At 34.8% G+C, this 69,215-nt stretch overlaps 2 protein-coding genes across 2 annotated transcripts in view; both read left to right on the forward strand.

Annotated features, from left to right (window-relative positions):
• Positions 1–7,161, forward strand: part of LOC113509413 (hydroxylysine kinase) — a 15,393-nt gene extending 8,232 nt beyond the window's left edge. The window contains exons 2-7 of the mRNA XM_052893519.1: positions 1,475–1,795; positions 2,079–2,278; positions 3,818–3,937; positions 4,466–4,581; positions 5,683–5,872; positions 6,082–7,161. Of these exons, the coding sequence (XP_052749479.1) occupies positions 1,504–1,795; positions 2,079–2,278; positions 3,818–3,937; positions 4,466–4,581; positions 5,683–5,872; positions 6,082–6,282 (1,119 nt within the window). The 5' untranslated portion in view covers positions 1,475–1,503 and the 3' untranslated portion in view covers positions 6,283–7,161. The remainder of the gene's footprint in view (positions 1–1,474; positions 1,796–2,078; positions 2,279–3,817; positions 3,938–4,465; positions 4,582–5,682; positions 5,873–6,081) is intronic.
• A 19,337-nt stretch (positions 7,162–26,498) lies between these two features.
• Positions 26,499–38,401, forward strand: LOC113509359 (uncharacterized). The gene is made up of 3 exons (XM_052893517.1): positions 26,499–27,072; positions 36,628–37,206; positions 38,315–38,401. The coding sequence occupies exons 2-3, from the start codon at positions 36,838–36,840 to the stop codon at positions 38,399–38,401; spliced, it is 456 nt and encodes a 151-aa protein (XP_052749477.1). The 5' UTR covers positions 26,499–27,072; positions 36,628–36,837.
• The last annotated feature ends 30,814 nt before the right edge of the window (positions 38,402–69,215 follow it).

Below are 69,215 nucleotides of genomic sequence, written 5' to 3' on the forward strand. Positions count from 1 at the left end.
GGACTTCAGCACGATGATTTCCAGGGGGCACCACGTGGAGGTCAAACGGTTAGAGTATATTGTTAGCAATGGGACTGGCAGTCCACATTACTAACAATTCCTTTCCTCCTGTACATAATTTTAGGTGAAAATAGACACAAAGTATGTACAGTTAGGTCTATATAAATCCATATCGTGTTTGTCAAACATATACTTGACCTGAGAAAGATGAGAAAGGGCACTATTGAAACAGGGTCCGATAAAGATGCCGAGAATGACAAACAATGCGATACCGTGAGCCGGCACCGGCTGGCTGCGGTCGCCTACATTATATCTAGTCTGGTTGTTATGAGCATCTCTGCTAATCTTACTGTTTTCTACATTTTAACCGACTTCAAAAAGTTGTATTTTTATGTTTATTACCTCAGATCTCCGCCATTTATAAACTCATCTGAATTTTTTTACAACATTCCTTCAGATCGGTCCATAGATATTTCAATAAAATCGAATTAGTAATGTGATTTAAAAAAAAAACTAGTTCTGCCATGATAAATGTCGATTTTTTTATACCACTGAGGTGGCAAACAAGCATACGGTCCATCTGATGGTTAGCGGTTAGCGTAGCCTGCAATACTAGGATCAGATGATACCAGATGGTACCAGAGGTATTACGCGCGCGTTCTGGACCCTGAAGAAACCTCTTTGCCCCCCTTTTGAAGAACCCCATGCTGTAGTCTCTTGGGAAAACCTCGGCAGGGAGCTCATTCCGCAACCTGAGTGTTCAAGGGAAAAACATCTCTAAAGCCGCGATGTTTTTATGTACGTTGAACTTATTGTCATAACTTTCATAAATTATCAGAGAGAGACTTTATACACAAAACAAAACTGAGGCAATTTTATCTCACTTGTTTTTACTGCCAAGAAGCTGCACTTGTGTGGCTGTGTTCCTGTTTGAAGGGTAGGATGTGACAGTTACAGCCTAGGGTGTCGAGTCATCACACCTCAGCCCTTAGGACAGATAACGCGCGAGGGATACCATGGGCTTCACATTTTATTCAATGACGTCTATGGGACTTTCCGTGAATAGGCAATCATCATCATGATATCAGCCGTTAACTGTACACTGTTGAACATAGGCCGCCTCCATAAGGGGCAATTTGCCACTAATTGCCACGCTTGGCAGGGACGTTGGAAAGGAATAGTTAACTCTTAGTTTTAATCAGATGAGTTTAAGTTACCAGCCACACCCAAAAACAAAAAAAGATCTGCTGTGAAGATTGATCATAATATATTTTTATGAGAAGGCCCTCGTCTATATCTAATACATCTTGTTGCATGAAACTAGTTACAAAATAGATGAAATAAGAGATTTGTATATAAAAAGACTTTCGGCACCCAGTTCTCTCTGACTATCTTGCAAAGTGCATTTGCAATTGTCACTTAGCAGGTGGAGCGTTAGCATAACTCTTTAATCTAATCTCTCATTCATTTCCAGATCACAGAACTTTACAAACTGAAGCCAATATGACGGACACCATTTCTGCCAGTCTCCAGCCGGGCGCTGATATCCGGCCCATCATCGATCACGAGGGTGTCAAGCTTCTCGCTGAGAGGCTGTACGGCATCTCAGTGCTGGAGTTGGTGGAACTGAACGGCTACGATGACAAGAATTATAAAATCACGGAGGACCCCAACGTTAAGAACCCTTTAATCACCAGCCACAGCCCCCACGGCTACGTGCTGAAGATTATGAACTCAATGGACTCCCAGGACGTCAGTGTCGTAGAAGCGCAGAATGAGATTATGAACTTCCTGAGTGAGTTATTTGTTTTAAGATTTATCATTTCATCTCAAAGATATCATAAAAGGCAACTAGGAACCAACGTATCAACAATACTGGTGCAAAAGTTAATTTTATACCATAAAACCTAACAAACCTAATAAACTAACTGAAGAAACCTCTTTACCCCCTTTTTGAAGATCCCCGTGCTGTAGTCTCTTGGGTGATGACTATTATCATAACGACGGCTTGGAGATGTTAAAGAATATATTAGCACATCACATTTTCCTCCACTTATATTTTCATCTCTCTTCTACAGATACACGTTCAGTAACTTGTCCAAAGCCAGTGCGCAATGTATTCGGACATCTGCATTCGATAGAAACAATTAGCGGCAAGAGGCACGCGGTGAGGTTGTTGGAGTTCGTCCCCGGGGAGATCCTGAAGAACGTACCGTTGACTGAGTCGCTTCTATATCAGTTGGGAGAGTTCGTGGCTAACTTGGATAATAAGCTGCAGGTAAGATCCTCTGCTGTAACTGAAGTGACTGATATATTTGTTTTCGGTTTGAAAGATTTAGTACGTGGAAGTGGTAGTGAAATACCTAGTTGGAGCAACCGATGGCTAGCGGGGATAAATTAAAGTGACGATAAAAATCCTCCATCTGAAGAATCTGCGGTTTCATGAAATTAAAATTGTTATTATAAACTTATAATATTCTGTGTCATAAGAAGCTTCTAATTTCTTTATTCAATTAATTAACAAATCTAATTTTCGAAAAATTTTCCAGTCACATTATTGTCGTTTCGTAACCTATAACACAGCTAAATTGTTTAGGGAGCAGGAAACTTTTGTCTACTTACCTAACTGTCACTATATTTCGATAGTAAGCAGCGTGTTCAAATACTGTGTTCCCACTGAAAGAGAGATCAGTTAAATTACTGGATACTGGTGTCTGTAATCGGCGACTTTGTGTTGCTAGGAATAATCATGTAAGATGCCCAACTGCCATGAAGTGAACCCAGTGTATATAAATATTGTGTATTTTCTAAAGATCTACACTACGGGCTTCATTAGGATCGTTCTTAACCTTGCATGTAATAATTGTAAGCATGAAATATGTGATGTTACAATGAACAGTATATCAGTATTGTCATCTACATGTGCCGGCGCTAAGTATGCATTCAAGGTGACGTTGCTATGCACTAGTCCTCAATCCTTTCCTCCATACCGTAGGTGGCAGAAACCACCAACAAATGCATTTCCAAAGAGGGTTGACGTCAGGGAAGCGGCCGGTCGTAAAACTATAAGCCAAATCTTTTTGTAATATGGATAAAAAACTTATTATGCTGACCCCAAATAAATTGGGATTATGCGCAAACTCCATTGTTTGGTTGACTTAATTCGATTTTATCAAGCTATTAATATAATGGACATTTGAAAGTAAAAAAAAGATGTACTAAATCTGGATCATTGTTTTATTTCTTTTTATCTTACATCTTATGTAATATCTTTTCTGTGAATTCCTAACCGAGCTTCATATATATTATTTTTTTAATCCAAAGAGTTTACTTGTGCTAAGTTCTGTTGAAATTGAAATTGATGAAAGTGAATCCATGGATTAGTTGCATCGAGAAGAGGAAACCCTTAAATAAAAAGAAGTCATGTTGGTCCCATGTTAATTTGATCACAATTGAACTTTTTTTTGGGAACCTAATTTAAAATTCTATCTGATCTGAATTTTAATACCATCAGACTAAGACATAATTCCAAAGAAATAAATTAGTTTTTTAGTTACGTATTGTGAATGATTGCAGAAATAGTTATTATCTATGAATTACATCTAATTCCTTATTAACTACTTAGAGAGCACATGATAAAGTCTTTTAATTCAGATCCACTAGACTTGCTTCATCCATTTTTAAAGCAAAACATATGTTCACACTATTTAGAATAGTCACGATTCAAATGGTCAAATATTGATTACAAAACAATATAATCCATCTATGAAGTGACACAATTAATACAATTATTGATATATTTTTAACCTGTTTGCAGAACTTCAATCACTCGGGCCTGGTGTCTCGGGAACACATCTGGATGCTGAGCAAGGTCCCGGAGTTGGACAAGTTCAAATACGTCATCAAGGATTCGGAAAAGCTGGACTTAGCTGAGGAGGTACTTGTAATAACATAATCTCAGCCTATATAAAGACCTATACGTTCTCCCATTATGAGATTCGCTTTATTTCTTATAATAGAAAAAATATATAATTATTAAGAATAACAAATACATGTTGCTGTTCATGTATATAGGTGACGGTTATCACTTCCTATCAAGTGGAACGTCAATTTCTTTCTATTGTAAATTTTATAAAAAAACATACGCGTAAGTAGACTGGAGATACTTTCAATGGGTGATAAAGAAATGATAACCCCGCCTGCGCTATCTGTATACGCTGCCGGGCACCAGTGAGGGATGATAGGTGACGATGAAAGCAGGTCCGTCCATCCTGACGAATTCCACTTGAATTAACCACGATAGTTTTCAGGGGGATCGCGTGGAGATCGATCTAATAGGATGTAAATAGAGAAATTAACACCATTACTAATAAAAAATTTTTTTATTACTGGTAAAAATAATCCCTTTCACCCCAATTGGAGATAGTAGGAATCATAAAAGTACAGTTGATGCGAAAAATTGCAGGTGATCGAAGAGTTCAAGTACGCAGTAGTGCCACGTCTGGAGGAGCTGGAGCGCGGCGTCATACACGGGGACGTTAACGAGATGAATATCCTCGTCGTGGCCAAACCTGGTGGAAGGTTCGTACGCTTCGTACTCGTGGATTTTGGAAGTAGGAAATCCCAAGAAATAGATCACTTCTTTCAGCTATGCCTATTATGATACATTTCGAACAAGATCAGACTGACATACTTATAGTGTAACTGAAGAACGGGAGAGGATTTTCGGCTCAATAACATGCATGAGACAATAAAAATAGATGAAGGGGGATATTTTTGTAAGTTACCGTGTAGCTGGGCACTCTGACCTGTCTGCTGATCTTGTAAAGAACCTAGCGTGATATTATATTATTAGATATTTAGTTACTCAGGTCGCATTTGTAACTAAGCGTTCGCTTAGTTCACAGTCTAAGAAAAATAACATACGGGAAAGTTTCTCTATACTTATATATATCATCAATTTTATTATAGGCATTGATTTAAGTTCATCTCGACTAAAAATGACAATAAATCTCACATAGAACCATATGACACATACACTGGCATGCCCATATTTCTCCCAGCATATTTGAATGAGATTTATTATTGAAATAGGCAACTAAATGCATCTGTATTGAGGGTTTGCGCGCACATATTGGACGGCATTCTGTTGAGGTAAGCCAAAATAATGTTGCTGGCTTGGGACTGGCTTACTTTGCTGTCACCTCACTCAGACATTACAACCTTCTGAGTTAATTTGTTGTGTTAATAAATTGTGTTTATGTGGGAAAGAAATTTTGGAGCCCAGTATTTCATAGCAGACACAGTAAGGAATTGATATTATTGATAGAATGTATGAACATTATTTCAACAATATGTCACTTGATAGGCCCCAATAAATGATTCCTCATAAGGGAAAGGGATCGGTAGTAACAAGACCAACGTCCTCATTGTCGTCTACTCTATCAGGTCGACTTTTACGTAGTTCCTTTTAGAAACTACCGTGGTCAATTCCCAGTAAATTCAACATATTGGGCGTAACTGAGTTGACTTTTCCCCAAGTATCATTTCTCACTGGTATACCGTTAGCATAAACCAACAGCACAGGCGGAGTTACCACTTCATTTTCATCCACTACATAAAATAAAACTTCATTACGACGAACTTTATCACTACAATTTTTAAATAAACATCTCTTTCCAGTCAGTCAGACTATCGCATCTCTGGTATCATAGACTTCGGTGATATCCAGTACTCGTACTACGTTTTCGAGCTGGCCATCGCGATGACGTACGCGATCCTGGTGAGTGGAAACCCAGCGTCTGGAGGTCTGGTCCTCGCCGGGTACACTGTCAACAGGAGGCTGCCCGATGAAGAATATAGGCTGCTGAAGGTTGGTAAAAACTTCTTTTTGTCTTTATAAGTGACAACATTAAATTTTCATATTAGTTTTTGATCACATTTTGTTTGTTGGTAAACGGTTGCCATAGCCTATAGACGTCTGCAATAATATGGGCGTCATGTAACTATTAACGTCTAAAAAAATCTCATATTTATTAAAAACATTCATTGTCTAATTATAATATTCTATATCTATTTCAGACTCTAATATCTGCACGTCTAGTCCAAAGCCTAATCTTAGGCGCGTACACTGCAGCGCAAGATCCGAAAAACACGTATGTAACATCAACAGAGAAGGCCAATGGATGGGAGCTACTTCGGAAGATCAGGAAAACTAAGCCCACCGACCAGGACCCTATCGACTGGAAGAGCATTGCCAATGACTACCTTACCAGAAGTTAACTCATCAATCTGACACTTAAATTATAATCATTATGATGGATAGATTAAAAAAGATTACCAGGCGCCCACAAAACTACAAGAGTTCTCAAATTGGTTAACCATTAATTTTCTTTTCTAGGTTTGCCAATGGAGAACTCTTACGGATTTATGCAAACCTGCGGGTCTACTATGAAATGAAATTCCGAAATTTCGGACTCAATTTCGTGCTTTTGTTTATAGCAAAATCGGACCAATAAATGGAGTTTAACATTTCGTTCTTCATATCATAAAAGTCCAAAGGAACAATATTTTAACATTTTTAATATTTCCAAACGGCATGTATTATGTAATTTTAACATCAAATTTCTGTTTCGTTCGGCTCCGAAATTTCGAAAAACATTTCATGGTAGGTCCTCAGGTCGTAATCTTTTATTTTTTCATATAGTACTCGTAAAGTACTTATGTATACAATAATATAAAATTTTAGTGTATATTTTTTACAGTGCAATCATGAATTCATATTTTTAAGCTTTGATAAAAACAAATTATTCCTGCTTATTAATTTATCATTGTTATTTTTTAAATTATTAGTATGACTTACCATCTTGAGGTCTCAAGGCTCAAGTCGCAAGCGTTAGCTGCTTACCATCTGACAGGCCGTATGCTTCATTGATTCACTGTATAAAAACTAATGTAGATAGTGCTTAAGTGTTTGTTACTCTGTACAAAGTAGGTATTTAGGATTATGGGATTGTATTATATTTTTATTTCATTGTTTAATTAGCGATATTTTGATATCACAGTTTGCATTAAATATATTTATAATGAAGTCAATTACGTAGTAAGAGAGAATAGACGTAAGAACAATATTAAATTAAGACAATAAATGATTTAAATATGTTTTATGGTTTATTTTATAGAATAATGCTAACACTGGTAGCCTACCAGTGAGGGATGACAGGTGAGAGAGAGACGATGTCATTGTATCGGATTCATGGTGCACGATAGTTGTTAGAAGGGACCAACTAACAGGATGTATTGCTAGCAACAGGGTCGCTGACCACCATTACACGCGGAAAAATACAAAATTTATTTGTATAAGGTGACTTTAACTTTGATATTTTATCAGGTTGCTTAACTAGTTTGAAATTTATAAATTTATTCAGGTCATTTGACTACATAATTTATTTTTAGAACTTACTAAAGTCGCTTATGATTTCGCTATTTGCTCGGGGAAAATTGTTGTAATTGTGATGTTAACTAAAAAATGTTATGTTACATTTATATTAACAGAGATTTAAAAGAGTAACTGTTTAGTTTCTTGCGGGCTCTTCTCAACAGATAACAACTTTCCGAATTCTACAGTAAATAAAAAAAATGACGATTTAAAAGTGCTTGTGAACAAGTCTATTTGAGTAAATATTATTTGAAATTATAAAAATCCTCTTTCCACCTTTTGCCCCCCTCCCCCCGCCCTTATATTTCTTATAGTCTATGTGAAAAATTATCGAAACCGTAAAATACACGCACACTTGATATCTAGATACGCTGTATTTAGTAAGGAATGACCGAAATTATTTGTCATTTTCGGCTATCCTCTTAAGGAAATGTCCTTGATAATTAACATTTTACCAAAAAGGAAAATGCTTTTAATTCCTTCCTTTACACTCACTATTGCAGGCGTGCAGGATTTCGTTTCATGATACCTAAGCTAAATGAAATACCCGTTGTCCAGTTATATGTATAAACATACCTACCTATTATGTTGCATACAACATACTTATACGGTAGAAGATTAGAGTATTATTGTTTGAGTTTCATTATTGGATTACGTACTGGTATATAACAAATCATTTGATGTTCCCAGGCTCAAGCCGTCATCTCAAGTGCAGGCAATAGAATTGATTTCAATGAAATACTGCAGCAGTGAGATGATACACATATGGCTTTATTGCGCATCGTTTCGATGCGCTTTCATATCGAGTGCATTTATGGCCATTGTATTGGGTTCCCATATTGCGCGGCCGCGTCACCGCTTCGTCGGATTAGATCGGAATTGTCTCTGTCTGGGAACTGAAGCTATTGACTCTTAAGCATTGGCGTATTTAAGATATAGTAGATTCCAAGGGGGCCTGGTCCCTTAAAAAGACTTACAATGTACTCTCTATCTTTGCGAAGCTTTGCTTGTATTCTGGGTTGCGTATTAAAGTATATAAGGGCGGCTACTTCTAAAAAAAGGATTTCAACACGTCTATATTTTTTATGGCTAGGTTGTCATATCTAAACCGATTTTCACAACTCTTTTTCTAATGTAACTATCTATAGTTTCTAAGCTGGCGTTTTTTTTTGCGAAGCAAAATCTGCTACTTAATTCGGTGTTCTAAATTTAAATCTTTTCAATCTATTGTATTCGAAATATCTCGTTGCCTATTGTTTTGTCAAGATTATTTCTAGTTGCGTCGTTTGTTATTTTAAAGATTAATTGCTTAAAATATCAAAGACTTGACATTTTCTGTATCGCCAAGGTAAGGGAAATGTCAAGAGTTAAATTGACATACGAGTCCTAATAAAACCAATAGAGGCCATCATAATATTTTTTAGAAATTAGATCTGTCTGTCTGTCTCTATGTTTGTTTCAGCATCACGGAAATATTATAATAGAATACAGCGCCCTCTGCTGTTTTTTAGAAACTTCAAAAGCAACCCGAAACTTAATGCTAGCCGTTTAGTCAGAAGCCTATTTTATGCTTACTCGCAACTGTATAACTTCAAAATATTTCACTAGATGTCGCCTCTATTAATTGAATTGTGTTCTCATACGATTTGTCCTTTAAAATTTTAGTTTACAAACAATTTCTACTTGAATCGCAAATAGAAATAATATTAAATCAACGTAGTAAGTCCTATAAATTACAAATTAAACAGAGTTATTAAAATCGGTTTAACATTAGTTAATATTAAATTTTCGCTGTGTTTACATATATTTAAATTTACGATGGGAACTAAGGTTTCTTCTTAAGCTGCCATTTCCTACCGGAGGTTGGCGATCATCATGACGATCTTGACCTTATCCACCGCCATCCTGACAAGGGATTGAGTACTCATTCCGAACCGCTACCTTAAATTTTTTAACCAGGAGATTTTGCGTCTTCCCGGGCTCCGGCAATCTTGGATCTTTTCCTGTACTTTTCCTGTACTCGTATGCAGCTGCAGGAGACTGTATTTAATTTAAAGTTTAGCATTAATACAAATACACAGGACAGTAACAGTAACAGATGATTTAGTACATTATTCACTTTAAAGAAGAAGCAGGATTTTTCTTTAAAATTAATATGAGACTACAATAATTCGTGATACCTACATTTTAAGTTCATAGATTGTTTTCTCACTAGACGACATCTTTTCTGAAACGGACATTAGTGTGATTGTCTAATTCCTCTTAATTATAGGTGCCTACTTAAACTAAATGTAAAAATTCCTCAAGGAACTGAACTACATTTTAAATTAGCACATATAGGACGTGATAAATTTGATTAACATTATATATGTTAGCAAACTCTTACGTGATCCGTACCGTAACAATGTGGAATGACATTTCCCGTGAAGCATTTCCTTTGTCCTTTAACCTCGGATCCACATTGCACGCTGTAACGTCTTGTGACCTTATGTCTTTGTGATCTTCTTTTCCATTTCAAATTGCGTAAAAAAATCATTTCATTAAAATTGGACAAAATGATTTCGAGACGTGAGGATGAGATCAGACCCATTAAGGTCGTCAACGCCTCCGGCGATATGGATATTTCATGTACTTTCTGATATCCTTCCAATAACACTAAATTGTAATTTGTAACTCATAAACTGGCCGCAAACGGACTTCTGTTGGCGTTTATTTCAATTTATATCTTTAAACAGCTACTCCATTACGTGGAATAGCTCTATTCCAAGTAATTACATTGACCTCGATTTTAATTGTTTTGGGGATAAATCAAATCTCAGCCCGCGGGCTCAGTTCACCACTTTTAAGTTTATAAGCAAATACATATGGCATTTAGAGTATAAAGTAAATATCTGGAAGAATATGCTTAAGAATATTAGTCTGAGACTGCGACGAAGACTAAATATTTGCTCTGCAGTCCATGTCGATAGACAGATCTTTCTGAATTGTGCAGAGGAAATTGTAAAATGGATAAATCCAGATATCTAGTTACGAAAGACATCGAAGATCGAGCAAAATTGGAGAGGAAGTTGAGTCCAAAGACTGATTCTGGTAATCATTCCTGCGATAAATAGACAAACAGAAGGCAATGAAATAACTTATGCTGAAGGTATATTTCTCATTATTTTTCCGAAGACTGAAAATCAACGATATACGAATAGTGAAACGCAAAGAACACCATTCTGGCTATTTTGATTCGTTATCTTGATAAAAATTAAGTTTACTAAATGTTTTATTGATGACTCTTTGTTTTATTGAAATTGTATTGTTATTGTATTGTTTTATGAAAAATATAGATACGAGTATATCCGTTCATATTCGAATAACACTGATTTACTATTCGAATATTAATTCTAAATTAATATTCGAATCGAACTCGGGCCGGGTCACTATAATTAAATAATAAAACTATGGCTTTTTTCTACAGAACTTAATTTTAATGGTGAACCAATTACTAATACGACCATAAGTAAGACAGTCTGGTGATGTTTAAAAGTAGCACAAATAAAAAACCGATTAATTGGATACATTTGGATTTGTTGCTAATTTCAACAAAATAAAGTTACCCTTCCAATAAGTTCTATTGAAGTAGATTATAAAATGATTGAAGAAATATACAAGTACAAAGAATGATGCCTCGTATGCGGTACTTATTATATTTCTTCAATCCAGGCTCTCATATCTCTAACGGTGCTGCCGTACGCACAAAAACTAAGCACAAAGCTGCACTACTTACTGATCCCTCTATTAATTAAGATCGCTAATGAATGGACGCATTGCCAGGATTTATGACGACTGCAGGAATGTGATTCGATTAAATTTGAATTAACCGAGTCGCTGCCTCGACATCTGGTTCGCAATTATTTTTAATGATAGCCATATACGAGGGCGCAGCGCAGCGTACTTATGGTACAGGACAATGTCGCGGCGGCGGCACATTAGCCGCTAATGCATACTCGTGCTGTTTGTACGGTGGAGCTGAAGCTGCGGCCACAGGGTTCGATCAGTACCTATGATAAGGTTATAATGAATTAAACTGCTTCGTACTCCGTATATACACCTACTTCAAATATGAACACACCACTACCATAGAATAAAAATATGGAGATGAAAAGTGTTTGTAATTTGAACATGGAATTATATATTTACTAGTAAATTTTGTACCAACAAAAATTTTATTTGCTTCATAAAAAAGGCAGCTACAACGGTTACAAAATGAATATGAAACCGACACGAGAGTAGATAGATAGATAGATAGATATATCGTTTATTTGTTTGTTACTAATCACACACAACATGTACATAAGAATAGATAATACATAAAACAACATAAGATTTATAAAATTGTGTTATTATGTGTGATCTGCAGCAATACAAAAAGGTCGAAGCTCAGCGTGGAACATTGTTCAAGGAACAAAACACTGATTTTCAGCTTTAACCCATTTGAGGGTAAACTTTGTTAACTGCAAAAACAAAGTGTTTATCTATCTATCTATTTAGAATTGGTGAAGTAATCACGTGTTATAACCACAAAAAAGAAATTTACTGAGAACGTTATTTTTGGAACTCTGTAACGTTCACAGTGCAAGTGCATTCAAATGTCCAAACTGGTGGCGGTGTAATGGGGCGGGCTCCCTAAAATGATCGCTGACTATTCTGTTATACTCGTGAACGGCTGTTGCTCGCAGGGACTGGTCTACTTTGATCACTACGACGGATTTATTTTGTTATTAGTCTTTAATTGTATATAAAATATAATATTTTTTTTTTTATGGTTCTGTGCTATTTAACGGTTTGCGTTCACTCAAATATGTATCTTGCAAAATTCAGCTTTTGTTCGCAGAACCACATTCCGGAATGGCAAAATCTTTAATTATTATATTTTTGTATCAATAATTCCCTTTATCAAAAGAGACTACTAAGATATTATGTATTATCTATTTATGTATCAATGTTTTAAGTATGTGAGTATTTTATAAAATTAGGGTATGATGAGGCTGACATATCCTGATAGGATAAAAGCCTCTTAATAAAAAAACAACCTTTTATTCGAAAAAGAGACAATCAAGTTTCTTGCTCGTTCTTCTCAGTTGAGATTGTATTACAGATTGGGCAGCAGAATTATAAAAAAAAAATTAATATATTTATATAATATATTAACAATGCTCAAATAATTTTAAGCATTGTTAATATATTGTTTTTTTTTTTTTAGTTTAGTTTAATAGAAAATATTTCTATTCTATCAGCTTGTTTGTCACTAAAAATCATATTTATGTTCAGGTACAGATGATAAATTAGTTACTGCCTTCTGATAAGGAGTCCGAGCGATCTTTTCCAGGCAATTTTCCTATATTTTTTTCTGTAGTGCCTCTATGTACAAGCTTCGACTGGCCACCGTGGCTCGATCTGGTCTATGCCTATTTGGGCGAATTTAACAACGCGTTCGCTTGATGAATGGAGACATAAATCTTGCCACTTGGTCCGGCCAGCCCGGGGAAACAGTGGACGGCTTAATAATGTTCTAGTTATTTATAGAATCGGTTCGTTGACACATATAACGTTATACAAATGCGGTAGATGATCTTTTTTACCGACTTCAGAAAAGGAGGAAGTTCTTTTTATATATAACCTATATATTTTAATGTGTGTATTAATTGATTACTCCGTTAATTGTGGACCGATTTTAAGCATTATTTGTTTATTTATTTATTAATTAGTATATATATGTGTATATGGCGGACTGAATGCTAAAAGCATTATCTCCCATTCAACCATAGGCAAGTGTCAGAATACACGAATGCGGTACTACTAATTATTGATATACATACATACTAAAATTACATATATAAACGAATAAATATATATAAATAACAAATATACTTACACATATATGATATATACTATATTATACACGAATTTGGGAAAAATATTACTAAGGTTACTAAAGAACGAAGGTTACGTTCGTGAGTTTCAAAAAGATAATGGAATTTACTTCTTAAGTAGTTAGGAGACTGGGGGTTTCGAAGAAGAGTGTAGAGGGTACAAAGAGTTCTCTTATGATGGCTTTACATGTCTTCCGAAGCAGGTGACAATTAAGAACAATATGTATATTTTTATTAATAATATTAGCCATTATTTGTCCACTGCTGAACATCAGCCTCCCCCTTGGGGGTTTCGCTAGTAGTTGCCACGCTTGGCAGGCGGGTTGGCAACTGCAGTTAGGCTTTAGAGATGTTTTAAGAAGGACGCTGCGCTGTTGCCCATTCCTCGGCCTCCCTTGGTCGCCTCTTACGACACCCGCGGGAAAAAAAGGTATGGCCTATTATATGCCGGGACCACACGGCCAATATTTTTTTATATTTTTATTAATGCTAATAAAAAATAAATTAAATAATTATTAGTTTAATTATGTTCATATTAATTTTTAAAAGACATACTTGATATAGATCTACAAGCTAACCAACACGATTTTATTTTCTTTCTGTATTCTATATATTTATATATTTATATTATATTATATATATTCTAATATATTTATATTATATTTTATTTATTTATACTTTATTGTATAGAAACATATATATAAAATAAAGATGTACAACAGGCGAACTTAACTCTGTAAGAGTTCTTTTCCAGCAAACACTGAGTGGAAAGGAGCATTAATTACCATTATATCGTATTCGTATATCGTACAAAGAAAAAACTAAAATGTTGAAATAGTTTTACATACTGACGTTACAATTAATCGCATGTCATTTAATCGACATGTAAATGATTGGATTAAATCGAGAACTCTCACCGCACTACCTTATCGGGATCAAAGCCTGCCGCCGACATTGTCGCGTCAACATCGATATTATTTAGTGGTGTCAATCTGTTTTATCGATAACATTATTTATATGATGATAAAAATCACTTTATATTTTAATCATTACTAAAGTTGTAAATGCGAAAGTTAGTTTGTTCTCGTTTATTTACTTTTTTTTATCTCTTGAAACCTTTAGAATTAATCGTCATAAAATTATACGTATATATATATATATATATATATATATATATATATATATATATATATATATATATATATATCCCAGTCATTTAATTATTTACATAAATGTCTTTGTTTACCAAATGAAAATATAGTACAAAAGTCGATCATCAAATCATGGTCATCGAGTTAAAAATGCTATTTACATACAACCATATGAATAATATTAATAAAAATAGTAGAGCAGCCATTATAAATAAATATTTTTTTAATGTAATAACGACTGGATTATGTTAAATTAATTATTTACTCCACGTGTAAAACGTGACCTGACATTTCTCTGTCAAAATCATCCTTGTATCGATAGCAAGCATCGCGATTGCCCACCGAGTCGTAGTGAGGGGCACGACACCTCGACACCGCACCGGCTCGGCGCGGCGCGGCGTGTAAATTGTCCGCAGCCTTCACTCGGGTTGCGTTGCAACAGTGTCGAATCGAGCGAAGCGTCCTTTCATATTAAAATCAACATATACCTACGTGCGATTAGATTAATGGGCAATGACTATTTGGAATGTCGGTTCACTTGGCCCAGATCAATTTTTAATAGCATTTCGATATGTGACGTTCATATTATTTAGATTATCTGTATGTGATTTAATAATACTTCGCACTTGAAGCAAAGCATCACTAACATTTTTGAAGTGCTACACATTTAAAAGGCCGGCAGCACACCTGCAATGCAGTAGGTGTTGCGGGTGATCATGGGCGGCTGTAGTCACTTACCATCAGGTGAGCCGCATGCTCGTTTGCCCACTGTGTTGTAAAAAAAAATCACGCCAATCGCCTGGTGTTCAAGCCATGAGAAATATGACAATGGAGACCTAGGAGCACAGTCCAGTAAAGTCAGACTTGAGATAATTCAGAAAAGTTTATAGAAAAGTCGGTAAGACTGGGAATCAAACCAGGAACCTCATTTACACAATGCAACACGCCCATCACAACGCCACACGACTTCTTTTCTATATCGTATACGATGGCGAGGTACCAGTGAGGGAGGATAGGTGAGGATGAAAGCATGCCAATTAGCCTATTGTAATGAATTCGGCTGGAAATATATACGATGGTTTCCAGGGAAGACCGTGAAGAGGTCGACCTGACAAATCAATTATTAGATATATTCATGTATGTATATTTATATAATTTCTATTGTATGTGTTGTAATTTTTTTTCACCGCATAATTACATTTCTGTTTAGCCAAAGGTTGACTGCGAGAGAATGCTATATAGTATTAAGTCCGCCTTTTGTACCAGACATTTTTTGTAATGTGGTTAATAGAGCATAAATAAATAAATAAAATAAATTGAGACTAACATCTCAATTACTAACATTTCTTATATAATCAAATTTAATTTAATATCTACTTAAGTAATTTACCTAATTAGGTATTAAAAGTTAATTTAAATAATTTAATTCCAAATTCAAGTGAATTCAGTGTTTTTTTTTTTATAATCTTATTTATTATTGGAAAGTTGATAACGTAGCGAATTAATTTTATAATTTTTTGCAAATACAATTTTATTGGTAACGTGCAGTTATGTAAAGTGTACATAAATATTTATAAGAATATTAAAAATATCATAAGAAAGGGCCGAGCCATTCTCGCAAATTCGGACACTGGCCGCGCGAACGATGCCGCGACGGCTGCAGAGATGTAAGCGTTGCTGGAACTGGCATGCAACAAGCTTACCGAGTTCAGTTGATGATGCAAATGTCCACCAACAACTTGTAACTTGTAAGTTCGTAGAATTTAAAATTAATTGTTGTAACATTCTTAAAAATCAGTAGAAATAGCACAAGTGTTTTCTTTCTCATAAAGACGGTAACTGACAAATGCATAATAAAACCGAGTGTTTTTGTTCTGCAAAAAAAGGCAGTTGTATTTGTCAAAAAATTAAAGCGACACTGATAAGGGGAAAAGCCAAATCTCGTCGTAACTAAATTTTTACATACATCCGTCAACTGTCACTGCTGAACATAGGCCTCCCACTTGGTGGGTTTTGCCAGCAGTTGCTACGCTTGGCAGGCGGATTGGCAACCGTAATTAGACTTTGTTAATATTTTACGCCCATTCCTTGAACCATTAAATTCATTTAGTCGCCTATTACGACCTTCACGGGAAAGGAAGGGCTGACCTATTCTCAGCCGGGATCACACGACCAACAATTTTAAGTAAACAAGACAAAACATTGTATTATTTAATTACACTGTTGTACAACAACGTGTTGCCATATTCTAAACAGAAAATATTATAAATGTGATAGTTTTAACAAATGTTTAGATGTTCTTTGCATGTGTTCTATTACTATTTAGTTTGTTACATACTCATGCTTATACAGTTGAATAGATTTTAATGAAATGTGATACACATATAGTTCATATAGTATTTTTTTAATGAATGATAATAGAATGGTAACCCTGTCTGCGCCAACGATATATGCCGCCAGGACACCCGTGAGGGATGATAGGTGAGAATAAAAAGGCAGGTCAGTTAGTCTATCGTGATCAATACATCCGTAATTCGGCACGATGGTTTCCAGGGGAGACCACGTGGAGGTCGGCCTGACAGGGTGTGTTGCTAGTAATGAGGCTGGTAATTCGCATTGCTAACAATCTCTTCCTCCCCATATAGTACAGTAAGACATGGTGTTTTTGTATAAGTACAATTGCTCAAACTGTATGTCGATTCCACGTCAACTTTATATCTACGGGGGAAAGCACTTTGAATTAGCATAATATAACAATTGTACATTTTCGCCATATCTTGAATTGTAGCAAATGTTATGGAATCGTGTTATATAATGTAGTTTTAATATTTCTCATATTAAATAAGTTGTTTCTTGTACGTATAAAAAAATCTTCAAAAATCGGTGCAAGTAGGAGAGAGGGTAATCGGTAAAACACTTACTAGTTTATTTTAAATTTTTATGGAATGCAATAAATAAATAAATAAATAAAATTGCATTAAAATATATTGAAGTATTTTGAATAAATAAATGAATAAATAATCTGTATATATTATAATATCTGTATATTTCAATCTTTTTTTATACAACTTAGAATGGCAAACAAGCTGACGGCCCACCTGATGGAAAGTAGTAACCGTCGCCTATGGACATGAGCAGTACCGTGGACATAACAGAGTATACTGTTTCGCCCATGATACCTCCCATGCGTTGCCATTGTTGGGGACTCAGTTGTTATTTCTCTGTACCCTGTAAATTAACTGCCAAATTCAACCTGTATTTATGTTACTGTATTTCACTTAAATATAATTGTCATTGTATATTTTAATGTTTCTGGTGCAAGAGTTAAAAAAATAAATAAATAAATACTAATTCTGCCTACCCTAATGGGAGACAGGCGTGACAGATATATATATGTATGTATTTTCCAGTCTTCTTTAAGAAGAAACGTTCTCTATAGAGAGATACAGGATTTTTAATCGAGATTCTCGATTTGTCTGAATAATTTTTTTAAGAACTATAAAATTACTATTTTAATAAAAAAAAAAGCCCACATAACCTAGGCATGTTCCAGATCTACTATGACATTCAAATACAAATTTTTGTTTATGAATAAATAAAAAAAAAAAAAATAATAAATAAAAATTTCATTCAAATCCGTTCAGTAGTTTTTGCGTGAAAGGGTAATTAACATCCGTCTACCCATCTATCTGTCGTCACAAACTTTCGCATTTATAATAGATATTAACAAGATTTTTGTTTGAAAAAAAGCCAATAAATCAACTTCATTCACTATGACAAGACAAGAACAAATCCGTGTAATATGACTAGATTTATTTATTATTTGATTTATATATTATTTATATACCAGAGAGAGACTTTGTACAAAAGTCGTTTTCTTAGGCACCTCTGTTTCATTCATTTTTCAACCGTAAAGCAGTTGTGTTTGCATGGCTGTGTTTCGGTTTGAAGGGTGGGATATGGCAGTGAATTTACAGGGTACAGAGGAATAACACGTGAGTCCTCAGGAATGGCAACGCATGGGGAGTATCATGGGCGAAACAGTATACTGTTATGTCCATGGTACTGCTCATGTCTATAGGCGACGGTTACCACTTTCCATCAGGTGGACCGTCAACTTGTATGCCATTCTAAGTTGCATAAAAAAAAAGATTTATGCTTCAATATTCAAACATCTAAAAACAAGAATGTATATTAATAACAACATATCGACTCCCCTCCACTATTTGATGTAATTTATTACGCTTATCGCACGTGTTTAGTCTACAATTTATTTGAATCTAGATAAACTGTTTTCGAATGTTGTTGAAAAGTAGTGTATTGGAGTGGACGCTGTGATTGGCGCGATGCCCAGGCACGATAACGTCTCTGTCGCCGCTGTCACGTCGCGTGGCGACCGTTAATGTACCTCGTGGGATGCTAGATTAGTGAGATTGATTAATGAATTACATGACGAGGCTGTGAGTTATTTTAAAAATATTGAGTTACCATCAGACTAGTTGTATATCGCTGGTTTTACTGTATAATAAACAAAAAGAATATGAGAAAAATAAAACAGAAATCCATAATACTTGATATCTGTTACTTGAATTGCTCAGATTGATACCTGCTGCTGATTTTCACTATCGTACAACCCGCCATAAACTAAAGTTTCATCCCAACCATCTGGACGAGTGGTGGTCTTCCACCGTGCGTTTTTCAAGGCACTTCCTCCCACGCACAACCACTCTGGAATTAACTTCCAGCAGTAGTATTTCCGAACCGATACGACAACATAACCTTCAAGAAAAGAGCATATTCCTTTTTAAAATGCCGACAGCACACGTGCAATGCCGTTGGTGTTGTAAGTGATCATGGGCGGCGGTAGTCACTTACCATCAGGTGAGCCGCATGCTCGTTCCTTTCCCGTGGGTATCGTAAGAGGCGACTAAACAAGGGTGAGGGATAGATAGCAGCGTTTTCTTAAAATATCTAACGCTTAACGGCGATTGTCAATCCACCTGCCGAACTTGGCAAATACTGGCAAAAACCCCCCAAGGGGAAGATTATATTCGGTAGAGTACAGTTAAAGGCTGATGATTCTATAATATTCAGATATTCTGAAAAATCAACTTTAATATGACAGTACTTAAATTCAAATCTTAAACTCAATTCAATATAAAGTAAATTATGTTGTGAAACACCATGAACATATTATATACGTAAGTAGGTGCTTCAATTTCTCTTTTAAATAAATAAATACAGAAAATCAAAACTCATGGCGTGATTGAACTTTCGTCCGTGGTCACAGATTAGAGACTATCACGCGACGTGCGTACAAGCATTTCATCACTGCCCTGCCGCTAATGAGTGGCTGCGGGCGCCGCGCACCGCACACCATTCTCACTGCACACAATGACTAAGCGTCGGTACAGAGCCTAAACTACACACAAATGGGGGGGGGGGGGGGAATGGGTTGTAATAATGGGGACTAGCAACCAATGGGGTTGCTAGTTACTGCTGGCTATATACTCTATTAGGTCAACCTCCACACGGTTCCCTCTGGAAACCGACATGATTAATTATTATTAAATTCGTCACAATGACACTGACTGATCTGCTTCCATCCTCACCTATCATCCTTCACTGGTGCCCCGTCAGCTTACACTGATAGTAACATATACATATTTTAATGGATTATAATAAAAGGGTACCCCATTTCGTTGGGGGAAATGGATTGTTAGTAATGGAGACTGAGAATCCTATTGCTAGCAATATACCCAACTAGGTCGACCTCCTCGCGGGTCCCCCTGGAAACTATCATGGTTAATTCCTGATGAATTCATCGTGATGGGCTAACTGGCCTGTTTGCATTCTTATCTATCACTCTTCACTGGTGCTCCGCCAGCGTATCCCGTTAGCGCAGGCGGGTTAATGGATGAAAATGGTATTACCATGCCATTTTCACCCATTAAAAAAACCCATTTCATTGTAATGCAATAAAAAAAACTACCCGAAATTGGCCCGCTGAACCCATTAGTACAAACTTTTCGTATAGAGAGGTTCAGGTAATTTCCTTGCGTTATGGTAAAACCTGAGAATCTATCATTATATATAATTTCAAGTATCGGACAGAAGTTTTATTCATATTTTAAAATACGTTTATATCGCAGTCAGAACGTTGTAAACCCGTATAGTGTTACAACTCCAATCAAACTGTTTATAACTACTCCTATCCATCCAAAGGTTGCCTGGAAGAGATCATTCTTAGCGATAGGGTCGCCAGTTGTTTTTACATTCGTGTTTCAACCGTGAAGCATGACTGTGTTTCGGTTTGAAGGGTGGGATATGGCAGTGAATTTACAGGGTACAGAGGAATAACATCTGAGTCCTCAGGAATGGCAACGTATGGGGGGTATCATGGGCGAAACAGTATACTCCGTTATGTCCATGGTACTGCTCCTGTCTATAGGCGACGGTTACCACTTTCCATCAGGTGAGCCGTCAGCTTGTTTGCCATTCTAAGTTGTATAAAACAAAACAAAACAAAACACATTATGATCATTTCTTGTATTTTTTTGTATCTATATTAAGTTTCTTACCGTAATCTTCTGGAGGAAACTATAAAGAGTATCTAGCTATCTATCTAAACAACCGGAAATTGTTGCTGCTTTTAATACTGATAATCTTAATTTTCGTATTGCATGCACAAGTCTATGGAGATTGTTACATAAGGCCTTCTATATGGGCCTTTCAGTTACAGTATTTATGTACAATTATGCCTAAGGATCTGAGACTATCCACTAACTCCACTGGTTGATTTTGGTATTTTATATTCATTTTTACAGACTTTGAATGGTATGTGCCAAATTATATTATTTTAGTTTTATTTGAATTAATATTTAAATTATTTTCTGTTGGCCATTTTATAAAGTGTCATTAATTTGTGTTTCTAGGTCATCTTTATTTTATCGATAAAGTTGTATCGTCATCATAGAGTATACATTTATGTGTGATTATATTATTAGATAATACATTTATTCATTTAATTTTGGAATCCACAGCTGACCTCTCGTATGTAGTTTATGCTCTGTACAGATAAGTAGTCTATGCCCACAGGCGACCGTTGTGGTGGCCGCCCACTTGACCTTTTCGTTTAGCCAACATTACAAAAGTGTTTACAAAAATCGCAACCATTCAATGTTCCATAGTAATTTAACATTTTATCTAATTGGCTTATGCTAATCATTATATTTAAGTAACTTCAATTAAAAAAAGGACGAGGTTGTTAATTCGCTTATGTTATTTATATGTATGTGTATTACGCGATAACTTCGCCAGTTCTGCACCGATTTTAATAATTCTTTTTGCAATCTATACGGTTTATGTTCGCGCTAATGCCGTATAAATTTGGTCACGATATAAGTTACTGTTTATTTTTGTAAAATCTACTTATTAAACTTACTTCACGTGAAACTATGTAAAAGGACAGAGGTGTTCACGCACATGACGAATTTAGGAACGAATTGAGAATTTCCTCCTTTTGGAATTCGCTTATAAAATAAATATATTAAAATATCTATTTTCTAATGGCCATGTGGTCCCGGCATAGAATGGGTCACCCCTTCCTTTCCCGTGGGTGTCGTAAGAGACATAAAGGAGGGCGAGGGATGGTAGCAGCGTCCCTCATAAAACATCTCTAAAGCCTGACTGCGGTTGTCAATTCACTTGCCAAGCGGGGCAACTATTGGCAAACCCCCCTAAAGGGGAAGCTTATATTCAGCAGTGGACTGTTTAGGGCTGACATGATGATAACGATCTATTCCCAAACAAAACAGAGCTTGTATTATGGATACTAGGCAACTAACATTTGATACACAAAAGACCAATACAAAAAGACATACAAATGTTTGTATTACAAACATATGGGTTTGTATCAATTTTGTTTATTGTAAAATATTTTTGTAATTATGTGTAAAATTAAGCAATAAATTATTTCTTTCTTTCACGGGGATCGAACTCGCGACCATCGGAAGGCAGAGTGGTGTATTAAGCTACTATTGTCGTCAAAATGTAACCATATAGACTTATTTCTTTGGAAATTGTTACGGATCCCTCCTACATACATACATGTTGAGATGTACCTCGGAAGTGTTCACTTTATGTGCGTGCACACCGTCAGGTTTTTGAACTGGCACAAGTGGTATTGGCAGGTGCAATAACTGATCAGCGCCACAGCGTCGCCCTTATTGCGAAGCCGATAAAGTCGTCAGTTGTATAAACATTTTGTAATACTGCTTCGGCCACTTAAGAATTCAAGTGTTTTACATAATTACAACTTTTCATTTTTATCCAACTGCGAAAGCAAGGTGGATTATGTTTTGTTTATTTTTATTATATGGAAATGTAAATATATCCCCGCCTGCACTGTTTGTTTACGCTGGGTACCAGCGAAAGGTGGTAATTCATCAGAAGTCACGATTCCAGGGAGTACCGAAACAGGTCTCCATTACTCGTTATAAGGATCCCTTCACCTCGCTTTTGTTTTATTATTTATTATATCAATGGACAATTAACGAATTGTCCACTGCTGGACATATGCCTCCCCCATAAGGGAGGGTTGCCAGTAGTTGCCACGTTTAGCAAGCGGATTGGCAACTATAGTTAGCTTTTGGTAATGTGTTAACAGAATCCTTGCTGCCCATCCCTCGACAATTTAGTCCCCTTAGTCACCATTTACGCCACCCACGGGAAAGGAAGGGGATGCTTTTGTTTATATTTTTTCGTTCGTTATTGTACTCGTGAGGTATTAGAATTAGGAAAATTAATGAGATGACTCAATTCCAGATGAAATATTAACATATATAAATATAATTACTCCTCTATACTGTTTATAATTACTCCTCTCCATCCAAAGGTTGCTAGAAAGAAATCGTTTTTAGCGATAAGGTCGCCCATTGTTTTCTCACTGTGATATATTATATTTCTTGATTATTTCTTGTAATTGTTTGTATTTATAATAAGTTTACTGTTGTAATTTTATGGAGGACACAATAGAGAGTATCTATCTATCTATACATCAGTTTTTAAGTTAGGCTTTAAAAATTCAGTAGTTATTGTGTGATGTCTACAAATCGCAAATCCGGCCCCACATGGTGTATTGTTGTCACTTATGGACCGGAGCACCTAAATACCAGCTTGAACCTTTCGACTCGTTGCAACGACGAGCTATGAGAATTGTCGATGATCGGCTCACAAGCGGTATCGAACCCTTAAGTCTTAAGAGAAATTTTGCCTCACTCTGCGTGTTCTATCGCCTGTACAATGTATTATGCTCAGAGGAATTGTTCAATATGATGCCCACAGCCACTTTCTACAATCGTACGGCTCGCCATCGACAGGGAGTTCATCCTCATGTCCTACGGCCTCTCTGGTCGCGTACTGCGCGGTTTCAAAGATGTTTCCTTCCACGAACACTCAGGTTGTGGAATGAGCTCCCTGCCGAGGTTTTCCCAAGAGACTACAGCATGGGATTCTTCAAAAGGGGGGTAAAGAGGTTTCTTCAGGGTCGGCAACGCACGCTTAATACCTCTGGTATTGCAGGTGTTCAAAGGCTACAGTAACCACTTACCATCAGGTGGGCCGTATGCTTGTTTGCCACCTCAGTGGTATAAAAAAAAAACAAATGTGTAAACAGTCAGGCGGATTAACAAAATTTCTGAATGTTATTATTTTGGCTTCTACATCTTAATATGAATATATTAAGATCTCTCATATCTATTTATATTAAATATATACAGAATAATAAAACTAAATATATATAATGTACAGATGTGGCGGGTATCATGGGCAAAACAGTATACTCTGTTATGTCCATGGTACTGCTCATGTCTATAGGCGACGGTTACCACTTTCCATTAGGCGGACCGTTAGCTTATTTGCCATTCTAAGTTACATAAAAAAAAATTTAAAAAATCGTCAATTTAATGTTTTATTTTATAAGTATGATATTGACGTTTATATTTGACATTTTTACGTGGTGACTTTATTTTGCGGTTAATTGTGGAAGCCTCGCGTTCGCGAACTGTCTAAAAGTGAATTTACAGTCGTACATTATTACAGTATTACATTTCATGACATTTTAAACGACTTCCAAAAGGACGAAGTTCTTAATTTCTTACTTTTATATTTATGTATATTACGCGATATATTTGATAATTCTTAACTTATTCCGATAATTCTTTTTCAATTAACAAATTGTTTTTCATTTTTCCACTCACTTCCAAATCCCCGCGTTGGTCTCATATTATATTGATTAATATTTTTTTCTCAAACATGTTTGGAAATGTGGGCATTATTTTGACAGTCTTCGTCGAGATAAATCAAAATCGCCGTACTGGCCAGAAAAAAGGTGTATGAAAATCGATATCTGTCGTATTTTGCGGCCAGATAAATTAGTATGTAAACACATATCTGTCCTGTAATTTAAAAATGGAATGACATTTTACTTTGAAACATGGCTACCAAGGAGGTAACTAATAAATGGTTTTATTTAAATTTCAAACTGGTTTGCAAATAGAAAGGTGTTTATTGAAAAACAAAGGAACATTATGACGCGTGAAAAATTATTATTGTTCGTTATTCGTCATTGAACTTAAAAAGTAAAATTGTGTTTTTGATTTCCGCGTATTGTTTGTGAAAAGTACTATACAAGCCTTAGCCGCAACTAGGCATTGATGGACTCACGTATGTCTGCCTCGGCCCACATTTGTACGTTCGTCCATCAATGCCTTAGTTGCTGTCCGCTGCAGTAATGTACTATTATAAAACCCTCATTAACGGTAGATGAAGTTATTAAACTATATACTTACATAACTGGTATTTATTGGGTGGTTCCACGGACACATAGCCTTAGGTGATAATAAAATTGTACGGAGTAAACTATGTGCTAAATCTACATTTGCTCAATGCTTTTCTTAAGTGAAGGTTATGGCTTGAGGCTGTGTTAGCAGACGGGATGATGGACGTTGGAGCTGTAAGATCACGGATCGGTGAGTTAAAAATTGCCGGAGGATAGTCGAGAAATAATTTAAACATTGGGCTGACGATGTAACAGAAATAGCGAACGAGACTTGGACACGTTGCAATTATCATTTGTTGAAGCAACTTTACACGAATTTTGATATAAAATTACACCACGGGATAATATCTCCTGGATAAAATGTCTTGTGAGCTAGCGTGATTACTTAAGTCGTCCCGTCACTCTATCAAGTAAGAAGACACGGAGAAAAGGATGGGTTTTATATCTAGGTTTCATACACTGAAAAATATGGATTAGCTAAACGATTCAGTTAAATCGCTTTTGACTAATGTCCAGTAAGTTAAACTTATAATTTTGCTGCAATAGCCACACGAGTTATGTAGATGTGTATGCAAAGACAATAACAAATTTTTTTTTGTACCGGAGATCTACTATGTCACTAGAAGTTTAAATCTATGTATTTTTCATTAAACTTGTTGGTATATATATAAATATTACCACAATATTTACAAGCATATATGAAAGGATGCCGCGTGGTTTCAGCATAGAATGGGCCGTTCCCACCCCTTCCTTTTCCGTGGGTATTGTAAGAGGCAACTAAGGAAACTTATCGAGGGATGAGCTGCAGCGTCCTTCTTGAAATATTACTAAATCCTACCTATGGCTGTCAACAGGAGGGTTGACAAGCGTGGCAACTACTGACAGACCTCTCAACAAGGCAAGGCCTATCTTTAGCAGTGGACGGCTGATATGGTTTTATAAAGAGAGTTTTTTTTATTTTTTTTACAACACGGGGGGCAAACGAGCATGCGGCTCACCTGATGGTAAGTGACTATCGCCGCCCATGATCACCCACAACACCAGCGGCATTGCAGGTGTGCTGCCGGCCTTTTAAAAAAGAATATGCTCTTTTCTTGAAGGTTATGTTATCGTATCGGTTCGGAAATACTGCTGCTGGAAATTGTAAATATTGTAGTAAGAATTTAACTGGACTTAGTACTTTCATACTGGAAAAGAATGTATTTTTTTTTATACATACATACATAAATATCTGTTACGCCTGTCTCCCATTAGGGTAGGCAGAAACAATGGAACGCCAAATGCTTTTTTTATAATTTATTCAAAATCATGTTCCTTGAAAAAAAAAAGTTGTTTAGTTTCATAAATAAAACCACCCAGTGTCATATAGTTCCACCATTACTATTCCATCCAGTTTGGGCGAGTCACATATGAGCTCTGATCCAATCGAAGATTGATAAAATGTCTCACTTTATATTAAAAACAGTTTGGTTAAAACTTATTAAGTTTAAGTAAAAGCTTGGGGACGTTGGTGCAGCCTTCTAAGATCACCAACGAACGCGAGCTAGTGTTACCTGAACTAGTGCCGCCGCCGGTCGCTCCGCGCTCTAGTGCGACAAAACTTTGCATGCTGGTCGGCCGCGCGCGTCACACCGCCTCACTGCTTGCTCCTCATACTGTAACACCTACTTACCGCTATAAAATAAACGTGACGTGTTAACAGTGATTGTGCTTGTGCATTATGTAAAACCATATTCATTTATTTTAGAAAAAAAAAATAAATGTCGAGACGTTTTCGTCGCATGATTTTTCGTTTTTAAGTATCGGGAAGTTACGAGTAATCGAGCGATTTCGATTGTCAAGTTGACTCAGTTCGCATCTCTAAAAAAATATATGAAAGACGTAAATACCTACTTAGAACTTCACCGAATATTTGTAAAGAAATTGCCGAATCGATCTATCCTTATATGTATATCTGTTCCCGAGTTTCGAGTTTTGCATTTTGCAACACATTTAAGGACTAATTTCCATTTATATAGATGTGAAAGTGTTATTGTTTGTTCGTTTATTTGTTATCTATCGACGCCTTAAAGGCTTAACTAATTGGTATGAAATTAATCACATGCATAGTATTTGGAATAGGGAAGAAGTTAAGCTATATTTTTAACTCAATCGATCACTATATACTGGTCGTACAGAAGAAATCGCGGGTAAAAACTAGTAATTTCATATTGGATTAAACTCATATACCGTTTTTGATGAAACTGTCGCATTCTTGCAGGTGACTGCATATAATGTTCAAATATTTAGAACAATTACATGCAAGTAATGCAATTTCAAAATGCAAGTACGTCTAAGTAGTTCCATTGTTTGTGGTATATTATTTTTGCGCGATTTTTCTTTTTAAAATTGATCACGTGTATAAAAAAAAATAGATATTATTACCTCAAATATATAAAAAAAAAAAAACAATTACAGTTTTTAAATAGTCCTTACTAATATTATAAATGTGACAGTGAGTTTGTTTGTTTGTTATCCTATAGCGCCTTAATGACTTAACCAATCACTATGAAATTTGTTATATACGTACTACACCTTATGGAGAACGATATAGGTCATTTTCGATCATAGACAGTAATCATATCCCGGACACGCGGGCGCAGTCGTAGGTAAAAGCTAGTAAAGCTAAGATTCTATATTTATATATATATATATATATATATATATATATATATATATATATATATATATATATATATATATATATATATATATATATATATATATATATATATATATATATTTTAAATTGCTGATATTCTTTGTTATTATAAATTCAGTAACGTTAAAAACATAAGTATTTTTAAATAATATTAAAATCTTGGCAATACAGAGAAACCCTTTCCTTTCCCGTGGCTGCCATAAGAGGCGACTAAGGGAATTTAACAACCGACAGATAAGAGAGAGAGAGATTTGCTTTTAAGCAAAACTATCACTGAGCTGTAGCCTATTTGGGTCACTGCGACACACTTGGTGAAAACATGTTTCCATACTTTATCTATTGTTTTATATTTAAAAAGGTGTAAATAATCTGATTGTATAAACTTATTTGTTAATTTACGTGTGTCATAAATGGCTCCAATAAAGTGTTTATCTATCTATCTATCGGATAGGTAGTAGCGTCCCTCTAAAAAATCACGAAAGGCCAACTGCGACTCCTTTTTTTATACGACTTAGAATGGCAAACAAGCTGACGGCCCACCTGATGGAAAGTGGTAACCGTCGCCTATAGACATGAACAGTACCATGGACATAACAGAGTATACTGTTTCGCCCATGATACCCCCCATGCGTTGCCATTCCTGAGGACTCAGGTGTTATTCCTCTGTACCCAGTAAATTCACGCCATATCCTACATTCAAACCGAAACACAGCCATGCAAACACAACTGCTTCACGGTTGAAACACGAATGGGACAGAGGTACCCAAGCAATCGACTTTTGTACAAAATCTCCCTCTGATATATATATATCTGCTACCCCGCCTGCCAAACGTGGCAGCTACTAGCAAAACCTCCCTTTATTGATAAGTCTATATTCAGCGGTGGACATTCAACCGCTGATATGAAGGTAATGGATTATTAAAAATAATTGTTATTCCCTGCATCTTACAAATACAGGAAAAATCATTGATTGCAACAATAGCTGTTTGATGATGATAAAAAAAAAACCTTAACTGGTATCATCACGCAAACATATTTATTTTTAATAATCCACGATAAATACTTCTTGCAACGAACAGTAGGTCGGAGATTCACAATTATTTATAGGTCGTATTCATAAACAGTTTTCCTCGTTCGACTCATTCCACAGTGGTTTTATTATGAACTGGACACAAAAAAAAAACCTTTTGCGATAGTCTTTAAGCTTTTTATTGTTTAAACTGAACGCTTGAGTCGATAACACGTTTTGTATCCTATGATGATGTAATCAATGTCGATAGAACTGGTACTTTTTAGGGTTCCGTGCCTCCAAAGGAAGAAACGGAACCCTTATAGGAACACTTCGTTGCCCGTCCGTCCGTCTGTCAGGATCCTTTTTCTTAGGAACTTCAAGTTGAAGTTAATATCATATACTGAGGTTTGCAATCTCTTAAAGCAGTGAAAAAATCAAGTTTCTAAATTGACGCAATCAAAAGATACGGCCGTTTATGTTCCATTTATATTGTATATTTTGACATTGGCAAAGGGAATCAAAACCTATAGGGTACTTCCCGTTTACCTAGAATCATGAGATTTGACAAGAAGCATTGCCAAGTAGCACAAGTAAGGGAATCCGAAAACCGTAACCATTTGTAGTTATTTCAGAAAAAAATGTAACTTGATAATTTTTTACGGAACCTTCGTTGCGCGAATCCGACTCGCACTTGACCAGCTTTTTTTTAATGGATGATAATGGAGTAGCAACCCCACCTGAGCTAATGGTATATGCAGGCGGGACACCAGTGGGGGATGATAGGTGAGGATGAAGCGCATCGTGACGAATCCAACAATTAATCAATCACGATGGTTTCTATGGGGAACCGCGTACAGGTCGAGCTGATAGGATATATTGTTAACAATGCAGTTGTAAATCCCGATCTAAATCCCCACCCTCCCAGTACTTTAGTTAGTTTCGATCAAATAAGTTAAACAATATTAGGTGAGTAGGCGAAAATGTCGTAACATCAAAGGGTGAGATCAAAATTGTTTGCGACTTGCAGGGCAGACCGTGTAAAGGTCTGCCTGTCACGCTTAACTCCATTATTATTATTAGTTATCGTTTTGCCCGTATTTAATTAGTTCATTAAAATTATTTTCTTTAATCCCACTACCATTTGTATTTCTTCGTGTTAACGTGTACTGTAGTAACACGAAGAAATACAAATGGTAAGGCACGAAAGGAAAAATGTTTTTTATACAACTTAGAATGGCAAACAAGTTGACGGCCCACCTGATGGAAAGTGGTACCCGTGGGGGAAAGGGATTGTTAGTAATGGAGACTGAGAATCCCATTGCTAGCAATATACCCAACCAGGTCGACCTCCTCGGGGTCCCTCCTGGAAACTATCATGGTTAATTCCTGATGAATTCATCATGATGGGCTAACTGGCCTGTTTTCATTCTCATCTATCACCCTTCATTGGTTAGCGCAGACGGGGTTACCATTCCATTTTCATAAAAAAAAAGTGGTAAACGTGGCCTATAGACATGACATATTATGTTACTTCTTTTATGTAGTTTTTTGCATATATATATTCTTTTTTTATATACGTACCTACGTCTCTTATTGTATGTATGCTGTAAGTAATGCAAATATACTATATATCTATCTATCTATATATCTTCAATATTTTCTACATATACACAGTGGCTAGTGCTTGTTCGATTACAATATATTATATAGATTGTTATGAGATGAGCGGACTAGTGTTAATTTACATTTAAAATGCATTGCTCGTGGCGTGGGCGCATGTGGCCGCGTCCAGGAAGCGCATCGCTATTATTACACCTTGTTATTGTATATTATGGTAATATATTTCCTACATATTATATGAATAAACCATCCTATAACAATAATTGCTAGTTTACTAGCTTTTAGTTTTACTCTCGAATTAGGATAAAATAAAGTACGGCAAGTCACAATTGTCAAACAAGTGTTAAACAATTCTCAAAAACAATTAAATATGTTAATTACCAGTCATCGTCATCATCGTACCAGCCTTTAACTGTCCACTGCTGAACATAAGCCTTCCCCTTGGGGGATCGATCAATGGTTGCGACGCTTGGCAGGCGGATTAGAAATCGCAGTCAGGTCAGCTGCTGCCCATCCCTATCCCTCTCTTAGTCGGCTTTCACGACACTCACGGGATAGAAAGGAGTGGCCTATTCTATGCCGGGACCACACGGTTAATTTTCAGTGTATCTGATAAATTATTTATAAAGTGCTTTGCCTTTCAACTAAAATTTTCATCACAGAATACATTGTATATAAATCTACTAATAAAAACTTTGCACGTACTTTCACATTTTGTTTTAGAATGTTTCAAATACCTATAGGCCATCAAAATCCAAATTTATGGAGACAAATTAATATTAATATTGCATGATTAACGCTTTAGTTTGTAAACAGAGATCCTTTTTTTGAAGGGTTCATTATAATCGACCCAATAGCGAGATGCTTAACGTTAGCTATTTAGTTGAATAACTGCCAAGTCACACCACATTGGGTTCGATTCTCAACGCAGCAATATATGATAGATAAAGCGATTTTTTTTTTATTTTTTTATTTAACAAACTGCTTTGTAGTCATTATTGTGTTAGGTATATAGTCGGCTATAACCAATAGCTGTCTATCTCGACGATATCTGTCGCTAGCCGCGGCTATTCTTTGCGTAGCCGCTATATAGCTGGGTATTGGTATAGCTTGATACCCATAGCTATATATCAATGCCGTTATAATTTCTTGTTTTAATATTTATTTCGTCATTTTATGGTGTATTATATAATTATAAGAAACATAAAATTTATTAGTACGTCACCCCGAATCGTTATTGAAGTTACAAGATATGTACTATACGAGTAATTACCAATTTAGTTCAATAATAACCAGTTTATGTTTAATACTGCACACTCAGCTTTTATAACTCGATATTTAATATGCGTAATTTATTACTACTTATTGGAAAGTTTACCTATGAGTAATATAAACTTATGAACAACAAATTATTTTGTTGTAAAATAAACAAAGTATAGTAATTGTAATATTATTAGAGTATACAATGTACATACCGAGAGATTATATATACATATATATTTATATATATTCTGTAATAAATATACTTTTATTTTTTAGAGAGATATAAAGAGATTTCACGCCGGCTGGTGGAAACCTCTGGTGACCAGAAGGCTGACCTATACTTTGGTCCATATTCTTTATATTCCATATACAGTGAGTGTAAAAAGTATTCGTACACCTAGGGTTATAATAAAAAAAATACGAATTTGATAGACTTTCCTCTATTTATTTAATTTAAATCAATACTGTTAAATAGTTTAACATTCCCGCACTTTGTTTATGATAATTTTTGTTTTTAAAAAAAAAATTATACAACTTAAAAATATTTTTACGTTAACTAAGCAAATAATGACAAACAAAAAGTATTCGTACATTCATTCTTTTTTAAATGAAATTCTGTATAAATCATTTATTCAATCGAATTTTTCATATGCCTACAATGCCAAGGTCATTTTTAATACGTAGGTATAGATATTAGACGTTTTAGTTGCACTCGTGACAAGTATAGACGTGTTTAGTTACAAAAATGGGTCGTAAAGCAAAAGAAACGAGTGAAGAGGAGAGAAAAATAATTATTAATTTGCATAATCAATGCAAATCATTATGTGAAATTGCAAAATTTGTCAATAGACCACGTTCAACCGTACAGACTGTAATTGATCGGTTTTCTATTACTAAAACACTAAAAAACAAACCCAGAGGTGGGGCGTCCATCAAAAATCACGCCTCGATTGGATCGGAAAATTTTAAATTGTGTAAAAAAAAAAATCCAAAAATTAGTGCCCCTCGAGTGTTACAAGAAATTAATAATATCAATGATTGCCATATTTCTGTCAGTACCGTTCGGAACGTATTACGTAGTAACGATTATTGCGCGTAAAAAGTATTGGGTAAATGATATTAATAGAAAAAAAAAGATTAGAATTCGCAAAAAAATATATTAATGAAAAAAATCATTTTTGGCAAACTGTTATTTACTCAGATGAATCGAAATATAATATTTTCAAATCGGATGGACATCATATGGTATGGAGAAAACCTAATATGGAATATAAGAAAGAAAATTTATGTCCAACGGTAAAACACGGTGGTGGGTCAGTATTTGTATGGGGTTGCATGAGTGCTTTTGGGGTGGGAAAACTTGCATTTATTGATGGAATTAGGGATCACAAAACGTATATTAATATTTTAAAAGAGAATCTTCTCTTTAGTGCAGCTCAAATGGGTTTTAACAATAATTGGATATTTTTACAAGATAATGACCCTAAACATAAAGCATGGAATACTAAAGCATGGATCCTGTTTAACGCTCCAAAATACCTAGAGATTTCTCCTCAATCACCTGATATTAATATTATAGAGCATGTGTGGGATTATCTCGATAATAAAATTCGAAATCGACCAATTTCGAGTAAAGAAACACTAAAAATTGCGCTTCGCGAAGAATGGGCATTGATACCGTCTTCTTATATTTTCAAACTAGTTGATTCGATGCCGCAGAGACTCCAAGCTATCATCAATGCTAACGGTGGTCCAACAAAGTATTAATATTTTTTTAATATTCATTTACTTACAAATTTTATAAGTGTACGAATACTTTTTGTTTGTCATTATTTGCATAGTTAACGTAAAAATATTTTTATGTTGTATAATTTTTTTTATTAAAAATCAAAAATTATCATAAACAAAGTGCGGGAATGTTAAAATATTTAATAGTATTGATTTAAATTAGATAAATAAAAGAAAGTCTATCAAATTCGTATTTTTTTTATTACAACCCTAGGTGTACGAATACTTTCTACACTCACTGTATATATATATTATATATATATATATATATATATATATATATATATATATATATATATAATATATATATATATATATATATATTCGTTATATTTTATTATATATATAACGTAAATTAAATTAGTTATGTTTTATGAAGTAATATAATTATTAAACTACTTTTATTTTATTTGGAAAACAAACTGAGGTCCTGAAATTACGTATAATCTTGCCTATCTTTAAAATTTTTATGCTATTTGAGTACTTCTCGACAATGTATCTATTTTCTTTGCAACCGACTTCAAAAAAAGGAGATTCTCGATTCGGTCGTATTTTTTAACCTTTAACTCCACCAGTTCTGAACCGATTTGTAAAATTCTCTATTTATCTAAAAGGATATATTTACAGACTGGTTTCAAAGAAAATTTATCGAAATCAGTTCAGTAGTTTAGTGTTTTTTATCAAAATAACTGGTTTTGTCCCAATGAAGTTGCTTATTAGTGGGGCATAATTATTAATTGTAATATTAGTAAATGTATTGTAAAACCTCGCGGCATACTCCAATCTCATTGTCCCTGACTCGTTATGCTCGTGTAATTATAGGTAACTAACCAACATCGCAAGCCATCCATCATTGACCTTTGCAAAATGGTTTTTGCGTGTTCAAGTTATCTATATATTAGAAACAAATAACTATTTACTTAAATTTTAGTAATTATAAAATGAAAATTACATTTTGTAACTTCAAATTACATTTGACGACCTTGTAACGATTGGTGTAACAATTTAACACCCGCCTCAACTTACTATGCCGCAGGTTTGATCCTCGCACTATACTATACTATACTCTATATATATATATATAATAGGTTAGCAGGTGGGGGGAAAGGGATTGTTAGCAATGGAGTTTGACAGTCTCATTGCTAGCAATATACCTTATTAGGTCGACCTCCACGTGGTTCCCCCTGAAAACCATCGTGAACAATTCTTGTGGAATTCGCCACGGCTAACTGACCTGCTTCATCCTCATCTATCATCCTTCACTGGTGCCCCGCCGGTATATACCGATAGCGTGGGTGGGGTTACTATTCCATTATCATCTATTAAAAAAACGGTTAGCTGGTAGAGAATGCCATACAAAGTTTTATTGTGCCATAAAGAATTAATAAATAAATACAAATATTTGTACTTATGTCTGTTTATATTGAGCTTAGTATATGCTTTGTATAATATCCTATATGTTTACATAAAATCACCTAGTATGTATATCAGTTACCTTGTTAATTAGTTATCTCTCCACAGTACAAGCTCCACTTAGTCTGTAACTAAGTGGCGCTGCGTAATATGTCCAAAAGTATTTCCTATTGTTTATTATTTAAACGAGGTAATTAAGTATTTACAATCCTTGATTAGTATTCATTCAACATTTTCACACTACGTTAGATATCAAAATAGTATCGTAAGCTTACTAAAGTACAACAGTTCTTAAAGAGCCCGGATATTATTCATATCTCAGTGTATACTGTATGTAGAACTATATCTACTGTATAAAATTATATAGGTATGTTTATAAAAATAACTATGACTGTAAATATCTATACAAATAAAAGCATACAACTTGATGTCGCTTATTGTTTTCCTTGTTTAAAAAACAAAGCGTGATTCGCGAACAAAAAAAAAGTTACCTGCTGTTTTATTTTCGTTTATTGTCATATAAAAATGATTGATGCGTTTTTTGTTTTTTGAAATTATTAAGAAAATATTATTTATTAAGTAGGTACTGTTTGATAATATGTTTGTACTAATTTTTACCCGCGACGTCGCCCGTGTTAGAGAGGTATGCTAAAAAAAGTAACCTATCTCCTTCATCCCATATAGTCATCATCATCGTGTCATTATATAGTATTGTATAATAAATTTCATTATGATAAATAGATAGATAGATAATTTATTTGCATTACTTACTTACAGCACACAGATTATAACATAGATATACAAAAAAAAGCGAGATAACATAAATGATAAAAAAAAAATACATAAAGCTAAATACAATTTTCGTTTGTGAGTGTGCCATAGCAATACAAAACGGCCACAACTCAGTTTATTGCTTCGCCCTCAAAAGAGCAAAGCACTGATATTCTGTTGCGGCCAAAGGGAATAGAGTAACAATAAAACATAATAAAAAAATAATGATTGGTTAAGCCGTTAAAGCACTAAGAAATACTAAACAAATAGACAAACAAACTCATTTTTACTTTTATAATAGTAAGTATTATAATTTTTAGAAGATCTACGAAGACGTAACAAACAAATACGCATTCACTTTCACATTTACTCGTGTAATATTATATTAGTAAGGATTTTGCTCGTCAGTAGTCTGTCTTAAGTATTTTATGTTTTAAATTAGAATATAACCCAACGGTGTACCAAGTTTCAATTAAATCCGTTCCGTAATTTTTGCATTAAAAAGTTACAAATCTCAATCCATCCATCATTACAAACTCTTGCATTTACGAGTATAATATTAATAGGATTTATAAACAAAGTAGACAATATTCACACATTCTATCACTCGAGACCTCACCTGCATATGTGTATACTTGACCTCACACTTTTCTAAACACAAATTACATTTATTAAATAGAAATCAGACATGCCATCTTATCGCATACAGTTTAAGAAGATTGATCGACCTCGTCGACACTAAATAGCTGTATAAAAACTAAATCTGTCTTAGATACAGTGAAATCCATTTATAAAGTAGTGGTTTATAATAATTTCATAATATGACTAATGTCCAAATAGTTGTGGACGCTACAGATGAGTGATTATGTGAGTGTACAGACATAAATAACGATGAGAAAACATTAAGAGTGAAAACAAAATGGCGGCGAAAGATGATAACGCCCCGATTTTAATAAGAGATAATAAAAGTGCATTGGAGAAAGTAAACGAATGTTCAGACGAGAAACCTGAAAACATAGTAGTAACAAATACAGATGAAGGGAAAAATCACACTTGCAACGGTAACAAAATGGAAGATACATTTAAACAAAATGGCGACGGAACAAAAATGGAATCGTCGAAAGATCTTCTGGTGGTGCCGAGAGGAGGGCAAAGGAAATCTTTCATGGAGGAGGAGTGCGCCAAGGAAAAGATGAGGTTGTCACTACTCAAACAGTGTTCTGCCATATTGAAGCAGAACGACGAGAAATACACGAAGGAAACACTGCACCGTACATTTCAGGACGAGGTATGTACTTCCACTGCTACTTTTAACTTAAACAAATGTATATAAATAAATTATATATATATATATATATATATATATATATATATATATATATAACCTTTGTTGACCGTGATATTAGTAAATAGTATCATAACTTATTTGTCAATGATACAGGCAATTATAATTGGCCGTTATTAGTGTTTCCGTTTTATTTATTTGCATCAAATATGTTTTCAAACTATCCAGTAATAATAATGTCCATTCAAAATAGTGGATTAACAAGTTATTAAATAAAACTTTACAAAATAAGCAAATACAAATAAGTATCTTTTTTATGTAACTTAGAATAGCAAACAAGTTGACGGCCCACCTGATGGAGAGTGGTAACTGTCGTTTATTGACATGAACAGTACTATGGGCATAACAAAGTATACTGTATCGTGCACTATTCATACATTGCCATTTCTAAAGACAAGGTATCATGCCTCTGTACCCTGTAATTTCATTGTCATATCCCAGTCTTCATATATCTACCTTCTAAACTAATATACATCTATTTGATTAGCTGCCCCGACCGTAACGTTGTTCTGTCAAAAATTAAACTGCATTTAGATGCAGTTTGTATATTTGTACATATTTTCAAGAAATTTATTTTACTTTTTTCTTCATACGAACTTTCCTCGGACTTTAACAAATATAAAAACAAAAAATGCTAAATTGCTGCAGTTGTTCTCAAATTTTGCACTAAAGCAACACATCTAATGATTTATTTGTATTATATAGATCATGTATGAGAGACTGGTAATAAATGCATAGTATTCATATGGAGCGCCTATTGTTTCGTTACAAAGCTCGGTGTTAAGCTCAAGTGTGAGCAATTATTTTAATAGCGCTGCGAGTGCACGTTGTAAGGACGCTTAGACATAAATTTCGAGAGCTGTTGAGGTCGCCCTCGTAATAAAACGTAATTTATAACTGTTATTGACGTGTGTGAGAACGTCTGTAATCTCAATACGTGGCGACGTGACGACCACATCCGCCGATAATTTGCAAACAGTACACGCGTTACAACATGTCGGATATTGTGACTATCTGCATTGATCATTCGAGACCCGAACACTACATCTAGATTGTCATTGATGATTTGATTAACGAGCAAGATGAGACGAAAGCTGTTGATAATGTTATCTTCGCCGCGTGTCGGCTGCGTACATGAATGAGATGAAACAAAAAGTTGTGTATACGTAATTATATCGCGTGTATGTGAGTGTGTTCTTTTGGATTCGTAATTAACATTTTTCTCTGCCTTGTATAGATAATTGATGGTTATTTGTAACTATAGTTAATATAATACTTTAAATTATTCATTGTAACTTAAGATATTTACTAGTACCAGTATAATTTGGATCATTATTGTTTTAAAAAAAATTAATAGTAAATAAGTATTCAATGTTTATTTTTTTGGTTTTTATAAAATCTATCTTTAGGGAAATATTAAGTCTATCTTTATTATATTCTTTAAACTCCTGTATATATATAAATACTAAACTTATCCAGACTGAGAACGAATCCGGAAGCTTATTTACGCAGTACACTATTCGTACATACAGTAGGTAGTAAGTACTATTGTCGCATTGCTGGACAATGAAAGAAGGCAAAGTTCACGGAGATATCGTGGTCTTGGGATTAGACACAGCCACTACAATAATTACAACCTGCGGCGATTCGCAGAAACAATTTTCAATGGCAACAACCTATGAACGACTTCAGCCTTCATTGTAATTGAATTTGTCTGGTGAACGCTAAAATTCGCGCGTTCGTCGCACGGTCGCCGGCCGTGTCGTCCTCACCAGGCTGACCTCACCACTTGAAAGCTCACGCGGCTATCGTGTGCCTGTGAAAACAGCAACTTTATATGTCTCGCTCGGTCGTATTGTATTTTAGCTGTAGTCCACGGCTACGCTTGTTCAACTACTACACTACTTTAGATAGTCATATATTTTTTTATAATTCACAGAGTAAATTTTTGAAGAATAATATCAGTAAAATTGATTTCTTTTTTACAGAAATATGGGTCGAAAAACAAGAAATAATATCAAAATTTCTCCTGACTTGAGAGATTGACCTGTATGAAATGTTCAAAATTTTTTAAGCATTTTTTTTTATACAGGCCCATTTTTCTTTGGAAAAAATGTAAAATTTCTCTGTTAGAACTCTCTTTAAAATGGATGATAATCTTTTCGATTTCACCCAATAGATGGAGCTGAGATGTTTGCATAGCCTGTGATATACGCATTTATTTGTGGGATATACTAATACTATACTGTAAAATATACATAAGTCTATTACTCGCCGGTCGCTTGGCTCGAAATCAACATGCATATGCATGCATACTGACTTTGTATATGCAACAGGTTGTCCTAAGAGTGTATGTTGATAACGTTATCTCGTTCTGGTCGCTCCGACTTGTTTATCAAAACGCAAGCTTTCAAATCGTGTTCTGATTGCAGTCTGAATATATTACATATCACATTATACGATCAAATTTAGATGCCAGTCAGTCAGTTTAGGAATCTGCTAAAGCTGTAACATCCAGACAGATGCATAAGTAGAAACGAAAAGTGATCTATCTAACTGATTAATAGATTGGGGTTTCAAAGATCCGTATAAATAATTGCAGATGGTAACAATATCATTTTGGTCGGCAGGTGTGTGATACTCGTACGCATGCGACTGCCAACCGCGAACTAATGGTAGCGGAATTAAACAAAATATAGAAGTATTTTGTTTAATTCCGCTAATCTTAGTTCACCTGTCTCTATCTATCAACTAACCAGTGAAATTTAATCTCGTATATATTGTAAAATCTTATATAGATATTGGTCCGCTAGAGAGCAATTTTAACAGAGATTCGATCTTGGGTTTCGACCTTTACATCATTTACTAGTTTAGTAATTTGACGAATTGGTTTAGTTGCGCCTCTAAACACGTGATGTCGTAATATTACCTTAATATCTTGTTCATTAATCTTCAATATAAGCAATAAGTCATCAAAAGCAATCCAATGGTCAGTGAGTATATCGATCAATGTGAAATATACGATTTTTAGATTTACTAATTTTGGTAAACATTTTTTTAGTTCGAGTATTCAAAAAAGTGGATATACAAGAAAGTATTTTATAGAAGATATACTTCTATATTTCGAGAACATCGGTTCTCTTGTGGAAGTTGAAAGCACGGTTGAAGGGTTCACCGTAATTGGACAGGGGTGGCACGTACTGAAAATGACCTGCTTATTTTCAACTGCTAACTATTTTCAGACTTTAGACCAGGAATTTCTAAAGTTATGTGAGTAAAGGGATCACTGTACAAGGGCACACAATACTACTATTAAGGTACTACCTTCGAGAATGAGAAATGAGCTCCCTGCTGAGGTTTTCCCTAAAGACTCAGTAAAAAAGGGTATATTAAGGTTTCCTCAGGGTCGGCGACGCACACGTGATACCCCCAATGTTGCAGGCATCCATAGACTACAGAGGTTGTATACCACACAGGCGTGCTCTATGTTTGTTTGCCACCTTTGTGGTATAAAAAAGACATTCGGAATCCAATAAAGTTAACTGTGTGATCATTGATCTCGGGTGCACTATTAATTCCAACGTTATTCGATATTAGAAAAGCATATAAACTATACAAAAGCAGCAGCATTTTAATCTGGGAACAAAAACGGCCGTTTTAGTCTTTAAAACATAAATGTTAATCGCATAATATATAAAAAAATGAAACATAAAAATCAATCTTTTAAAAAAATTACAAATATCTTTGAATTTAGTGCGGTTGCCTGCAAACCGTTCCATCTTGTAATTATTGAAAATTTACCATATTTATTATCATAATTCAGTCTAAAATATATTACATTACTAATAGAAAAATGCATCCTTTTATACAAGTACTCCATTAATAAGGGACCCGACGAGAATAAACTCTAAATGAAAAAATAATTATATTGTTTTTATCTCTTCTATTATATTCTTTATGTACCACTACTGTCTAACATTTCTAACAAGGTTCTGGACAACACATATGTATCGTATGTAGCTCGTATATTAATTCGATATTACTGAATGTGTTTATAGAGTGACACTGGCACAATGTCTGCACTCAGCCAAGTTCCGTTTCGCAGCGTCGACCAGCAGCTATAAAAATGTAATGCTCAATTATTGTTTTAATCCAATTATATTGCAAAAAATAAGACGTGCAGTAAAATTTTATTTTAGTCAATTTTATTAAGTAGAGAATATGTTTTTTTTTATATATATAAAATGTTATATACCTAAAGGTTAATGAAAAACGGTAACTTTGTCTTTATAAATTACCTTGATTTATCAATCCATTCAGTACAATTGCTGGAAATGGGTTACACCCTATGAAAGCAGGATATATCCAGTGTGTAGTATATAGCTAGTGTGTGCGTGCGTGAGTGCTGAACATAGACCTCCCCCATAAACTACCATAAGGAACTGTCCTGAGCCACCTGCATCCACTGACTCCTTACAATGCCTTTGAAAAATATGAAATTTTGAGAGAGAGAGTATTTGAATAAAGGAATGAGATTTTGTATACTATATACATTAAAGTAATCACATTTATACTTGCTTATATTTTTAATACGTAGTTAATTACAGTTAAAAGTTAATTTACTGGTCACAGTGTAATCATTCATCGAAATACTATTTAGATTTCGGTAATAACGATTCATCACTAAATTGGATAATATAGCAATCAATTACTTTGACATTGTTTCATATATATATATATATATATATATATATATATATATATATATATATATATATATATATATATATATATATATATATGTATATATATATTCTTATTTGTAGGTTTATATTTATATGTATGTATTAATATTGTATCTTTCATATATATATATATATAATGATTTATAATTGATGTAAATATTTATTTTAACCTCTGTTTAGCACTACTACTGCCCACTCACTACTTCCTATGCCACTGTGTGTAGCAGTAACAGCATTTTGTGGGTATTGTGTAATAAATACGATAGCCCGATTCTCTCATTGTGTGGCAAAATTATTATAGGGGCCATAAAATGATTTGTTTTGTATTTTTTTTTCTACTAACATAGTTTAAGTCAATTGTCATAACAAAAATGGATATTAATGATCTGTAATAAAGAAATAATATTATTATATATTATTATTAATATATCTCGCAACAAATATGACTATGTTGTAATGCGAGCCGCGATTTCAGCCGCTTGACTCAGCCTGCTGTAGCCGCGGGACCAGTACTGTTATGAAGGGTTTATAAATAGGCTAATGTGCGACAATGGTACAGGCGAGCTATCACGCACGCCCCGGCCGCGCTCGCTCGCTCGCAGCCGCCAGTCTCAAGGTCCGTGCACAATAGCATTGTCATTCGACTATTGCACATGTCCTACTTTATACGGATATCTTCTATCTAATCTGGTCTAATATTATAAAGTGGTATAATTACTGACTTCCCGTGTGGTCCCGGCATAGAATAGGCCACCCCTTCCTTTCTCGTGGGTGTAGTAAAAGGCGACTAAGGGAGGGCGGGGGATAGCGAGCAGCGTCCCTCTTAAAACATTTCTAAAACTTGTCTGTGGTATCTGTGGCTGCTAATCTGCCTTCAAAGCGTAATAACTACTGACAAAACCCCCCAAGGGGGAGGTTTATGTTCAACAGTGGATAATCAAAAGCTAATATGATGATAATCCCTGACTTTAGGGATTGTTAGTAATGAAGTCCAACTGATCCAGCAATACAGGGTGTAATCTGGCATGTATCAGGTCGACCTCCACGTGGTTCCCCCTGGAAACTATCGTGGTTGATTCTAGTGCAATTCGTCACGATGGGCTAACTGACCTGCTTTCATCGTCATCTATCATCGCTCACTGGTGCCTCGCCAGCGTATACCAATAGCGCGGGCGGGGTTACCATTATATTATCACCCATTGAAAAAAGATCGCTGACTTCATCATTACTTCAGTTGTTAAGAGGGTTCATGTCAAAACTTACCGAAATCTGGTAACGTTGGGGTCATATGTTAATTTTTTTATACAACTTAGAAAGGCAAACAAGCCGACAGCCCACCTGATGGAAAATGGTAACCGTCGCCTATAGACATGAGCAGTACCATGGACATAACAGAGTATACAGTTTCGCCCATGATACCCCCCATGCGTTGCCATTCCTGAGGACTCAGGTGTTATTCCTCTGTACCCTGTAAATTCACGCCATATCCCACCCTTCAAACCGAAACACAGCCATGCAAACACAACTGCTTCACGGTAGAAACACGAATGGGACAGAGGTACCCAAGCAATCGACTTTTGTACAAAGTCTCCCTCTGGTGAAAATAAATCATAAAATTATTTGTAAATTTTATTATTTATTCACATTCTTTTTTATTAAAAATCAACCTATTCTGTTTCATCTCTGTGAATGTTGAGTACAAATATAATTGGACTGCAAACTTACAATACTATTGTTAAAATTTTGTTTGTACTCTATTGATGTACCATAGAAATAAATAAAGAAACAAGTAAGCACTAATGCTTAATTGGAGTCCTTCACTGGTTCACTCGACTGCCAATCACTGCCACCACTTCCTGTGCCCACTGTCCACTGTCCATTGGGACGCAATTACGGCGTCGCGAGACGTGGCGGCAACACGGCGCGGCGGGAGCGGCCGCGCGCACACCTTGATCACGCATCTGGCCATTATTTCTCACTAGGAATTTCCTATTTATGTTGAAATCTGTAGACTGTTAGCGATTTGTAGGTAAAGAAAATGTTCAAAACATCGAAATATTGTATCCATAACAGAAACTGTATTAAGAAGAGACTATTTATACGCGTTAGGAAATTTTATGAATATGCTTGTTTTTTTTTTCTCTCACATTAACAACAATTTTATTTTTATTTTATTTTTATTTTATTTTTATTTTATTTTATTTTTATTTTATTTCAATAGGTACACATTACAGAGAATTACACAACATACAAACACAGACACACACACACACACACACACACAAAAAATTTATTTATTACACATTTGAATTTCGGATCTTTATGCTATTTATTAGATGTTAAATAAACAGGATCCTAGTTCTATCTGCATCAGATTGGTCTCAACATATCGATTTTGATTTTAAACAATCATGCTCTTAATTTTTTTTTAACGAAACTCTAACCATACAATGTATTCATTATAGGATATTATCCTAAAACAATGAATGAATGAATGATAACTTCATTTGCTCGAATACAGGTCAATACATTAGAAGTATTTAACGTTAAAGAAAAGACTCCCTGCATTCAACGATAGGTGGCGCCACCTGACAGATAAACATTGAGCTCGTGTATTTTTTATTCTTAAAAATAGAAAATTCTGTATTTACCTAAATTATACGCGATTAAACTGTGTATTAGTACTTAAATTTCCTGTGTTCGTGTTTGTGATAAAAACCGTTCATCCAAATTGAAGAAAACTTAAAGTTAAAATTGAGTTCATTCTGGTCGTTTTAAAGATAACGTAACAATTCTAAACCACATAAGTATAAATAAATAATAATAAGTAAGTTACAATGTAATGAATATATACTTACAATCAACAATACAAGTGTTATTGTAGAGAATTGTGAATAAATATTTTGTATATACGAGTATTAATAAAAAGTGCAAGTGACGGTTGATGGTTAAAGTGTATAATTAATTGTTTCAATCACCTTCAGTAACTGAAAATTTCAAGAAAATAAACTGTCAAATAGCGAAGATTGTAATTGAATATTTCACCGACAACTTCATAACTGAATTGGTGTCGTGGCGTCATTGAACTTTCTTTATACCGATGGTCGATGCTTCAAATCTGACTCAAATCATAAGTTTTGACTATCATCTAACTTTTTTTTTTTTTTTTCTATACATATTTCATTAAAAAGAAAATTAATATTATTATTTAACTCATATATATAACCTTTGTATGATAATAATTACTTTTTTTGATGTGATTGTTCAATTATTACTCATGAATGAATCGCCGTGTAAACAATACACGCGCTGTTATTTTATTTGTAAATTAAGTTAAAGCTTATTTAATAACGTGAAACCTATATCACAATTAAAGCCTAGAGATACTAAAATTAGAATTTAGCAGACAAGAAAAACTCACCAGTACCTATAATAGATTTATGTGTGTATGTATATGTATGTGTATGTGTGTGTGTGTATGTTTATATATATATATATGTATGTATATGTATGTGTATATGTATGTATAAACCTATATTTTTAACATTTTTATTTTTATATTTGGTTGTTTTTTTTTTATTTCGAATAAAATGGTAACTCGCAGTAAGGACTTGGAACTCAAATTAAAAAAGGCCGTACTTGAGTTAAAAGAAAAGAAAGAGCTATGTGAAAAGCTAATACAGGAGCGAGATGAAGGGGAAGTGGAAATCACAAATATTTTAAAGAAAAATACTATATTAAAACAAAAATTGGTGGAATTGGACAACCAACATCAAAGTACGATAAGTAAATGCGACGAACTGCAGGCTATTATCGATTCATTTGACCAGTGTCGACATGCTCACGATAGTGCGTTAAACCGTATCCATGAGTTGGAATGCCAACTTGCCGAAGCTTATAATGAAATAAATACATTAAATAGTAGAATGTGTGACCAAGAAGCTGAAAAAACTATGACGTTATATGCCGAATTAATGGACCACAGCTTATGCGATAACCCACTTTACAGCAGCAAAAATACTTCCAAGACTAGAAAATCTATATTTTCGAAGAAAAAACCGAAATATCTTATTAACAGAGAAAAAAAAAGTAGAAAATATATGAAAATAAGTAAACAAATTAAGAAATGTAATAAATATTTGACAAAATATAAAAACTGTGTTTTAAAAACAGATATAGAAACTGAGGAAAAATTCGATAACTACTTGAAATATTATGAAAATCAATTCTGGAGTAACAAATTACAGTTTGATACAAACACTACTAAATTATTGCTGCATATAAAGGAGTTGGAATCTTCATTGCAGTCTATTAGTGACAAATACACAAGTGCCCAAATTCAAATATACAAACATAATGTGGTGGTCAAGGAATTGATTGAAATCAATTCAAGAGAACCAAGTGGTATATTGGAACAAGTGGTGGAAGAAGAACCAAGCAGCACCACAAAACCCAATAGTCTTTCTTTACCTATGGTACCAATTGCTACTCACACACAGTCAAATTTATCATCTGACGACTTTACCCGACGACAGATACATAATAGTAATACTGTATTGTACTCAGATAGAATAGGAATTAACTTAGGATTAATTATGAATAATTGTATGTCAGAACAAATCGTAAATAATTGTATACCCGATGCCCCATTTAATTATATTGTAAAACAAATGTTATGTAATCAAAACAATTACAATAAACACACTACTATTGTATTTTTGATAGGAAATAGTATAGGTGTTTATCAGAAGGACTTGAGATATCTTCTTAAATCTGTCTCAAATATGACTATAAAAAAATTTATTATATGTACTTTTCCTTATTCGGTTTCATTGTCTCGAAATCAGAACCAACAAATTTATAGACTTAATACTTTAATGTATAACATGAGCTGTTTTGTTGAAAATATTCATTGTTTTGATACAAATAAATTTGTAAATAATTTTAAATTGACTGAAGGTACATTGTACCTCTCACAATTTTACAAACGACAGTTAGCTACATTGTTAGCTTATAATATATTACATAGTCCTGTTATAAATAGTATAACAGTTAAACATAAAAATTGTATAGGATTTAGTAATTATACTAATGATTATTTAAACTTAGTTTACTGACAAAGAGAAAGCCAAAACATCTTAAACTAGTTCATCAAAATATTCAAGGCTTTCTTGGCAAAGAATTACTAATAGAATTATTTTTAAATGAATTTAATATTGACATTCTATGCCTCACTGAACATTGGCTAAAAATGACAAACATGTCAATTCACATACCGAATTATAAAATCCAGAGTGTATTCAACAGACAAAACTCTATAAGAGGAGGGTCTATTATTTTTGTAAATAAAAATATTAAAGTTAAAGAGCGTAAAGATATAGTAGCACTTTCTAAGGAATGTGTTGTTGAAATCTCATGTACAGAGTTGGATAAATATATAATTATATGTGTATATAGACCCCCAAACTCAGACTACGTCAAATTTGAGTCCATCATGGAGGATGTACTGAAATTAGCATTTAAAAGTAATAAATCTATATTAGTATGCGGGGACTTTAACGTGGACCTTCTAATTGATAGTCCTATGAAGACAAAAATCAATAGTTTGTTTAAAAGTTTTGGTCTAGTTCATGTCTTCTTAGAACCGACGCGAATTACATGTAATACAGCAACATGTATTGACAATATATATTGTAATTTTAATATTTTAAATAAATCTATCATAAATACTTTACCTTCGGACCATTGCGGACAAAGTGTGACATTTACATGTAATGAAATTACGGAAGATACCTATAAACTCTATAGACCAACAACAGCATATAAATTGCAGAAATTCAGAGATAGATTAAAGGAAAGCCTACCTTTTTTAAAGTATGATGATAATAATATAAATCCTAGTACATTATATGACCGATTTTTCAATATAGTAAAATCTCATTTTGATAATAATTTTCCAATTAAGAAGTCAAAGATTAAGAATTCAAAATTTAGTGAATGGTCTACGTTTGGTATTAGAAAAAGTAGAGAGAATATGTATCAACTGTATGATATCAAGAGCTATTTGCAAGAACCTATTTTTGTTGAATATGTGAAAAATTTCTCAAAAATATTTAAAAGAGTGTGTAACGCTGCTAAGATCCTTCACTTAAAACGTAAAATTACAACATCTAAAGACAAAATAAAGACTACGTGGAACATAATAAACACGGAAATAGGTAACAAAAAGTCTCGTCAGTTAAAATATAGGCTGAAAACTGAAAATGGTATCGTTGATAAAAATGATCAAGTTGCTCAAGTTTTCGAAAATTTTTTCTCAACAATACCTTTAAAAGCAACAAAATCATTAAATTCGTCACCTGATTTAGCTAAACAATTATTAAAAAACACTGTGAGTTCCTGTATCTATGATTTTAGGTTTCATTACATAAATTCTTCTTGTATAATAAAAGCCTTTAACTCTCTCAATCTGAAAAATACGGAAGATATTTGGGGTATGTCAGTAAAGGTAATAAAATCTGTAATAAATGAAATTGCTCCTCATCTGGCTATAATATTTAACAAGAGTATTGATCAAGGAGTGTTTCCAGATCTAATGAAAGTTAGTAAAATAATGCCGTTATTTAAGTCTGGTGATAAGGAAAACCTTACTAACTTTAGGCCAATCTCAATTCTACCAGTATTTAGTAAGATTTTCGAAAAATTAATTCTTCTACAAATGTTAGACCATTTTAATTTACGTGACTTACTCCACAAGCAACAATATGGATTTACAAAAGGACGATGCACTGTTGATGCCGGCATTAATTTAATGCAATGCATTTTCAGTGCATGGGAGAATTCACAAGATGTAATTGGTGTATTTTGTGATCTTTCTAAGGCATTCGATTGCGTCGATCATAAAACTTTATTAATGAAGCTTGAACATTATGGAGTTAGAAATAAGTCTTTAGATCTCTTAAAATCTTACTTAAATTCAAGAATTCAAATAGTAGAAGTAAACGGTGTCAATTCTAGTGGATCTTATATTGAAATGGGTGTGCCTCAGGGATCTATTTTGGGTCCTTTTCTTTTTCTTGTATACATGAATGACTTACCGTATCATGTTCAAGATTTGTCTGATATTGTATTATTTGCTGATGACACTTCACTAATGTTTAAAGTGAATAGAAATACACATAACCTTGACCATGTAAATGTTGCTTTGTCTAAGGTTTTGATATGGTTTACGTCAAATAATCTAGTACTTAATTAAAAAAAAACTAAATGTATCAGATTTTCCATATCCAATACTAAGCAAGTGAATACCGCTATTAGATTAGACCACCAGGATTTAGACTTTGTAGATAGAACCACTTTTCTTGGCATAGTAGTTGATTATAAGTTGCAATGGGGCTCCCATATATTTGAATTAGCCAACAGGCTGAGTTCAGCTGCTTATGCTGTTAGAAAAATCCGACAATTAACTGATACAATAACAGCTAAGCTTGTATATTTTAGTTACTTTCACAGTATCATGTCATATGGCATTATATTATGGGGGAGGGCTGCTGACATCGATACAATCTTTGTACTGCAAAAAAGAGCAGTTCGGTCAATATTTAATTTGCCTTCTCGGGAATCTCTTAGGGAATATTTTAAGCAAACAGGTATACTTACTGTTCCCTCGCAATATATATACGAAAACATTATGTATGTACGTAAAAATATAAATCTTTTTAAAAATAACAGTGACATACATAATTTCAATACAAGAAATAAAAACAAATTGAATGTTCCTTGTTATCGCCTTAGAAAAGTCAGTACATCTTTCATGGGGAACTGTATACGTTTTTATAATAAACTTCCAGATGACGTTTTACAATTAAATGAAAGAAAATTTAAGACATATATAAAAAGGACTCTCTGTACAAAAGCATATTATAAATTAAATGACTATTTAAATGACAAAACTGCATGGATTTGAATTTTGTATTAATGTGAATTGTATTGTAAATGTAATTATTGCATTTTTTCTTAAATCAATATTATTTTCTATAGTAATTATTATAATTATAGATTGACGTATCATAAGTATCTGTAACAGATGTATATGAATAAAGATGATTGATTGATTGATTGATCAACCGTGCGGCGCGCAAATGTTACATTTGGAACTAGTTCTTAAAATTTTACATTAAAATAGTTTATAAGTGAATAAAAACATTTCTCAACAGGCCAATTGAAATATTGATATAAGGGCTTTTAACAAGTATAATAACAGTAATAGATGTCAAAACAATATTTTTTATAAATTTTGTCTGTTTGTTCATCTATCTGTCTGCATGTTTGTTCCGGTATTGCACCAAATTAAATGTGGTTTTCTCAGTTGTATTTCTGAAGGTCTAACTTAGAATTAGGTGTATATTTTATCTTACTCGTCATATGCTATATAAAAATGGCATAATATATTGGTTACTTCTGGAAGCCATATTTATGAAGTAGCGAACGAAAAGTTAGAATTAAGAATTATTTCCGTTTCATTTAAATTCAAATTAAATTGTACTTGCTGTACGACAATATGGTGTATGTGTATTTAACGACGACTTTATTGAGAGTAACCTAAAGCCTTACAGTAAATACTTAAATATGGAGTAACCAAAATACTCGTTGTATGCCTTTAAATACCATCAAATTCAAATCATCTTTATTCAAATAGACTTTTTTTTTATATACAACTTAAAATGGCAAACAAGCTGACGGCCCACCTGATGGAAAGTGGTAACCGTCGCCTGTAGACATGAGCAGTACCACGGACATAACAGAGTATACTATTTCACCCATGATACCCCCATGCGTTGCCATTCCTGAGGACTCAGATGTTATTCTTCTGTACCCAGTAAATTCACGCCATATCCCACCCTTCACGGTTGAAACACGAATGGTACAGAGGTACCCAAGCAATCAACTTTTGTACAAAGTCTCCCTCTGGTAAAAGACTTGTTTACGAACGCTTTTAAATCGTAATTTTTTTTTAAATCTACTGCAGGGTTCGGAAAGTTGTCATCTGTTGAGAAGAGCCCGCAAGAAACTCAACAGTTACTCTTTCCAATCTCTGTTAACATTACGTGTATTTATTTAAATGTACTATGTCTAAAATTACATGGTCGTTAAAAGCCCGCGCATGATCGACATCAATTAAGCAGCGAAGATCTCAAGAAGTAACACACACACTTGCACATTTGTTTTATTAGTAACGATATTAAAGATTCTATATTTTTTTGTACCGACAAAAATCTAACCTCCATTAATATTTAGTAAAACAGTGTATCGTATATTTCAATCGATTTATGTGTAGCTCCCGATCGCTCACGCCGTAGATCACGGCCCGATAGTGGATCATTACGGGCATGATCGATACCGCGGCGCGCGCGCATACATTATTCATACTTGGCGCGCTGCAGCGTCGCGTGCGAGCGAGACGGCTGCAAGTGTTCAGATTGAGCGGTGTAACGTTGACGAACCATTAAGAAGCTCGCCGGCTACCGGCCAACAAAAAATATGATGCGATGTGTCAGCCGGCGAATGTTAACAATGTTTCACTGAACTGAATAGGGCAACAATAAAACAATACTACCAGATTATCCATACAATAAAAAGATAGTAAGTTAGCGGCAGATACATAAGTAGAATGCAGGATTTTTCCACAGTTCCTTTTCATGAAACCTTAGAAAATGCTATGCTATTATTATTATTATTATTATTTATATCGTATTATCAATAAATAATGGGTGCTCGTAAATTATACTGTGAGGTCAGGTCACATTAATCTATTTTCAGCAAACTTGAGTGCAGGGTAGAGCTACGAAGGTGAGTGCAACCTTTACATGCCACGACAGGCTGGTAATAATTAATAATGATATGTTATTCTTTAGGTACATGTGCTGTAAGTGTGTGTAAGTGTGTCAGCTTGTCGCCGTAGACAGTAGAGCACGATTATTGGCCGCCAGTGGAAGTGGAGCAACCAATCATAGCGGTGCATGTGACCTCATGTGTCAGTGCAGTTCTTATTGCGGACATATTGGTCTTTCTAGCGTGTGCTGCACATTAGATAGAAGGGCGAATTGTTAACTAGTTGCAATATGCAGCTATTAAGTTTTATATGTGATAATATAAGCAATGCACTCTATCCTATAATATTCACAGCGCTTTTATATTCTTAAGTGATAGTAATTACAGACTAACAAGTGAACAATCACCTTCTAAAACAAGCGACGGTCATAAATAAACTATGTTAAAATATTATATATTTTATATTATATATATATATATATATATATAATTACTCCTCTCTATGCAAAGGTTGCCTGGAAGAGATCGCTTTTAGCGATAAGGTTTTGTTTTCTCGTTGTGATTATTTCTTGTTATCGTTTATATTTATAATAAGTTTACTATTGTAATCTTTTGGAGGAAACAATAAAGAGTATCTATCTATCTATATTTTGATCGAATTATCATTACATTGCCATTTTCCCATTATCATGACGTTGAATATAACAGTTGGAGATTTAACCATATAATGATCGAATTAGAAAAGGAGTAAATTTTAAGAGGAGCACAATCAGCGATTTGTTTTATCCAATTAACAAGCTGAAGTGACAGTAAATCAATCGTATCTTCCGTACGAGGCGATTTAAGGCTAGTAGAAGCTTCGGCATAACATACGTAGGATGCCTCTAAATAAATGGAAGGAACAGCTAGAGATTGCAGTCAGTCACGTGTCTTAGTAATGACTTATATATATAGCAGTGGACTACAGTGGACTGAAAGTGAATGTAATAATGAACAGCAATACATTGAATAATCATTTTGCAGATAAATAAATATATTTATTACCATTTAATTGTTTATTTTTCATTTATACATACATATACAAAAACAAGATTTACACGAGTGGCGCGTTGTGATCTAATGTATGGACGCTAGAGTTACGTCGAGTTGTTCGTACGAAAATTGAAAAAAAATTACAATATTAGTTATTTTATTGTCATTACGAATATTAATATTCTTATTTTAGAATTGCAAAACTTGTCGCATTGATTTTTCCAATTTAGAATTTGGCTGTAACATATATATTTTGCTCCACATACAAGCGACTTAAGTCACGCACTGAAAAATGTCAAGGTGGTTCGTGGCCAGATTACATTGGAAGCATTTGGATTTAGAACACGAATTATATCTCTATGATTTTAACTAAGAACTAAACCATATTGATTACAACAACAATTACGTTCAACAGCCTTAATCGTAGAATTTATATACAAAACAAATATAATAAATACATAATCTACTAAACACTGGAACGCACTCCCACTTGATATTAGATCTACTCTAAGCAAACTGGCTTTTAAACATAAATTGCGCTCCAATTTAAAAAATCATTTTCCCTTTAAACTTAATCTTGCTGGTTATGTTTGAATGGTATGTATGAATCATAGATTATTATTTGCTCTTCTTTTACAGATAATAGTTTTTGATATAGTAATACATATTTTATGTATTTATTATATGTGTATATTATATGAATATATCAAGTATTGCTTTTTTTTTGCTCTATTCAGCAAAGCACTGCCTATTTATTTCTCTGCTTGTCCAATGATTGACTGGTTGAGAACACCGCCAAATGTACATAGAATTTTACTGTGCATTAAAGTTTAAATAAATAAATAATCTAATTGTTTTTAAAGACGTTTAAAAAGCTAATTAACTGTAGATGTTGATTTACCTGCACAGGCACATAAAGAGATCGTCCGGTAAGTCGAATATCTGCATATAGATATTGTACCGATATTGTAGACGAGAGGAACCGACCGCTAATATATTACAGCGCATACGAGAATAAATCACAAGCGATGTACAATTAAACAGCTGGACGGAGGTACGAGTCGCCTCGCAGGTGCAACGTGGAAGGTTACTGGCTACCATCTAAACGTGGCATATATTATCAAACACAGATAGGGTTGCCATCTCTAAAATTCGGCAACCAGGACAAGACGCATGGAAACCCCGGAATTTAGAGCCCAGAACCCGGACATTTCAACAGGTTTTTTTTAAACATAGTGTAATAAAAAAACAGTTGAGAATGTCATAAATTACCTTTTTTTATGCAACTTAAAATGGCAAACAAGCTGACGGCCCACCTGATGCAAAGTGGTAACCGTCGCCTATAGACATGAGCAGTATCATGGACATAGCAGACATTTATTATTTATTTTCAGACCTTAAAATTAAATTTAGTTATTTTTTATCATAATTTTAAATCTATCTAACAAAATAGACAGTTTATTCCAAATTAAATTACGCCCTGCCCGAACGCTCTCTGGATGCGCTCTAAACTAGGACAAATCCAGGGAAACCCGGACGGATGGCAACCCTAAACACAACTGACTCTGTGAATTAAATGCGAAAATTGATTTCCATTAACAGGATAGAATATAAATAATCTTTATTTAAATAAACTTCATCACAATATTTTTTTAATTGTTTTTTTTTATATGATTCTAGTATCAGCCACTTACTGCTGGCTACGCGCATGCGTAATACATTATATTTTAACATCAAAATCATCATCATCTCTGTAACGGAGTGTTGCACGTGCAAACTGAATATAATCCACATAGAAACTTGACACACGATAACTAAAGATTATGTCCCACAAAAAAAATTCAGTCGTGACAAAACCGTTCGTTCGATCATTGGACAAATATATAGATTATTTTTTAATAGGTAATGATGGAATTGTAACCCCGTCTGCGCTAACGTTACACACTGGCGGGGCACCAGTGAGGGATGATAGGTGAGAATGAAAAGGCAGGTCAGTTAGCCCATCGTGTTGTATACTCTTGGAATTCAGCACGATGGTTTCCAGGGGGGACCACGTGGAGGTCGACCTGATAGGGTATATTGCTAGCAATGGGGTCCTTGGTCTCCATTATTAACAATCCCTTCTCCCCCCTCCCCCTAATACAAAGATATTGTAACAAAAATATATATAGATATTGCTATATATTACCCACGCGTACAGTGCTTCTGTATTTGATATATCTCGAGTAGTTCACGATGAATTACTTATTAATAAATAAAATTAAAAATAATTGATTCAAGTGGACCATGATTTTGCCACTTATGTAAATTTCTTGATCGACACAGTTTCTACATAAACGGATTATAACGTTATCCGCCCACATGAAATTTGACGAATAAATATTTAAAAACACGCAGCTACTATCTATCTATCCTTAATCTATGTCGAAAATAATCTCTACAATCAGTAAGTCGACAAGACCGCGAGCCGATAGAGTAGTGATGTCATTTCCCAAATATTTTATGAGCACGACTCAGTATGGTGTCACATGAGTAAGCATCCCTACAGAAGCTACATTACATGCGTCAGTCGACTGTAGGTATATTCACTTCATAGCCCTCTCAATTGCATTATAAAGGCCTTAGACTAAAAGAAACGACTAAAATACAGTGCACTAAAATAAAAAATAAAATGATTATGTGAATAGAATTATTAACACCTAGCTCAGTAAAATACAAACTCATTAATGTTTCTAAAAAGGAAAAAAGTTTGTCCTCCTCTCCTCTACAAATCAATAATTAAATAATAAAATTGAATTGCAATTGTACAAGTTAAGAGAAAAGGGATATATTTATCTTAGTAAAACAGCATCGCATGCGAGGTACTAGAGGTGTGTCGATCACGTCTATAAGACGGCATATTTGCCGTTTTAAGTTGTACAAAATTTGATGGAGTAGGTGGAGAACGAGGTCGCTTGGTATAAATCACCCTGAGCGATCACGCCACGACGTCGGCAAACTGTGTGACAGATAATCCACAATGTATCGTTTGTATGCATACAGCTCGAATTGCAGTTGGAGCTCTGCATGGATACTTAGTCATGTGATAGTGCGGCGAGGGCGGTCCGTGTCAGCTAACAGAGAGTGAAGCGATCGCGTCGATACCAACTGGAGCAAATACAAGTTTCCGTAAAAGTGAATAATTAAACCGATCAATCACTCTGATCTTTGTAACACTATTTTTATCATTACTGGTCATCTGGAACGCGGCTGGCGTAATGTTTTATATTATAACGTTATAGGGGTTCTGTACTCGAAAATAAGCTTCCAATTTGTATTAGCAATGAATCGAAAAAGTCTCTTTTTAAGTTTACACTATTTGTATATTTTTAACCGACTTAAAAAAAGGAGGAGGTTTCTCAGTTCGACCGTATATAGGGTTTTGATATACCATATCAGTCGTTAACTGTCTGCTGTTGAACATAACGGAGAGATTTGGTCAGTAGTTGCTACGTTTGGCAGGCGGGTTGGCGACCACAGTTGTTAGACCTTGGTGATGTTTTAAGTGGAACGTTGCCGCCCACCCCCGACCATTAAGCTTGCTTAGTCGCCTCTTACGACACCTACGGGAAAAGAAGGGGTGGCTCTTATGGCATTATTTTAATATAATATTTATTTATTACATATGTGTAGTAATAGGTGTTGTACGAGCCTATCATTATCAATTGTCTGACCTTCCAACTAGGATACCTTGTGTTACAAAATACTAGGCAACGAACATGTGGGGGCACAGCCCACCAGCAGAACTCCCAGACCTGACCTGATACTGTTTTCACACTCTTCGCCAGAATCTAGTATATACAATTCATTTAATTGTGCTATGAACACAAAACAAAAACCGAATGTCATATTTACTGTGACAACATATTTACTTATTAATAATACATTATACAATCAATTAATTGGGTCACATTCTATTTAAGATTTAAAATTATTAAAATATTCATTAATTGAGTAGAAACATTAACTAATTAGCCACCATTTTATTTTCTTTTTAAACATATAAATGTTTCTTTTCATACAGTATGGAACTTCTGCCATACAAAGTTGTAGTTTTATAAGATAATACTAGGCTGTGAGGATTCCTTGTGTTACACACATCATTTTTTTACACAACTTAGAATGGCAAAAAAGCTCTCATGGCCGTCAGCTGACGGCCATGAGCACTACCATGGACAACAGCAGTATAACAGAGTATACTGTTTCGCCCATGATACCATGCGTTGACATTCTTGAGGACTCAGGTGTTATTCCTCTGTACCCTGTAAATTAACGCCATATCCCACCCTTCAAACCGAAACACAGTCATGCAAACACAACTGCTTCACGGTTGAAACACGAATGGGACAGAGGTACCCAAGCAAACGACTTTTGTACAAAGTCTCCCTCATTTTTCGTTTCATTTATCAATTACAAATGTATGTTTCCTAAATTAGCATTACCGGGAGCCCAACTCACCATTACGCCACGAAAATCGTCAACCGTGATACCGACATCGTCATCACTGGGTATCAAGCAATCATAACTATTATATTTAAAGTCGTTCGCTTGGCCACCTCTGTATGGAACAGTCAAAGGATCTGAGTTGTATATTTATTTCAGACACGTTATACGAACGTACGGAACTCTATCACAGCGCGCACTAGACGGAATTATTATTGAGCAAAAAATGACACGGACAGTAAAGGATCGACCGCTTAGAGAGATTTATAATTTCCAGATTACAAGCGATCAATTTATCATCCGCTTTAGCGGGAAGCACAATAAATATTATATTACTGGACGTAATATCACTTTCGTGTAGAGCTCCGGATACTGCGTCGTATATCATCGTAACATCATAATGTGGTCGTCGTAATATCATGCCATTTTTTTTAATCTACGTTTAATTTGGGATTTTTGTTTTTTAACATGTCAATCCTATAAAACCTAAACAAGTTATCTACTATTATAATTATAACTAAACAATACTACTTACTAATTCACTTAAGCACAATTTTGGTAGTAGCAGCATGCATTATGCTTTGAACAATACCTACAACAAATTTATTAATGTTAAATGTTTTTAAAAATGTTTCCCTTTCCCTTCGGTTCCTATCACATTCCATCAATAGGTGCTGTACATTTTTAACTTTTCCTTTTATATCATAATGAGCCGGAACCCATTGCAATTTAACTACATTGCATGAATCTGGGCCAGTATGGTATAGGCTATCGAAACACCTCTGTATCTAGAGGCGTATCGAGCCAAGTGTTGTATAGCACTTTTACTGTCCGAATAAATTAAAATTTTCTGACAATTTAAACTAGCAGCGTATTTCAGCGCTTCGGAAATTGAAATGAGTTCAAGCATCATTATACACACATTATTTTTAATTTTAAAACATTCAGACACATGTCCGGTTGGATCAAAAAATGCTGCTCCCTGCAAATCACCACTCTTTGCGCCATCCGTAAACAATATACGCCACCCATGGTATTTTTTATTAAGTTTCTCCAGTACATTGAATTTAAGTGCATTACTTTCATATAATTGTTTGAAAAGAATAACTGTTAAGTTTCTTAGGAGTTCTTCTACGCAGATAACATTTCGAACCCAGCATTGAGATCATAAAAATGGACAATTTAAAAGAACTTGTAAACAAGTGTATTTGAATAAAGATAATTTCTATTCTATTCTATTCTATTCAAGCAAATATATTATCATAATATATCGACCACACATCACAGTATCTAATTCACAAGCTACTCGTACTTGTATCGATCTCCCCCGACAACTCGACTCGAACTAAAATCTACATAACATAGCCTGTCTAGGAGCGTCTCTGTACGGAAGTGATATTTCTCTTAAATTGCTACATGTTTGATATATAAAGTTGTTTATTACTAGGTACGATTTAGATTTATTTTCTCGTTATTAGTGAAGGTAACTGAAACACGTGATTTAACGGAGGCGGCCACTAACAAGAGCAATGATTCAGAGCGAGCCGCAACATTAAACTAGTCCGCGCTCCACTGCGAGAAGTGTCATCTCATTTTGCAAACGATTCGTTTTCAAAACTGTCGTTTTAACTAACCAATTTACATTAATAACGTATTTTCGATATTTCTAACGTGAAGCAGTTGTGTTTGCATGGCTGTGTTTCGGTTTGAAGGGTGGGATATGGCGTGAATTTACTGGGCACAGAGGAATAACACTGAGTCCTCAGGAATCGCAACGCATAGGGGGTATCATGGGCGAAACAGTATACTATGCTATTGTTGATATACTTTTTGTTGTTGTGGACATAATTTTGAAATTGCTGTTCGAAATTACCTTTTGTCTTGTCTTTCATTGTTCTAACAAAAATACTATTACAATTCTCTCTGAATACATTTTTCTTTTCTAATAATCACTTTATATATTCGACGATTTATAACAATTATGTCCATGGTACTGCTCATATCTATAGACGACGGTTACCACTTTCCATCAGGTGGGTCGTCAACTTGTTAGCCATTCTAAGTTGCATAAAAAAAATCCGTAAAGTGTTTCACAATATCTTGTTTATTTTGGATGTAAACTGTGAAGATCACCTAGTCTTTCCACCGTGTATTAAGGACTATATAATTATTATATTTTAATTTGTTTGGAACTTGTCATACTATTATATATTTATAGGATTGTTATATAAATAGTACACAGGATAGGTACCAAAATATTCAGTCTTCATATAGAAATATCTTAGCAATTCTTAACTGTGGTTAAATTGTAGTGGCGTCCATGATTCTATTGAAATAAATTGTTGAGAATAGATTAGCGTGGACACATACAAAGATGCATCTTCAGCAGCAAAAGCTAGATATTCTATTGCTAATTAGTTACATTTAGCCGTATACCACTTTAGCCGTATACCGCGGCTTTACTTGCGGTAATTAGGATAATAATTTTGAGAGGTGCCAGTGAGGTATGTCGAAAGAATTCAATTCGGTTGGTGGTGAAGAATCCAGTAGGAATTAACCACGATGGTTGTAAGAAGAGACTGTATAGAGATCGACCTGACCCCTGTCAGGTATGTTACTATGTACTATATATTGCAAAGGGGCCGTTAGTCCCCATTACTAACAATTCAAAAATCCACCAGACCATTTGAATGACCCTGAACACGATAAAGAAGTGATTTGATTTCATCTCGTTGCCTAATTTCCGTCATTTTGAAATTTCTTTAATACATTTTACAACATCGCGTGTAAGCAACTTTGAGTATAGAGTTTGATATCCATTTACACTGCAATACTCGAATAAATAACTTGATAACAGAAATAAGTGTGGTCCCGGCGTAAAATACGCCATCCTTTCCTTTTCCGTGGGTGTTGTAAGAGGCGAGTGAGGAACTAATGGTTGAGGGATGGACGGCAACGGACTTCTTAAAACATCTCTAAAAACCTAACTGCAGTTGCTAACCCGCCTGCCAAGCGTGGCAACTATTGTCAAAACTTTCCTTATGTTCAGGCTATATGTTAATTTATTTATTTTATTTATTTATTAGTACAAATATTATATGTGTACATGGCGGACTTAATGCTAAAAGCATTCTCTCCCAGTCAACCGTAGGCAAGTGTCAGAATACTCGAATGCGGTACTACTAATTATTGATATACATACATACTAAAATTACATATATAAACGAATAAATATATATAAATAACAAATATACTTACGCATATATGACATATACTATATTATACGCGAAATTGGGAATGTTTGTTATCTTTTAGCGTTTAAACGGTTTGAACAATTCTTAATGAACCACATAGATGGTTTTTTTATGCCGAATAGTGAACATATTCGCGAATGAAGTCGCAAGTAAAAACTAGTATCCAATAAAGCAATTTCATTTTTATCAGCAATTATGTAACACAACATGCCACTTAGTGGATATATAAAACACGCTATAAAAATTTATTCAAGACATCGTAAAGTTAATGGGAGACGTAATTTAAAATAACGCGCTAACAATTATTATAAAATTAATAGAATCCAATAAACCTACAAAACATGAGTCTCGCGTGCCGGCGTTAAAGGTCCCCGGTCACTGGGTCGCATCGTGAGGCAGGCTTACAGGGTACCAACTCCAGCTCAGGGAGGGGGAGGGGGAGGAGTTGTTATGGGGACTATACACTAATGCGAAATTTTTTAATGGGTGAAAATGAGCAATCATCCATTGGGGGCCTTCCCATTCCCTTCCCATTGTTAGTAATGCGGATTATCAGTCCCACTGCTAACAATATACCCTAACAGGTCGACTTCCCCGTGGTCCCCCTGGAAACCGTCGTGCTGAATTCCAAGTGTATTCATCACGATGGGCTAACTGACCTGCCTTTTCATTCTCATTTATCATCCCTCACTGGTGCCCCGCCAGTGTGTACCGTTAGCGAAGGCGGGGTTACCATTCCATTATCATTCATTAAAAATATCATCCATTAGAAAAAAACCTATCGCTTATGCAACAATTTAAAAACAGAGAATTAGTTAGCAATTATATAAATATTAAAACATTTAGGTAAATACTGTTAACATTACATAATTGAACATCAATATGAATTGTTTGGCAATACAACTAATATGGTAAACAATACTCAATTTTTTTTTATACAACTTCGGACGGCAAACAGGCCGTCGGCCCACCTGATGGAAAGTGGTAACCGTCGCATATAGACAGGAATAGTACCAGGGACACAACAGAGTATACTGTTTCACCCATGATACCCCCCATGTGTTGTCATTCCTGAGGACTCAGGTGTTATTCCTCTGTACCCAGTAAATTCACGCCCACCCTTCAAACCGAAACACAACCATGCAAACACAACTGTTTCACGGTAGAAACACGAATAGGACAAAGGAGCCAAAGCAAACGACTTTTGTACGAAGTCTCCTTTTGTCAAATTATAAATCAAACATTAAATTATATAAATGAAGGCAAGTCGTCATTATTTCGTTTACATTTTTATTAAATTAATGAGTTTTAGTATTGAAGTATTCATTTTGATCACATTTAAGGATAAAATGATATGCATGCAAGCTTCGTGTCGTCAGAAACACGAAAGTAAGAGAAGAGCCCACGTGAACTACTTTTATAAAGTCTCCCTCTGGTAAAACTACTGTTTGCTCTCTTCTCTTCGACTTTTCAAAACAACTATAAATACAAACAATTTGTCGAGCGGTCTTGTCTCTATTTCGAATAATCGAAAGTAGATCGATAAATCGGGGCCGGTTATCGTATTCAGATCGATAGTGGAGCGGGCGGCGGGGCGGCGGCGCGGGGCGGCCGGAGCGGGCTAATGGACGCTTTCATTACCACTCGGTAATTAATCTCTTAGTGTTTGACAGCCCGTGATATATTATGATACATATAATTACTGTCGGCTCGCTCTCTGTCGTTTTATTTCATCTGGCGTTGCCCTTTTCTAAAGAGTAATCAGATCCATGGAACATTAATACATCATCAGCCGTTAACTATTCACTGCTATACATAGGCTTCCCCCGTAAAGAAAGGTTCTACCAGTAGTTGCCACGCTCGGCAAGCAGCTTGGCAACCGTAGTGGACTTTGGTGATACTTTAAGAAGTACGCTGCTGCCTATCCCTCGACCATTAAGCCCCCTTAGTCGCCACAGGATGCGGCAACTATATCTTACATGCAACATATGTCTCAGTTATACAGGGTTAGTCGATACCCATTCGACTAATCTACACGAATTCGAAATGTTGTACTAGTGTTACCGCAAACTAGAAATTGAACAACTTGCTCTGAGAAGCATAGACGAATTATCAAAATTCAAAATTTTATAAAAAGATTTGCAAAAAATAGCAAATTCAATCGTTAGTACAAATAGAATCCATATACGATGAAACACTCGCATAACATAGATAATAAATGGGCTAATTAAGAAATCTTCTTTTCATAAAAAATAAGTACAAAAAGCAGATTTTTGAAATTTTGTAATGTTAACAAAAAATAGAATATAAACTTGGAATGTGTCCGCCGGTGTAGTGTACGCACGCTGTACTCGTGCTAACCACCCGCCTCGCCTGCCGACATCATTCATCATGCCATTCGTCAAGATTAACAGTGTTTATGTTAAAACAGGTAGCCAGTGCAGGCCGCTGCTCACATGTCGCTCGTCACTATTATAAATAGCCATGCTCCACAACCAGTAGAAACATATCCAATTATCTATTTAATATACAAGTCGCTTTGGCTTCAAAAAAAGACTACTTTAATCGTAACAAAATCGGGGATATATTTTTTTTATTTATTTATAAAAACAACTATACTAAATTGATTGCGGTTTTCATTGTTGTACTCTTGTAAAAACTGTTGTGTTTTATCTAATACATCGTTGTTTATAGAGAGAGAGAGAGATTATTGGGTTTCCTGCTCCTAAAATTCATGGGTACTAAGATAAAGTAACGGGTAACAAGCTAATTTTTAATATTTGAACGTCGCTGCCGAATTAAACAATCGACTGTCCTCCATTTGTTTTTTTTTTATGGGTGATAATGGAATGATTACCCCGCCTGCGCTGCCGGGATACGCTGGCGGGGCATCAGTGATGGATGACAGATGATAGATAAGGATGAAAGCAAGTCAGTTAACCCCTCGTGACAAATTCCACAAGAATGAACCCTTTTTCCCGTTTTCTTTACTCACTCTTTCTAAACTTTCCCCCCGAGGCTAATGAATTATATTAGATAAAGATGGAGTCAGATCAGTTGACCCATCAAGATGAACACACCAGGAATTAATTAAATTGTTTTTGCGGAACATAATCTACTTGTTTACTGCGATGTAATCACAGTGCGTATACAGCTAACACGATCATTGTGGCCACATTGCAACAGTGAATGCATAATACTATAATCTCGTTCATCTCACAAACAAGGATGCCAATTACTGCTCCATATACAATGCACTTTTTTGTGTCGTCACTAAAAAAGGCACTAATTACGTCGTCCGGGCGACGGTGGTGGCTGCGACTGCGGCCGCGTGTCGCACGTACTCCTATATCCGTGGCCACACTGTCGCCGCGTCGTCGGCGTGGCGTCGGACGCGCGACAACCTCGCCAGGTACGCGTCGCTAGCATCTCGCCCCACAGGGCTGTCACAAGAACGTCAATTAAATAATTTAACATCGTTCATCACGAAGTAATTATCTGTCATTTGGTATACAGTCTCGCTGTGATAAAGCTGCTCCGACATAAATAATAAATATGTTATTTAGACCTCACCGAAGAGCAATTAAACAAGCTTGAGCGTCTCGAAAATTTATGTATCCGCTTCATATTTGGTCTTCGCAAATATGATCACATTTCTCAATTTCGTACTCAACTCAAGTGGCTCCCTATCCGTTTTCGTCGTAATCTGCATATCCTGTCTCTTCTTTACGCAATCCTTTTTAATCCTGCTGCTTCTGATTATCTAAAAGACCGATTCTTGTTTCTCAGTGAGGCTAATGATCATACTTTACGCAGTGTCAATAACCTCCGACTTAAATTTCCCACTCATTCTTCTTCCTTTTATTCTAAATCCTTTATTGTGCAGGCAGCTCGCCTATGGAACTCACTACCTGCCTCTATTCGGTGCGCTCGAACTCTTACTAGCTTCAAAACCTCTGTTAAATCTTACTACCTCTCACTTTAGTACTATTTTCCTGTGTTCTCTCTTCGTTTTCCTTCGTCATTTTTTCTTTGTTGTATGTGTGCTGTTGAGTATGTGTATGTTATGTATATATTTAATTGTGTATATATTACATATGTATGTGTATGTATGTATGTATGTTATGTATATATTTAATTTTGTATATATTATATATGTATGTGTATATATATATATATATATATGTATATATATATATATATATATATATATATATATATATATATATATATATACTTGGTGCAATATATGTAAATATATATATATATACAACAATATAATATTTATTTAACCCAAAACATAAAATATATTGCCGTGTGGTTCGGCATAGAATCCCTTCAAAAGGCATTCCTTCCTTTCCTGTGGGTGTCGTAAGAATCGACTGAGTGAGGACAGTGTATGGGCAGCAGCGTCCCTCCTAAAATATCTTATATATATATATATATATATATATATATATATATATATATAATATATATATTATATATATAATAAAACACGAAATAACAAAATGACGGAATCGAAGTTCAATAAAATGAACTGTGATTGCGTCGTGTTGTCAATTTAATTATAATTAGCAAATTATAAAATATTGTTTTAGAAAGTAATAGAATCCAAATATGTACTCTTGTTAATAACAGTACATTTGTAAAGTGTCACGCGCTCGCTGCGCTGTCGCTGAGCGAACTTCATTAATGACGACCAAACGCGAAGCTGTTCGCCAATAATGTTTCTGGTAATTAACTCGATTTATTCTATGTCATGTCTTTTTTTAGTTTATCTTAACTTTCATACTCTCATTTGAATTCAAATAGTAGATATATTGATTCGACTATATTTGTCTCGCGTGTGTGTTTATAGTAGGTATGTCATTTTCATAATAATCTTGCTAACACTAAATTAATGTTATTTTATGCCATGAATCTTAATTACACTTTGCAATAGTGCGAGGTAGTATGTAGTCACATAAAATTCAATGTTATTTGACACGAGCCAACCTGTCGTATCTCTTGACTGTTCCTACCAACTGAACTTTTCGTTTTATAATTTTATTCAATGTCCATTACATACTGAATATAGACTAGACAACGTACTCCATGTACATGTGTAATGATGCCAATTCTATAGTTCCACTAGTGTTTTTTTATATTTATTTACATATTAAATTTATAGTCATAAAACATTACATCAAGGGATACAAGAATGGTATGAAAAATTCAAATAATTCTTTTTATTTTGTTTAACCCTAGAACACTAAACTTATTTTTCAACGCTTATTACTAACCTTCGTCGTTTCGACTACGCTGTCAAAAAAGTAGGTTTATAAAATTTTATTGAATAAAATACTTATTTCTTTTACAATATTTGTTTATTACAATCATTTGTTAACAAAAATATAACATTCTTATTTAATTAAATCACATATTTATTATATAATCAGCCTTTGTGCTGAGACCATATGTTTCGCTCTAAATAAAGATATTTGTTTTTTTTTAAATGCTTATCTCTTAAAAACTAGAAAAAAAACTTTGAAAAAGAAGTCAAATAATCAAAATTTAAACATCGAATCAACAAAAAATGTAAAAATTTTGGTAAAAAACTATGAACTAAGACATTTGTGACACATATCAAGTTTGTGTTCACCACACACTGATTTATTGCACTTGTAGCAACTAGTTTTCGTCATCCTTCGTTTTGCTGATGGGCATACGGCACAAATTTTTCTTTTTTTTTTTGCAATAGGATGACCTGTAGCTTTAGTTTCAAGTGTCAAACTCGATCTACTACTTCCTGACATATTCAAAATTTGTGTAATCGAATCGCGCAGGCCAGTTTGAAGTATGGGCACAAGTATACGTTTTTGCATATGTGGCTCGACTAACTTGTGATGCAAAATTTTTGTATTTTTCAGATTTTATTACAATCTCAGCATTAGTATAAGTGACAATTATATTTACTATATCATCTGTAATAAAAGACGAAAAGCAACGTAAAGGATCTAATTCATTTTTACACATACGAGTGGGGCCTGGTCTAATATGCACAATGTTTCTTGCGACTGTTCGGCCTTGTGACTTAGCTTTAACGATGACCATTTGTGCTTATCTTTTCCGCGAAGTATGTTACGCGATGGTATAATAATCAATTCGTTAGGTTTTTGTGCCGAAGTACTTGGTATCTGTTCTTCAATTGATGCCAAGTCCAAAGACGAAATTTCATCCTCACTCACTGATACATAAGCCGGATCAACCTCGATGTGGTCTTTTCTCACTCTCTGACGAATTTTCTTGGTCACTATTATCTTCTAATAATAGTTGAAGAATCGTATCTAAAATAGAACTATACTACACATTACTTTTATGTTGTAAAAACTAAATAATAAACTTAAAATATTACAAACACAATAGTACAAAATATATCGTTATTACTAACCTTCGTCGATGCGACGAGTCATGGTTGCTGGTTCGGCGCTCACAAATCTCTTACACAAAAAACACTACCGTCTATCGCGGGGGCACCGGGCCATCTAAGATTACACGAGAGTTGCAATGGATGCGATCGCGCACTCAAAATTTACGGCACCTGTTTCGAATTCGCGTCGTCGATTCGACGAAGCTTAGTGATCTAGGGTTAAATACACTATATGGCTTCTTTCCAGCTATTACCATAGATCATAGTAACTGTTACATCTACTGTATGAATGAATGGATAAGTATACTTTATTTGCATTATACAATATAGGAAATAAGCAAGACAATTAATTATATACGCTGCGTGCACTTGACAACTGTCACGCAATACCCTTCCTGAGGACTAGCTTGTTATAGCTCCGATCCTGTGTATATCATTAAAGCAATGTAGCTATACACATCATATAGTGGAATAACAAATAATAAATTAATGTTCAATTAGTCGAGGGCCCGCAGCTTATGATAAATAGCCCGGCCGTCGTGGCCTCAATACTGTTACACCGTAATCAATGCTAATCCGACGTCCACGAATAATTGTGACAAATATATGCCGTGCCTGCTTCTAGCCGTGTGATGAACACGTGACACAGTGTCATTATATAATCATTATTCAAAAGTTTAGTCCGTCTACTTAGTAAAAAAAAAAATCATTTGAGTTCAAACATGCACGGCGAAGCGAGTTACATCCATTCCGATGACAATACTCGACAATTTCTTTTGACTGTCTGCCGTGTCATGGTAAATGTTTACCTTACCTTAGATCCTTGGAAGCTTTTGCGCTTCTGGGCGGAGCTGGGCTGGCTGTACTAGCCACGACTCATACGCACAATGGCCCAAATGAGAGGCTACTCGTAATCGCGGAAAAGAGAGTCCAATTTACATTACATTACATTATTACCTTACTTAGCACTCGAGGTGACACGTGCGCGTTTCTATCATAGAAGAAACTTCAATATTTACGCTCTTTAAAAAACCCCACATTGTGGGGGGGGGGGGAGGATTCTTAGTATTGATAGTGATATCAGGTCAACCTCCTCGCAGTTCCCTTTGGAAACCATCCTGCTCAATCCTATGTGAATTCATCACGATTGGGCTGAGTGTTTTCCATCTTCACCTATCTGTGATGGATGATAATCCTTCACTGGACCCCGCCACCGTATTTCATTAGCGCAAGCGAGATTACCATTCCATTATCATCAATTAAAAAAAATCTTTAAGAAAAAATCAGAGGACAATTAATTTCTCAACATGAGCATCCCGTTTGCTCAGGTTCATGACCAGATTGAACATATACCTGTCAGATATTATGTATTCTAAAGTACATCATGTGGACAACCCTAGCCGATGTTGCTAATAAATAGTGCACAGTGCGCATCGCATCTGCACGACGGTCACGTAACGATAACACGCACACACGCACACACGCACGCTGCTCGATACGAGAAACGATTGCGGGAATATGAGGGAATCCACTGTCATTCGCAACCATCAAAGTTGAAACAACAACTTTTTATCAAACCATGATCAAGTCCAAGGAGAGGATCTACAACAGTCAATCTATGCCCGAGAAATGATTTTTACCAACTTTTTATAATGCGGAAATCCGTAATCCTTTTGTTCCAAGAAAAAAAACTGAGTACTGTTTGACTCTTACCAATTAAAATCCCACGTTGTTCCACCTCTCCGCCGTGGTACCGGAGTCACGTATTCGTTTTAATATTATATTTTTAAAGCAATGATACGTAAAAAAAATTGTCAAATGTATGCACACAATATGATAAACATACATAGGCATGACTAGCTCTTTGACATCACATACTATATTAGGTGCTCTAAGTACGGCTGCTCAATGGGCATTGCTTCTTAACTGTATTATTGCCTGTACTACTCGTACACCAAACATGACGAACCTTTTAAAGAGCTTCCACGTTCACGTCAAATAATGTTTATAAAAACAAGGATCCTGCACTCCTTGTTCATAATATGTGAATAACACGAGCCTTACTAGGACTAAAGAGCCCACTCGTTATACTTACAATGCTTACAAGAAGTGCATGCGGGTGTACGACGGTGCATTTAATTACACGTGTTTGTCCCGCGATGGTCACACTATTGGGAGCAGGGAAATTAACTGCAG

This window comes from Galleria mellonella, unplaced genomic scaffold (genome assembly GCF_026898425.1).
Source record: "Galleria mellonella isolate WM207_F2 unplaced genomic scaffold, CSIRO_AGI_GalMel_v1 utg176, whole genome shotgun sequence".
NCBI lineage: Eukaryota > Metazoa > Arthropoda > Insecta > Lepidoptera > Pyralidae > Galleria > Galleria mellonella.

What these genes read in the sequence shown, in the direction of transcription:
- LOC113509359 (XM_052893517.1), top strand. Translation starts at nt 36,838, where the DNA reads ATGGCGGCGAAAGATGATAACGCCCCGATTTTAATAAGAGATAATAAA. An exon ending in ACCGTACATTTCAGGACGAG is followed by an intron (nt 37,207 to 38,314) that starts GTATGTACTTCC and finishes CACTACATCTAG; the next exon opens with ATTGTCATTGATGATTTGAT.